The sequence below is a fragment of the Cavia porcellus genome, unplaced genomic scaffold (assembly GCF_034190915.1).
Source record: "Cavia porcellus strain 051 isolate PalLab524CR breed Dunkin Hartley unplaced genomic scaffold, mCavPor4.1 scaffold_26, whole genome shotgun sequence".
NCBI lineage: Eukaryota > Metazoa > Chordata > Mammalia > Rodentia > Caviidae > Cavia > Cavia porcellus.
In genome coordinates this window covers 34382862-34443071 of record NW_026947509.1, presented here as the reverse complement: position 1 = coordinate 34443071, position 60210 = coordinate 34382862, and the positions used below count along the sequence as shown (strand labels likewise).

General features: G+C 51.0%; 2 protein-coding genes, 1 long non-coding RNA gene and 2 other non-coding genes across 5 annotated transcripts; 1 reads left to right on the top strand and 4 right to left on the bottom strand.

Annotated features, from left to right (window-relative positions):
* Window positions 1–1813: 1813 nt before the first annotated feature.
* On the bottom strand, window positions 1814–11129 carry Ncl (nucleolin). Its single transcript, XM_003474598.5, has 14 exons — window positions 10931–11129; window positions 9670–9780; window positions 7907–8402; window positions 7516–7707; window positions 7318–7404; window positions 6986–7127; window positions 6338–6462; window positions 4892–5015; window positions 4117–4274; window positions 3890–4013; window positions 3663–3796; window positions 2922–3048; window positions 2360–2583; window positions 1814–2281 (listed from the first exon to the last, which is right to left on the bottom strand). The coding sequence occupies exons 1-14, from the start codon at window positions 10946–10948 to the stop codon at window positions 2205–2207; spliced, it is 2139 nt and encodes a 712-aa protein (XP_003474646.2). The 5' UTR covers window positions 10949–11129; the 3' UTR covers window positions 1814–2204.
* LOC111758206 (small nucleolar RNA SNORD20) lies at window positions 3462–3547 on the bottom strand. Its single transcript, XR_002792427.2, has one exon. It is a non-coding gene; the product is annotated as a small nucleolar RNA SNORD20 (small nucleolar RNA).
* LOC111758204 (small nucleolar RNA SNORD82) lies at window positions 7200–7267 on the bottom strand. Its single transcript, XR_002792425.2, has one exon. It is a non-coding gene; the product is annotated as a small nucleolar RNA SNORD82 (small nucleolar RNA).
* A 20988-nt stretch (window positions 11130–32117) lies between the features above and the next one.
* On the top strand, window positions 32118–36585 carry LOC134473273 (uncharacterized). The gene is made up of 3 exons (XR_010043457.1): window positions 32118–32428; window positions 35734–35838; window positions 36306–36585. It is a non-coding gene; the product is annotated as an uncharacterized LOC134473273 (long non-coding RNA).
* Window positions 36586–40081: 3496 nt separating this feature from the next.
* On the bottom strand, window positions 40082–44511 carry Nmur1 (neuromedin U receptor 1). The gene is given in 3 exon segments (XM_063236646.1): window positions 40082–40691; window positions 42390–43410; window positions 44348–44511. Coding segments are annotated over 3 exon segments (1710 nt in total). The 3' UTR covers window positions 40082–40166.
* Window positions 44512–60210: the final 15699 nt, after the last annotated feature.

The following is a 60210-nucleotide window of genomic DNA, read 5'->3' as shown; positions in this document are numbered from 1 at the left end:
AGGACATGCCAGCCAACACCCCAGTCACCCCTCCCCCACTCTTTGGCCTCTGTTCATCGGGTGGCCCCAGCCTGCTGCCAAGCTCTGACCTTTTACACTCCCGAGGAAAGGAGAGCAGAGTGCCCAGAGGCTTAGAGGCTGGCACCCTCTGGTCTCAGGCACTGGAGGGAACCAGAGGCTGGGTCAGGTGTCACAGTCCACTAATTCCAGTATTCTGGAGGCTAAGGCAAGATTGCTGCTTCTCCAGGACACACGGTGCCCATGACAAAGACACAAGGCCTCAGCCTGGACATGGCGCCACATGCTACATTTCCTGTGCTGGGGAGGGTGAGGCCAGCCTGAACTGAACACACTCTGCCCGAAATGGTGAAAAACCCGTTTGTCACAGGTCCCACCTGGACACCAGGCCAGGGCACAGTGGCCTGTTCCTCCCAAGCCACAGGCTGAACCGGGTTACCTCCAGCCTTCTCTTCCCCAGCGCTGGCCTCATGCTGCCACCTGCTGGAAAAATGACAGAAGTGTCGACGACCATTTGCTGCCTGGTCTTGCTTTTCTAAGATGGCTGCAGACACTGTCAGCGGGGCTGAGGCAGAGAACTATGGGACACTGGCCCCCACCCAACCGCTGTATACCCACTGCACCCCCCCCCAGCAAGCCTGCCTGCCATCCGCACAGCAGGAAGAACAGCACCTTGTTGAAGCCTTAGTAATGAGTTGAGGCCACAACGGACCCCGATGGCTTTAGGGTTCCTTTCTTCCCGCCCCTGTGGTCTTCCTCCCTTCCCAGTCGTCTCCAAAGCCCAACTTGGAGAGGTACTCAGCCTCACTGTAGCCCCAGTGCTTTTATATCTGGGACAGAGCAACTCTAAGAACCTGAAAGAGGGCACGGGGTTGGGGTTAGAAGTCCTGACTCAAGTCATGATTCAGGCCTTTCAAACCAACCCTGCTAGGTGTCTGTAACCCCAGTGCTGGAGAAGCTGAGGCAGAAAGATTGCCAGGAGTTTGAGGCCAGCCTGACTTTCATATTGAGTCCAAAGCCAGCCTGAACTATACATAGTGAGATCTTGTCTCACAAACTAAACACCAAACCACCCCTATGGGGCCCTGCTGAGTGGGGTCCTCACTAGTGGGGCTGGAGTGAGCTCTGCACAAGGGCCAAGCCCCTGACTCCAACACCTGCTCAAAGAGCTGAGACACAACCACAGAACTTTTAGGTCACAAGTGTCAGGTCTCTGGCTGCAGTGACCCTCACAGCCCCAGCGGAGCCCGGAAGGACTAAGCACTCATCCCTAGCACCCCCTTGCTTAGTCTTGCACAATACACCCGCCTGCTAGTTGCAAGCACCCTGCTCCCCTTGGCCTGGATGCAGGTCAAGGCACTGTGGACCTACTGGGTATCTGCTTGGCACAGCAGCTATGGAATCCGACCTGGGCTCAGGACACAGCTGCTCTGTCAACCACCAGCTCCCTGGTGTGATCCCCTAAAGGTTCCAGACCTGGCTACCTGAGTGAATTCCAAACAGCTTTGAACGCGCAAACACACACACACACCACCCCCACCCCCGCTTCTACAGCCTCAGTGGTTTCCAGCTTGGAAGCTGGAGCAGGACTCGCAGGGCAGTCAGGATGCACTTGGTAGAGGTTGCTCTTGGCGGAGGCTCTGTACCCACAGGCTTCATGCATCCAGTGTGTAGCGACTGGCGCCTCTACTCGGTCACACCTTGTCACCAGGTAAGGCAGGGCTGGGTGGCAGAGCTGGCTGTGCCATCTTCTTCAGTGGCACCCAGCATAGACACTTTTTTAATAAGCCTGACACCAGAGTTTAGGACTTTTAATTTGTCCTAAAACCACTGAAGCAAATAAAATAAAATAAAACATTCTGCTTTCCTTTATACCCCCCAACACACACAGAAAAAACTATTTGTAGGAAAAAATGGTTTTGTACATGGCATGGAACAATATAAACTCGCAACTTACAGATCAGGGTTAGCGCTATCACTCATCTCTTTAAAAAGTTTATGAATCTCCAGTCAAAACCAATAGGGTACATCGGGTACATCGCTCCTGAACGGCATGGCTACACTCCCGAGGGACCACAGGAAGCACACAGGCTTGGAATGTCCTCAGAAGGCTCTGGCAGTGCCAGGTAACAGGGAAACCCAGAGTCCTTGCTTTCCAATGAACACAGACAGATGGACAGAAGGGCCTACTCGAATTTTGTTTTCTTCCCTTGTGGCTTGTGATCTCCACCTCCTCCCCTGCCTCCTCGGAAGCCACCTCGTCCTGCAGGAGGAAAGGGACAGTGAGTAAGTGGCAAAGCAGCCAGCCTTCCCAGGGCAGCAGGTAGGTGGTGTCCCTTACCTCCAAAGCCTCCCCGGCCTCTGCCTCCAAATCCGCCTCGGCCACCTCTGCCACCACCCCGGCCTCCAAAGCCGCCTCGGCCACCTCCACGGCCTCCAAAGCCGCCTTCGCCTTTGGGCTTGGCCCAGTCCAAGGTGACTTTATTTCCATCAATTTCCCCATCCTCCATGGCCTCCTTGGCAGCCTTGGCATCCTCCTCAGTGTTGAAGTCTACAAAACCGAACCTGGAAAGAAAGGCAAGCGACAGGACTGTGACCATGCATGCACACACAAGCTTTGTGTCATGGGAACACCACCGAAGGGGCCATGCTCAAAGGGACAGGCAAGCGACAGCAGTACAGGAAGCCCCACCATGTCACCATATTTAAACACGTATTTGTCCACAGAGCAGCCAGGTATGCACACCTCCAATGAAACAGAGGCTACAGCAGCACCGGCTCCGTGCAGTGCTGTTCTTCTCGTGCGAATCCAAGACTGCCATCAGTGACAGACAGGAGCTCAGTGAGAAGGTGCCAGGGCCAAGGAACTCATGCCCCCTGCCTGCCTACCCAACTAGGCTTACCCCTTGGAGGAGCCAGTCTCCCGATCGGTGACTATCCTCGCCCCGATAGAGCCATCAAATGACTCCTTTAAGGTCTCTTCAGTGGTTTCCTCAGAAAGACCCTTGACAAACAGGGTTTTAGAAGGCTCTGGGGAAGAAAAGTAAAGATGGTGCTATGTGAAACAACAATCTACAGTCAAGACTACCACCAGACAGTACACCTGCTTCAGCAGGAGTGACTATAAGTGAGCCAACACCCAATGCTTAACTAAAGCAAAGACTTGCACAAATAACCATTCTTACTTGGGTAGCAGGAGTAGAACATGGGGCTCTACTGCCCAGCTACACCCAGGCCCTCAATTGCCTAGGCAGTTCTTGAAGTTATGACTTTCCTGCCTCAGCCTCCTTCAGTGCTGACATTATGAGCCCACACCATGCCTTGCTTTCTTCAACCTTACTAGTACTGCTACCTAAGCTCCTGCCTTGGGTCTTTTACAGAAAGCAGAGGCAGTGTCCAGCAGAGATGGTCAGCAGCAGACTCACGGCTCTGGGGTGACATGACTGGATCAGAACTTGACTATCTAGAGGAATTTTCTTGAAATTTATTTCATCAAGTCTTTTTCTCAGGTAATCAGTCATCATATCCAGTTGTCACTCAGCAGGAACAGCAAGAAGAATCACCCCAAGATTTGTGGGGAAAGCACTGACACAAGTTCCAGGAAACTGAACAAGCCCGCCCCCAACATCTGCTGTGGGACTCACGGCTTCTTGCATTAGGCGACCCCCTGGGTCCTTGCAGCTCCAGTCTGATCGTTCTGCCCTCAATTTCCCTTTTATTGCAGGAGTTCAAAGCTTCTTTTGCGTCTTCAAATGAAGCAAATTCTATGAAGGCGTACCTGAACGCGGGGTAACACAACAGTCAGCCGAGCGCCACCCTGCACTGGCTCCTCAGGCACACATCGCCTTCCCTAGGACACACAAGTACCTACCCTTTTGATTTGCCATTTTGGTTCTGAGGCACTTTGATGAAAGTTGCCTTCTCAAATACCTCCTGAAGAGTTTCTTCTGTTGCGCTGTAGGAGAGGTTGCTTAAATACAGAGTCTTGGATTCACCTGCAAATACACAGAGGACACAGTGAACATGAGAACAATGGCTGAGAGCCCAGGACTTTGCCTATGAGCCCTGAGTGCTCCTGCCCGGCTAGAGGCTGCTCACCACTCCAGGTGCTGTTCTTCCCGCCTCTGTAGTCCTGATTTTGACCCTTCTCCCCAGTATAGTACAGAGAAACAGATCGCCCATCAATCTCTGTTCCCTGCTTTTCTTCAAAGGTTTTCTCTGCATCAGCTTCTGTCTTAAACTCGATATAAGCAATCCTGCAACAGAAAAAAACATTAATATAAATGACCACATGCAGCTTTTACTGGAAGGCAGGAGTATCTTCCACACTGTAATTCATCATTTTGTTTTGAGATAAGGTCTTACTACATAATTCAAGATGGACTCAAACCCATTCACAAGGACCCTCGTGCCTCAGCCTCCCACGTTCTGGGAGCCCCGCACCTTTTTTTTTTTTTTTTTTTTTTTTTTGTCTTTTTGAGACAGGGTCTCACTCTGCAGTCCAGGCTGGCCTTGAACTCACCACAATCCCACTGACTCCGCCTCCCTGAGTGCTGGGATTACAGGCGTGCCCTGCCATGCCCAGCTCACGTTTTAGCTTTTTCTAAATTCACCTTTTTTTTTTTTTTTTTTTTTTTTGTCTTTTTCGTTTTTACCGGTACCAGGGATCGAACTCACGACTGCCTGCTTGCAAGGCAGGCGCTTATGCCGCTGAGCTAAATCCCCAGCCCCTAAATTCACCTTTTAACGTTACTCTTTAATGCTACGTGAAACGACCCAGACCCTACAACCAGGTAACAGACCCACATTTCTTCCAAAAGGACACAGCACCTTGACACTAATGTATTTCTTCCTTCTCCGACACAGAACTCACCCTTTACTCTTCCCGTCCTTGCTGACTAGTCTGATCTCTAGGGCGTCTTCAAACACTTCTTTTAATTCATCCTGAGTGACTTTGTAAGGGAGATTTTTGGCCAGAAGTGTCCTTGCATCTCGATCTAGATTTTAAAAAACAAGACAATGAACTACATGCACAGAATGCAGGAAAAAAAACCCACACTTGCATCCAACAGAGGATTCTCTTCTGCACAAGGCCTCCAAGTATAAAGCCACAGCAGTAACGATCTCCTGGGCCCCTCAAGCCTGCACAGCTTGTGGCCACATGTGCCCACCATTTAAAACAGGGCCTACCTCAGGCAGGTTCTAAGATCTTTCAATAGGGGAACCGTTGGCACGCACCTTTAACCTCAGTCACCTCAGGGCCAAAGCATGAGGATAAAGTGTATGACCAGCCTAGGTAATCCAGGAAGACCTTGTCTCCAAAAGAGGGATGGGGTACCCTGGGATGCAGGTCAGTGTACAGTGCTTGTCTAGACACACAAGACCTTGGGTTCAATCTTTAGCATCACTCATGAACATGTAACTTAAAACCTGCCCCTCTTAAGGGTACATCATACTGAAAAAAAAAAAATACCCGCCCCTCTATAGCACAAAGTAAACTATACAAACAGTAACCAGGAACATAATACATATTGTCAGAAACACTTATATTAATATAGATCACTTTAACTCAACATAAGCACTGCTAAGTAAAATATCTGTGTCTGTTGTTTTTTTTTTTTTTTCCTATAGGGTCTTGCTTTTCAGCCCAGGGTGGCTTTCAACTCACTGTATAGCCCTGGCTGGCCTTACACCTGAGGTGATTCTGACTTGGCCTCCTGAATGTACCATCACACCTAACTCCAAATTATCTGATACACATAATTAAAATATTCCAAAGCCCAAACACACCAGAGTCCTGCACATTACACTAATCTATTATTCCTTCCTGCTTGAGACTGACTTCTTGCTGTCTTTCTCGTTTTTTGTTTTTTTTATTGGTACCAGGGATCGAACTCACGACTGCCTGCTTGCAAGGCAGGCACTTATGCCGCTGAGCTAAACCCCCAGCCCCAAGACTGACTTCTTGCTCACCACTTTTTCTTTTTGGTACTGGAAATCAAGCTCATGACCTCAAACTTGCCAGGCAGGAAACTTTTGTCACCTGAGCTATGTCCCTGGCCTCTCCTGCTCACCACTTTAATGTGTTTTTGATACTAGAGATACATAACCAGCCCTTTTTAAATTTGGAGAATCATCCTAAGTGATCCCTCTGCTTCTGCTCCTGGGGTAGGGAGGGGGGGGGTGACATGTGTGTACCAGCACCCCCAGCCACCAGCCTAACAATACCAGTGACTCCAGTGAACCCTAAGCCAGTGCATATTCCCAAGAGGAGAAAGCAACGCCCAATGGTACCGTAATGCCCAGAAGCCTTACATACCTTTCTTGCTGTCTTTTCCTTTGGGCTTCTCTAATTTAATTTCACTGCCGAAGACTTTTAAACCAGTGAGTTCCAAGGCCTTTTCCAGGTCTTCAGCAGATTCAAAGTCTACATAGCCGAACTTCCTTCACAGTGGAGAGCACAAAATCACAAGTGGGAAACAAAGCACCCCCGCAAACAAACCCTGCACATACAGCCTGCGCTGACATGATGCTGCCCACCAGGAAACACCCTCACTGGCCCTGGCATTAAGTCAAGGCTCTGCAAATTTGGCCTGGCAAACAAGGCCTAAGTCCCCAAAGTGACTGGGCAAACTCACCTTTGAGGTCTGGCAGCGCCATAACTTAAGGTGTTAGCATTGACCAAAGCAAAGTGTTTAAGCACAGACTGGAGAGCCCTGTCTGCCTAGGAGCCGTTCCACCAACCTGATAACTTGGGGGTAACACTTCCAGGTATTTCCAGGAACACACAATCCATTCTTAAAACCGCTGTTAGAAATTACTTTGGGCTACACCAAGAGTAAAGGCTGATTATGGGAAATTCAGATTTGGGGGTTCCATAACTTGATGCTATGATTTAAGTCATTAACACCTAATTTTTAAGTTGTTTACATTCATGTTTACAGATAACAAGCTACAAAACACTTACCGATTTGTGCCAATTCTGACATCCACAGTAGTGAGGTCATTTTTAGCAAAAACTTCACTGATACCAGTTTTTAATTCAGAAGGAGATTTGCTAGAATTGAGATTTCCAACAAAGAGATTGAATGCTGTAGTTGGTTCTGTGCCTGTGAACCAAAAAGGAACCCATCAGTGTGATGCACAGTACAAATCAGTCCTCACCACAGCATGTGCCCACGGCGCATCAGTACCCTGCAGTCACATCAGCCTTCAGCATTAAGTCCCTGTGTCACTCATCCTCTGCGCCACCCCTCAGCTCTCACCCGCTCACCTGGCCACCCCAGGCCCTGCAGTTACCTTCCATTTTCTGTTTCTTGGCTTCAGGAGCTGCCTTCTGTTTGGTCATGTCCTTCTTTCGTTTTCCAGGTGCTTCTTTGACAGGTTCTGCACAAAATTTCAGTTAACTCGTCATTTCGCACACATCCACAGATGCCAACCAAGTACCTCCTTTACTCACAGCTCAGGTCAAGGCACTTCAGAATCAAGTCTGCTTACCTTCCTCCTCTTCCTCCTCCTCCTCCTCTTCCTCATCTTCATCCTCTTCATCATCCTCATCCTCATCCTCCTCATCGTCATCCTCGTCATCATCCTCCTCCTCAGCCATGCTCTTAGCTTTCACAGGGGCAGCTTTTGCAGGAGCTTTCTTCCCTTTGGCTGGTGTGGTTTCCATTGCTTCTTCTTCAGAGTCTAGAAGAGAAACAGTCAGTCTTGGGAGACCGCCCTGATCATGGCCTCCCAGGAAGCACTGCGGGAAACCTTTACCCAGAGGGGCAAGAAGAAAGGCCAGAGGATCTTGGGTACAAGTCTAACCTAAACCCAGGTTAGCACCACTGAACTTGGCATCAAGACGCCCTGCAAACCAGCCTATGAGTGATAGGGAACTCACCATCATCCTCATCATCATCGTCATCCTCTTCCTCATCATCATCATCATCGTCATCGTCCTCATCCTCGTCTTCTGAGGCAGGGGCTGCAGCTACTGCTTTCATCACTTTTGGCTCAAATTCCTCATCTTCCTCTTCCTCCTCCTCCTCATCATCATCTTCCTCATCGCTGTCACCGTCCTCTTCATCCTCATCGCTGTCTTCCTTTTTGGCATTTTTGCCATTCTTTGCCCCCTTGGCTGGGGTGACAGTGCCCTTCTTCCCTGGGGTTGCAACGACAGCTTTGCCGAGCGCAGCTCCCTTCTTGCCAGGTGCTACAACTGCCTTGGCAGGTGTCACAGTCTTTTTGGCTGGTGTGGCTGCTGCTGCCTTTTTGCCTGGGGTGACAGCTGCTTTCTTGGCAGGTGTGGCAACTGCAACCTTTTTCACTGGGGAAGCCACTGCTTTTTTTGCTGGAGTCACGGCAGCCTTCTTGCTTTTCTTCTGAGGGATGACAACCTTGAGAATAAATAAAAACAAAGTAAATATTTTCCTATATCCCAAAACACAGCCTGGGTCCCAAAGACTTGTTTGACTCCAGCATTTTCTGTAGTTGAAGACAATACACATGAAACACATGTTCAACTAAAGCTGGATTTGCCATCTTTCTATAGGCCTAAGCCCTCACCAGCATGCAGCCCCCACACAGGCCAAGCCCCAACACCTGAAATCCCTCTGAATCAAACCCTCCCCAATTCCTGCGTGTCATCCTTCAATTTCAACTCTTATGTAAAAAAAGATAAAACAGCAATTTAACACACTGTGTTCAGAATTGTGAGTAAATATAAAAAACTATTCAAAAACATTACAAGTTAAAACTTTTTCTGAGACAAGAATCCTGCTAGTAGTCCAGGCTGACCTCTTAACTCAAGGAGGTCCTCCTGCCTCAGCCTCCAAAGTGCTGGAAGTATAGGCATGCACTACCATACCCAGCTACTGTCTTTTCAGCTCAGTGGCATAAACACCTGCCTGGCAAGCATGGAGTTTTCAAGTTCCATCCCCAGTACCAAACAAAACATAACAAAACAAAAACAAAAACCTCCTTAATTTGAAGACTTTCATAAGCAGATCAGATACAAAATTTACAGTAGATGATGACCTAGTAACTTGATAAAAAAAAATGCTCAATCCTTTCATAAAACTGGTCTTTTCCTGAGCATGTATGGCAAGACAAAGCTATTAAAAATGGAGATAAAAAGGCTAGATGGGGTTTCAGTTACTCAGGAAGCTGAAGCAGGAGAATCAATTACCAAGTTCAAAGCCAGTCTGGGCTAACTTAGTGAGACACTTTTTTTTTTCAGAACCGGGATCAAACTCACGACCTCGAGCTTGCCAGGTAGGAGCTTATGCCACTGAACTAAATCCCTGGCCCCATCTTAGTGTGAGACACTTACTTCAAAATTAAAAAAAAAAAAAAGAAATCTGATTTATCCCATCAGTCTCTGCAAAGGGGGGAGGCACCTTCCCAGATCACTTATCTCAAAACTTGCATTCAAATCCTACCCGTTTTTTTTTTTTTTTTTTGTCTTTTTCCTTTTTTATTGGTACCAGGGATCGAACTCCTGACTGCCTGCTTACAAGGCAGGCGCTTATGCCGCTGAGCTAAATCCCCAGCCCCTCAAATCCTACCCACGTTTAATGATATGCTTGTCATTCACACCTTACAATTGGTCAAACATGAATAAATTCCACTTTTACCACTTTCCATTAAACTGGATGTAATTACCTCTTCTCCACTGCTGTCATCTTCATCGTCTGACATTTCCTCATCATCACTTTCTTCTACCTCCTTTGGGGGAGGTGCCATTTTCTTGGGGTCACTTTGATTTTTACCAGCCTAAAAATGGACAAATCATTATCTCCACCCACATTTCCGACCACTCACATTTTGCCACGATTCCCGAGAGTACAATACTGTACAAACCTCTCGTCTCCTAAAATCTGCTTTCCACAGCAGAGGTAAAGGCTATTCCTGTTGGCAGTGCAGGTGTTTTTCCAGGTAGGCTTTCCAAACCAAAAAAACCAACCGAACAGAAAAAGTAACCTTTTTCCTTCCTATACTGTTATCACACTTAAATATAAAAGCAGCTTAAAAAATTAAAAAAAAAAACCATAATATAGATACAGAGTAATTCATGACGTTATGCATAACTTTTAATAATTAGTGGCCTGTAAATGCAGAATAACTTTTTCTAATTAATAGTATCCTTTTTTTGGTCTGTTTTTTGAGATAGGTTCTCACTACATAGTCCGGGTTGGCCTCGAACTCGTGGAGATTCACGGGCTTCAGCCTCTCAGGGCTGAGACTACAGGCGTGCACCACCACGACTGACCTAACCGGCCTTCAAGTACACACTGGCCCTTCTAGCCTCAATTCAAATTATAAGATCCTTAGGGCACCTTTAAAAACTTGCGTGAACTACTTCTGGTTTTCTGCTAAGTTTGCCTCCCCGGGCGCAGCACCCCGCCTCAGCCAGGCCCAGTGGGACCACGTGGGGTGCCAGGTCGACACCATGTGCCAGCGCCTCCCCCTGGAGCTCACCACGTGCCGGGCCACCAGGCCCCACGGAGAGTCCCGAGCCCGCCGCGTCCCCCACAGGCCAGCCCCGCTGTCCCGAAGTCCGCCGAGGACCCCCGGCCCTCGAAGAGGACCCACGTGGCGCGCCGCGCGCCGAGGCACGTGCGCCAGGAGGCGGGACCTCAACCACCCGTCGCGGGCTTTCTACCTCATCCTCATGCAGAGGACAGCGCTCCCGCCCCCCCGCGCAGGACTCAAGTCCCCCTCCTCGTCAGCCACCCCGCGAGTCTTCCCTAACGCCCCATCTCGTCCAGCAGCCAGCGCCGCGAGACCTCCCGCTAGTCGCGCGAGACTTCCCACAGCATGGCGCCCCCGAACGCACCCGCACGGAGCGCAGGCCCGCGACGCCGCGCGCGCGTTCCCTGGAAAGCAGGCCTTGGCGTCTGTGTCTGCACATAGGATCCCTTACCTTTGCGAGCTTCACCATAATGGTGGTTTACAGTGGCGGAGTGTGTGACGGGCGAGTGGTGCAGATAAGCCTAGGGGAAATGTAAGTGCCGTAGATGGCGGCCGCGAGTACTGAAGACGCAGGAGCGCGTACGCCTGGCAGCCAGCTATAGCTGGAGACTGAGGCGAAAGACTGAGCCTGCCCAGTAATCGCCTCTGGAAAGGCGACGACAGCGACCTCGTGACCATGACTCAGCCAACCAGAGCTCGCGTCCTCCTTTGAGCCAATCGTGAATCTAATCCAGGACGGAATGGGGCGGGGCATAGGCGTGGGGGTCCAGCCAGGCAGGCGGAGGAAGGGGAGGGACCAGGTGCTGGCTCGCTGGAGCCGGAACTTGCTTTGTGCAGGCACGGTTTGATTGGCTGTGAACGCGCGGGTCCCGAGCGTAGCTGCGCGGCCAGTATTCCTGGCGCCTGCGCAGTGGTACTGGGGTTTTTGGCGCCGGATGTGTGAGGTTCGCGGGGGAGGTGGGATAGCGCAGGCTCGGGCTGGGCCTCTGTATGCGGCCTGGTCCTGTAGTTTCGCGTAGCCTGAGGGTTCCACGGAGGTCCCACGCGCGGCCGCGATGCACGCTTCACGCTGGCCCTCCGGGTCTGGGGAGCCGCTCTGCGTGTTGCTGATGTCCCCGGAGATTAGGGGCCGCACAGTCCACGCGGCTCTTTTTAGAGTCCCTGTTCAGCCCTGCCCCGGTGGAGCGGGACCAGTGAGGTCCCCCTGGCTATAGGTGACTCCCTCCGGGTCCTCGTAACTAACACTGGCTCCTAAGAACCACTAATGAAAACTGTCGTTGGCGGGCGTGGGCCGTGTGCGCACAGCCGGTGCAGGTTCCCGGTAACCGGTGGCCGCAGGGTTGATTGTGGGTTGGCAGAGGGACGTGGGCGGGCTGATCCTGGGGCTAGGGCTTTGACTTCTGCCGGGTTTCCGCTTAGTTATTCGGAGCCAGCGCCTCCTTTCACTCGCGATGGTCTTGAAGTTACTGGATCTGAAGCGTACTAGGAAGGGTCCCTCAGATGGCGGGAACACTCGCCATCGGCCTTGCGCCGCACTTCTGCTAGTATTCGGGTGACTGCCTTGTGCTTGGAACCTAACCGAGTTGGCAGAGCAGAGTCCTTGGTCTCACTGCAGGATCCTTCCAGGTCTATCTGATACCTGCTGGTTCTTCCAGAAGCAGGGTGTTCGCAGCTGTGACACTTGATTTCAAATCACTCTGGAGATTTTAAACGGAGAGAGCTGTATTGGGGCCCAGGACTCTGTATTTTAACAAAGAAGAGCACGTGGGGTTTCTTGGGCACAAGTTACTTTGCAGTCTTTATTCAGACTTGAGTGTTTAGGAAAACCCATCGCGGGGTCGGGGGGAGTCCCGGGGTTCAAATCGCCTGGAGGCTGAGACCGAGGAGGAGGGGTAGGGGCCAAAGCCGAGCTTCCTGGATTGGGAACAGGAAGACCAACTGGAGCCAAGGCATGTGGGACAAGACCGCAGCGTTTCTCTTTCCTGGAGAAAGAGGCTAAGATGAACATTGGGCATAGGGGGTGATGGAGCTGGATCTTGTGACACCAGCATGGCCAGCTCCTTGTCATTCAGAGCTCGGTTCACTTCTAAGGGCCATTTCCTAGGGGACACCTAACCTGAGTCGCTTACCTTAGACTCCACTTGGGTGTCCATCCATCTGCCGCCTCTCCGATCACAAAAACGGATTTGTCTGCTGCACGTGCAGTGCCTAAAGCGTGGCCTGGCAGGCAGTAAGGTTGGAAAGAACTTGCCAAGTAAATGAACAAAGTACTAGGAAGTAGAGAGCACTAGCGTGGAGGCGATCTAGGGTGAGAAAATACGGTGGTACCTAGTATAGTACTTAATGTGCCACTTCCCAAGCACCGAGGACCCTTCCCAAATCCTTAGAATAAAAAGTATTTTACTCGTGAACTTCGAAGCCAGATGTGGTTGTGCATGCCAATAACCCCAGCTTCATAGAAGCCTGAGACATGATCCCAAGTTCAAACTCAGCGTGAGTAATTTTGCGAGACCTTGTCTCAATAGGGGAAGAAAAAAGGCTGTCGCGGTCCTATGTTCAATCCCCTGTACCAACTATTTGCGTGTATGTGTGAAACAGTTTTCCCCATGTTATGGAAGCTGGGGCATACAGAGGTAAAGTAACTGATCAACTGTCCTATAGCTATAAGTGGAAGAGACAAGATTTACAGCAAGACCCTGATAAAGACCCGCCACCAGCTGGTGAAAACCTGTGTCACAGCAGGTCACATTGCAGAATAAAAGTGTTGCCAGCCACTGAAGTTTTTTTTTTTTTTTTTTTTTTTCTTTTTTGGTACTGAGAATAATCAAATACCTAATCCTATGCTTGCCAGGTGGATGCTGTGCTGCTGAGCGACACCCCTGCCCTGCCACTTAAGTTTATATACTGAGGTTCATTTGTTCACCAATGATCAAATTGAAGGAGGTCATGGTAAAAAGCAAAAGGGATTTGCTCAAAGGCTTATTCCAAGGAAGCCAGGCATGGTGGTGTATGTCTTAATCCTAGTGCTCTTAAGAGTCACTAAATCAACCTGAGGTACACTCTTCCCACCCGAGCACCTCCTGACTTCACTGTGCAGGGCTGTGAACCCCTTGGACCCCACTCTTTCAGGAATCTAGAGGATGTTGCTTAGACGCAAGCTAACCCCTGAGTCGTAGCTACCTGTTAAGTTCTCCTAGTCTTAATCAAAAAGCTCTCAAGCAGACCCATTAATGGATGTCTAATAAACCTTCCTATCACCCCCACTTCACTGTCATAATTAGCCATGAGGCGGCTGCCAGGGGCCTGCAAGAAGTATGATGGATAGCCAAGCCAGGGACCTCCCATCACCCCATCCATCTCTCGAAGTCCAACTGTGCCAAGAAATGGGCTCTGCATCCCCGCCTGAGGAAGGGTCACTGAGCATTTCAGGGTCTGGCCAGGACCAGAAGACATCCCTGGTGTCCCTGTCTGCCTGTCCTACCCTGCTTGCTATGTGGCTTACTGGCCTGGCCTCAGGACTCAGCTCTGGCCAGCATCCTTCCATAGTGTACCTCACTGCACATAAGGGCTTTGGCAGATGGCCCAGAGTCCTGGGACGCAGGAGTTTCCAGTGCTGAGTGTACAAGAGCCCAGCTGACCCAGGGGGTCACTGAGCCAAGCCTACCTGCCTTATCTCTGTCTCCTACACCAGAGCAGATTGTTGTCAGGTGCTCATGGTCACCTGACCCTGGCCCTTCTCTCTAGCAGTCAGGCTAACCAGGCATCAGCCAAGTCTCCTGCTTTCAAGAATAGGAGCCTCAGTTTCCCCATCTGTCTAATGACTGGCTGCTCAGGGAGCTCTGGGGCCACCCCAGTGGGCACACAACATGCCAAAGTGGCTTCACCCACGGAGTGACCAACCATGGGGCAGGGCTGGGGACACTGTTGCCTTTTGCCTCCTTGGGGAGCAGGTGTTTGGAGTCTTCCATTTGAGATGTTTAGCAATAAATTCCTTTTTATGAATTTAAAAAACCCTGACAGTGGCAAAAAAAAAAAAGTTCTAGGTCAGTTTTTTCAAACTAAACGTCTTGCCCTGATGACATTAATTTGCTGTCTTTACCCTTATCACAACATCTGGTACCATCCCTGACAGCAGATTTCCACACATATTAATCAATTATAGCTGGCCTCAGTGGCACATGCCTGTAATCCCAGCACTTAGAGGGCTGAGCCAGAGGGGTCAATGCAAATTTGAGGCCAGCTTAGACTACAAAGTAAGATCGAGTTCAGCCTGAACTGTATAATGAAACTTGTCTCAAAAAAAATCCTCCCCCAGGGGCTGGGGATTTAGCTCATCGGCATAAGCACCTGCCTTGCAAGCAGGCAGTCCTGAGTTCGATCCCCGGTACTGATAAAAAAGAAAAAGACAATAAATAAATAAGAATACCACCTATGGGGGCTGGGGATTTAGCTCAGCGGCATAAGCACCTGCCTTGCAAGCAGGCAGTCGTGAGTTCGATCCCTGGTACCGATAAAAATGAAACAGACAAAAAAAAAAAAAAAAAAAAGAATACCACCTATGACCCTGGTATGGTGACACATGCCTATACTCCCAGCACTCAGAAGTCTGAGGCAGGAAGGTCATAGCAAGAGCCAGTCTCAGACAAAAGGCACACAGTAGACAGCCTCGAAGAACAGTATCAAGCCTTCAGAGTCACTGCTCCTGGCAAGGCCCACATGGCCTGAGCCTTGTCTGAGCAGAACCTGTAAACCCAGAAGCTGCCGTGGCCTCTCATGACAGGGCAGACATGACTGTCACCTCGATCTGTGTCCCTGAGCCTTGGTCATCTTCATCTACGCTAAGGTCACTGTCACTGGGTCCCTTCTCTGAGGAGGGCATCAAGATTAAGGCAAAGACAAACAGGTGCCCTCCGGGCTCTCACCCTGGATCCCTGAAAAGGAAATTGCCCATAAGGAAGGGCAGTTGTGGATGAAATTCCAGTCACCAGGCTCTGAGCACTGTCCCAGTAACCAGGATCGCAGGATGCAATGTGGGCACTTAGTTTCCAAATAATGCTCTTAATCAAGTCTGTGATGACTTTTTTTCAAGACAGAGTCTATAGTCCCTACATTCAAGAGGCTGAAGCAGGAGGATCACCAAGAGTTTGAGACCAGCCTGAGCTACCTAGAGAGACCCAGTCTCAAAAAACCAGAGCAACAGATGTGGTAACCCACACCTGTAATCTCAGCATTCAGGTGGCTGAGGCAGGAGGATCACCAAAAACTCCAGGCCAACCTGGGTTACTTAAGCAAGTTCAAGGCCAGCCTGCATTGCACAGTGAGATCTCATCTCAAACAACAACAACAATGAACACTTAGCCAGGACTCCAGATGAGGCGTAGGAGTGAATGTTCCTGGCCTCCAGCCATCAAAGCCTTTTACTCAGTCCCTCCTGAGCTGCAGGTCTCCAGCTGGCCAAACACTGCAGCCTGCAGGTGGGCACACCCACTGCAGCCTGGGAGCTCTGTGCAGGGCACCCAGCTTTAGCTAGGTCTTCCCTGGCAGGGGCGGCCTCTGCTCTGGGCACTGGAGCCAGAGTAAAAGCTCCGGCCTTTGTCTCCCCAAGGCAGCCCAGGAAGCGCCACCTGCTACCTTGGGCACCAGCCATTATCCAGTAGCCATATGCATGGACTGGGGTCTTCCAGGCTCCTGGTTTGCTCCCATTCCATCTCCCCAGCATTTGTCCTTTTTGTTTGTGTTTTTGAGACAGGATCTTGGCTTTATAGTTCAGGCTGGACTTGAACCCACTATGTAGCCCAGGCTGGCCTGAAACATGGCAATCCTCCTGCCTCAGCCTCCCAAGTGCTGGGATCACAGGTGTCTAACACCACGCCCCACCTGACTGGGTAGTTTTGGTTTTTTTAATTTTTAAAAAATTTTAATGATGGGATAGTTTTTAATCAGCAGAATTCATTGCTCACAGTTCTGGAACCTGAGACACTGAGATCAGTGCACTGGCAGACGTGGCTGCCTTTCCCAGAGCCCTGTGTGACAGAAGAGGGAACTGCCTCCCTGCAGCCTCTTCCGTAGTCCACTAATCCCATCCCAGAGGAAGGGGTCAGTTGCCTCGCAGTGGTCCCCTCTGTGCACCCCACTGATGGGCACTGCATCTCAGCACATGAGTTGCGGACACTACTGTGGACACAGGGCACCCCACCCCACCTGGGTCGCACTGCAGGGCCCTTGGGCCAGGCTACCTCTCTCCCCAGCTGTGCCCGCTCTGCTGTCTTTTCTAATGGACAGGCACCAACGCTTTTGGAGTTTTGGGTTGCTTAGGGTATTTTTGTTGGGTTTTGTTGGTTTTGTGGTGCTGGGGATTGAACCGGTACCTTTACTTTGAGCTGCATCTTCATCCCGTTTCAAATTCCAGCCCAGCCTGAGCAATACAGCAACTTAGCAAGACCCTGTCAGAATAACAGAAAGGATGGAGATGGAGCCCCTTTTAAACCCTGGACCCCAACAGTGCAAGCAGGCAATCATGGTGCAATCTCCACTGAGGGAATAAATCAGGGAATAAGAAAGGCAGGTGTGGTGGCATACATCCTAGCACTTGGGAGCCTGAAGCAGGAGGATCACCATGAGTTTGAGGCTAGCCTGTGCTACATAGGGAGATGCCATTTAAAAAAAAAGGCAATACTCTCCAAATACATAGACAAATACAATGCAATTCCTATCAATTCTAGCTCCCTGTTTTTGGAGAAATTGATACGCTAATGCTAAAATTTATAACTCAAGACATCCTGAACAGTCAAAACTGAAAGAGTTGCTGGCCCAGACCGGACACTTTAACCAGGAAAAGCCTCAGCCAAGTTAGGGGGCTCCTGCCTGCCCCGCCCCTATAGATTTGCCTGTAACCCTATACCCCCATCCCTGGGAACCTGTCCCTGGCGCCAAGCGTGTGCCAATGAAATACCTGTGCATCCCTAATGCCCCTTGGGGTCCGCCCCAGACAGAGGCTACTTATGGGCCTGACTCCATGTGTTCAGAAGAAGAAGAAGAAGAAGGAGAAAGGGAGAGTGTGTTCCAGAGAGAGACCATCGGCCCCGGGGTGGAGATGCTGTGCCCCGGGGCCGGGGCGGGGTCTCTCCCCGCCTTCCCGAAATAAAGGTTACTTATATTTTATATTTCTTATCTTTGCAGCCACCTCCGCCCACTCCTTTCACGGCCGTCCACTACACTCCTTCCACGGACCTCTTTCCCTTCCTTCCCCTCTTCTTCCTCTACTCTTCTCAGACCTAACAAAAACAATCTTGAAAAAAAAGTTGGAGAACATACTTTCTGACTTCAAAACTACAGTAAAATCAAGACTTAACTACGGTAATAATAAACATTAAAGATACACATATAGATGAGTAGAGTAATATTGAAAGACCAGAAATACAGCCATATATTTACAATCAATTGACTTCTACAGGATGCCAAAAGTACTCAGTGATGAAAAACAGTCTCTTTAATATGCTATAACAAGTGGGTATGGGTAACTGATAGTGCTATAACAAATGGATATACTATCCACATACAGAAGAATGAAATTGGACCCTTGGCCTCACACCGTACAGAAAAATGAACTCAAAATGGCTCTACAAGGGGCTGGGGATTTAGCTCAGCAGCATAAGCGCCTGCCTTGAAGGCAGGCAGTCGTGAGTTCCATCCCTAGTACCGATAAAAAGGAAAAAGACAAAAAAAAAAAAAAAAAATGGCTCTACAGCCAGCCATGGCACATGCCTGTGATCCCTGCACTTGGGAAGCTGAAACAGGAGGACCACTCTGAGTTGGAGACCAGACTGGGGTACACAGTGAGTTCAAAGCCACCCTCAAGTATAGAGCATGATCTTGTATGAAACCCCCCCCCAAAAAAAAAACAAGAAAACACAATGAAAAAACCACACAACAGAATAGAAACTCTTGGTTGTAATGTGGATAGGTGGGAAATGTGCCACATAACACACTGTCTAGGAGTTTGCAGGAGCCTGCGGCAGGGCAGGTTGTGTTGAAGAGGGGAGACAAAAGGGATAGAGATGTAGCTCCCTGGGTTCAATCCCCAGCTCTGGAAAAGAAAAAAAGTTAATAAAAAGACACACGGGCTGGGGATTTAGCTCAGTGGCATAAGCACCTGCTTTGCAAGCACGTGGTCATGAGTTTGATCCCTGGTACCAATTAAAAAATAAAAAGACACATTTTACATTCATGTAGGGCTAGGGTTCATATTTGTGCTTTATGTAATTTAAACATTTTTAACTTATTTTGTGAGGATTACAGTGTTACTGTGTCAGATTTCTCATTTTTGGACAGGGTTGGGAGAGAGGTAAGGCACAGACAGTGATGCGGTCCATGTCCTGATTGAAACAACAGCCCTGTTAGTGCGCCCGGCCTGGCTCAGTCCCTCCTGCAGGCTGGTCAAGGGCTGGGCTGGGTTGGGCTGGGCTGGGCTGGGCTGGGGCCCACAGTGGAGCTGGGATGCCAGGGAAGCTGCCAGGTGGGTCCTGGGAAGGAGAATACTTGAGGCGCTGGGGCGCTAAGGGGGTGCGAGTTCTGAGCCCCTCCAGCTGGTGGCCAAACTGTCTGTACTTATGGGTACTAAGTGTCCACCTTGGTGGTGTTCATGCTGACCCCACAAACTTACAGTCACTAACACCTCTCGTACCTGGCTGAGAGTCCTGTGAGTCCCACATATGAGCTGCCCTAAAGTCAGGCGTGATGGTGAACACCAATAATCCCAGTATTCTGGGAGGCTGAAGCAGGAGGATCTCAAATTGGAGCCCACAGTGTGTTTCTTGTGAGAACTTATCTCAAATTTTTTAAAACTTGTTTTTGGGGCTGGGGACTTAGCTCAGTGGCACAAATGCTTGCCTGGCAAGCATGAGGTCATGAGTTCCATCCTCAGTACCAATACAAACAAACAAACTTGCTTTTAAATTTAAAAGGGGGCTGAGTGCAAAGGCTGTAGCTAAGTGTAAAGGCCCTGGGCTCAATATCAAAACTGAAGCAGCCAATGAAATTCGAGGCACATTTCCCTCTGTTAAGTTACTTTTTACTTGTTGCTGAGACAAAATACCTGAAGTCCAAAGTTGGGAAATGAAAGGTTCATTTCTTATAGTTTTTGGAGGTTTCAGTCCATACTCGGTTGGCTCCAAGGCAGGGTGGCATGACTGGGCTGCAATTCATGGCGGCTGCAAACAGCAAGGAGGAAACAGGCAAAAGAGAGCCACACCACCTTCCTGCCACTACATTATATCCTGGCTCCACCTGTAGGCCAGTGTAGCCCTCACACCCCCAATCCAAGCACTAGACTATGAACCAATAACCAATCACGAATCACGGTGCAAATGCATGAGGCCTGGGGGCTACTAACACAAACCCTGACACCCTCTCAGGGGAGGAGCAGCAGGAGGGGTCACAGCCCACAGATCTCTGGAGGTGCAGTGAGGCAAGAAGACAGATGTATCTATTGCGCAGTTGTACTTGGAGCTGCTCTGAACCCAAGGCAAGCCCCTGGTCTATTCTTTGCCTTAGTTTCTCTATTGATCTTCCCAATTTTTTTCTTAAAAACAGCAGGTAGAGGTGGGTATGGTGGTTCACAGCTATAATCCCAGGAGTCAGGAGGCTGAGGCAGGAGGGTCAGTGCACATTCGAGGCCAGCCCAGACTGCAAAATGAATTCAAAGTCAGCCTGAACTGCATACTGAAACCCTGTCTCAAAAAGAAAAAAGAGGGGCTGAGGATTTAGCTCAGCAGCATACACGCCTGTCTGGCAAGCATGAAGTCATGAGTTTGATCTCTGGTACCAAAAAAAAAAAAAAAAGATAAAAGGAAGGAAAAAAAACCAGCAGGTGAGCCAGGTGTGGTAGCACACATGTCTAATCCTAACACTCAGCAGGATGAAAGAGAATTGCCGTGAGTTTGAGGTTGGCCCGGGCATCATAGTGGGTTTAAGGCCAGTCTGAAGACCCTGTCTCAACTAAACTAAACTAACTCAGAGGACTCCAGCGGTGAAAGAGGGTCAGTCAGGGGCAAGCACACTGCACAAGCCCCCCCTTGAGGCCTGGTGGGACCCAGCAGCACACAGTGGCCCCTCTCCTGCAGTTTTTTCGTCCTTCCCCATTGGTGTCAGCTTCATCACGGTGACAAAATGCCACCAGCCACAGTTCACAGCTCAGGCAGTGGCCTCATTGTGTTGTACATCTTGGAGTCCAGGGGGAGCCGGAAACCATGTGTCCCAAAGGCCCCAGCCAGGTCCACTGTGCCTAGCCATGGCCAGCTCCAGGGAGGTCAGGGATGTTCCCAGGGAGGTCAGTGTGCTCCAGGGCCCCCTGCCCCACCCAGCCCAGGGCTCAGTGGGGCACCCCTGGGAAGAACGCCAAGCACAGAGGTCTGGAAGGGCAGCACAGTGTCCTGAGGCAGCTGGCAGGTGGCAACAACCCCCTTAGCCCTGGTCACCTCCAAGGATAGGGCAGGAGGAGCCCTAAGCCCAGAGGCCAGCAGAGGCCACTTGCCCACCACACACAGGCAACACCAGTGTGGGTGCAGACGGGTAGGGGTGACAGTGTGGCCTGGGACACCCAGGCAGCACTGGCGGGTGGAAACAGGACTAGGCCATCACCTCCTGATGCTGTCAGGCTAAGGACCCCCGCCTCATCCCAGCCAATCTCCGCTGTGCACACCCTCCCTGTCCTGCTATCATACCCTGCCACGTTGCCGACCTCTCTGTGGCTGTGGGCCTTTACCACCTGGCTTCCTCTGGAAGACTCGAAGCCTGAGGTCCACACACCCTAAGGGGCCTCCCCAAAAGCTCACTAACACATGCAGCAAGTCTTTCACAAGAAGTCAGGAATCTGCCTTGGGGGTTCCATGTGAAGTGACATTTCTCAGGCCACCATTGGCTGTCCTGATGCCCCTCCTCCCCGGGGCCCTGGACCTCTGCTCCAAGACTGTCCTGAGCAGGGAGGTGACCTGTAGCCCCTCCCCTCCAGCAGGGCAGAGAGGAAGGAGCACCTCACCAGGGGTCAGCCTAGCCGCAGCCAGCTGAGCCCCAGTGCCTGGGAGAGAAGGGGGTCAGTGGGACTTCAGTGTGGAGGATGACAGGATGACAGGAGGATAGGTGTTTGGGTCTCACTGCTAGAGGACAGGGGGTAACAAGGGGTCTTAGTTACCTTTTGGGACAAAATATCCAGCACCCAAGAGTTAGAGAAGGGGAGGTTTATCTTGGTCCAGTTGGCAGAGGTTTTGGTCCACAGTCAGCCAGCTTAGAAGCAGGGCAGTGGGCAAAAGGACACACAGAGAATAAACAGCCCATGGCAGGGTAGGCAGGCAACAGCGTACCCTCCTGCTCCTGTCTCTTTTTATCCCACCAAGGCCACAAGCCTGTTGATGGTGCCACCTACCCCCTCTTTAGTGAATCCACCATCCTGTCTAGAATGGTGCTAAACCAATCAGTGGACTTATCCAGTATCACAACCCATGTCCCAGGCACCCCCAAAGCCCAACCTGTGAGTGCATAAGGCTTTGGGGGGACATCTAGATACAAGCCATAATGGAGGCAGCTGAGCATGATGGCACATGCCTGTAATCCCAGCTTTTGGGAGGCTGAGACAGGAGGATTATCATGAGTTCAAGCTAGACTGAGCTACACAGTGAGACCCTGCCTCAAAATAATGGAAAAAAAAAGAGCAGGATATAAAATGGTCCATCCATACTGCAGGCCACTGTGTAAAATGGTGCAGAGCAAACAGACAGAAAGAAGGAGTACAGAAGTACAGAAAAATTCCCTCTGCTTCTTAAGATTGTAAGTGCGAGAGTTCAGGGTCAACCTGGCCTCTATAGTGAGTTCAGGCCAGCCGAGAATTACAGGGTGAGACCCTGTTTTAAAAGAAAAACAGAAACAAAACCAGAAGCCAGGAAAGTGATGGCCATGGCACCCAGGGTCACACAGGGAAGAGGGCCCTGTGCTTCATTCCCTAGGGACAGTGTGGAACTGTATAACTAAACATTCAAGTGTGTCACTGGCTCCCGAGTTCACATTCCAGACTCAAGTGCCTTTCAGAAAAATGTGGCTTCTTTTACAGAAGAGGCTCATAAACTTGAATAATTTCAAGGGCCAGAGACAATTGCATTTAAATCAATCTCTCTCTCTCTCTCTCTCTCTCTCTCTCTCTCTCTCTCTCTCTGAGACAAGGTTTTGCCATGAAGTTCAGGCTGGCCTTGAACTCACTTTGTAGCCCAAGCTGGTCTTAAATTCACAGCAGTCCTCCTGCCTCAACTTCCCAAGTACCAGGATTACAGATGTATCAAGGCTGGTCTTTTTGTTGTTTTTGTCATTATTAAATTTTTAAAGCTGGCTGTGGCCACACCTGGGGAAGAACCACCAGTGTCTCCTGAGATCCAGGCCATGTTGGAACTTAGGACCCTGGGATACCAAGCAAGCAGCTCCCCTCCCTGGTAAGCAGCTGTGGTGTGGCAGGGCTGTGGCCCCTCCAGGAGAACCACCAGTGACTCCTACTGGTGAGCCTACTGGTGCAGGGCCTAGAGTCAAACATCCCACTTCCCCTACCCCTTCCTCTATCCCCCTGTCAGCAAATGGGAACCAGAGATCTGAGCTTCTCTTGGGAGGCTGACCATAGCAAATAAGGGGGATTTCCTTCTACCATCTCTTTGAAGGCAAATATTTTTATTAGTGTTTTGCTTTATTCTGATTAATGGTACTGCTCTATTTAATAGTTTTGATAAGTTCTATAATGTTGTTTTATTTTATTTTGATATACGTAATTGAAAGAACAACTATTGTAAAGATAACGAGATATACTGTGATACCTATTACTGTCATCCCAGTAACCTGCTGTGAAGTTCTGTACCAATTTCACTACACGATCTCAGTTGGCTTTATTCTGTCTTGTTCTATTTTACTACCTTCAAAATAAAAATTTAAAAAAAATTTTTTAAAGCTAAAATTTTAAAAACTTAGTTCGATCCCTGGTACCAATAAAAATGAAAAAGACAAAAAAAATTTTAAAAACTTCCAGAAGTATAACCACATTTTCCTCCATATGGCATTAAGATGTATCAAAATGTATGAGCTGGATGTGGTGGCACAGACCTGTAGTCCCAGCACTCCAGAGGCTGAGGCAGGACGATCACTGCAAGTTCTAGGCCAGCCTGGGCTACAAAGTGAGCTCAAGGCCAGCCTGAACTGCATAGAGAGATCCTGTCTCAAAAAAGAGGGGAAAAGAAATCAAAATATATGATACCAGAGATTGTACTCCAAATATAACACTTAAAAGTATAATTTGAAGATAGAAATCACTCTTCCAGGTTTCAAAATTTATTACCCCTCAGATCTAAAATCTGAAATCTGCTAATATTATGCCCAAAGGTGTGAACGCCACCAGGCTGTGAATTCTGCGCGGCAGCGGGCAGCAGAGGACTCTTCTTTCAGCCGTTCACCCAGGAGCAGTGTTTACTTCTTTTTATTGTTCCGATAGGAAACAGTTGCTCCGTCCATCAGGAGTTCCGAACATGGCCAGGGCGTGCAGGCAGAGGTGGCTCAGCGCCGTCCTGCTCGTCTCCTCAGAGCGATGACTCACACCTTCTCAGGAGCGATTCTCCGCTCCTCCTCACTGTGTGAAGCCAGCGGGCCTTTTTTGGAGCTCAGTCTTCAACCCTCTCGCTTTGGAGCCATCATATTCCTCTCCAGAAACACGTTTCAGTGCGTCGTGAGTTCCCCATGGCATTGTTTTTTAGGACCAAGCGGACTGAGTCGCATGTGGGCGTGACTTCCTCCCCACTTCCCCACAGTCCAGCAGGGGAGGAGCCAGTGTGTCTAGAATGATCCTGACACCGACCCAGAGGACGCAGGCTTTGACCCGTCTGCCTGTGAAGGGTGTGTAGAACCGTGTCCCCTTTCGGGAACAACAGTCACCTTCCTGACTCAGCCCCTTTCTCTCCAGGGCCGAGCCCTGTGCAGGGGGTTCCGGCTCAAAGCGCTGCCTCCCCGGGGAGCGCCGCAGGCTCCCGTACAAACGCTATGGCCAGAGAGAGACCCACACCTGCTCACATTAACTCCTAGGGGATGAGGCTGTGCACAGATTTGCATTCTGTGTCTTTGCCAACTTCTGAGGCTTTGACTTAAACTTTGTGTGTGAGAACGTGGATCGCTGTACATTCCTGTCTGGTCTAACACTGACCAACGCTGCCCAGTCCACAGTAAACCTTTTGTTATTGTTTTGAGACAAGGGCCAGATTACATGGTCCAGGCTGGCCTTAAACTCACTCTGCAGTGCAGGATAGCCTCATACTTGTGGAGAGCCTCCTGTTTCAGCCCCCTGAGTGTGGGGATCTTAGGCATGCACCATTGCATGCCCAGCTCAGATGAAACCTTTCAAGACTTTTCTCAGTACATGGAAGCAAGTCATCTGCTGATGACCTGTCTGGCATTGGTTTGGTATCCAAAAGTCCTCCAGTCACATCTAAAGTTCTGTCAGCACCAGACCAAACACAGCAAACTGGGGCATCCTTTGCCACAAGTGACTCAGCCACCTGTGGCCTCCTGTTCCCCAGGCTCTCAGCCACGCTCCCCACACGCTGAGTGGGGGCAATGTTACTTTGTCTTAATCCACACACACTTGTTCAGGGCACAATGTCTGCTATACTCAAAGGCATTCGTTATAAACCCCCATCTGTGCAGGGTTTTGGTGCCCTGGTAATTTTCTCAAAACTTAACTACCTTTCCTGGCAGCATCACTTATTTTATTCACATTCAAAAGCAAATCATGTTGAAATTTCAGTGTTTTCTTCTTTGTTTCATTAAGCTTTTTTTTGTATTTTGGTACTGGGGATCAAACTCATGACCTCACACTTGCCAGGCAGGCCCTTATGCCGCTGAGCTAAATCCCCAGTCCTGATTAAGCTTTTTTATACACATCTTTTTAGTCCCTACCGTGGCGCTTGCCAGGGCCTGTTTCATAATGTTATAGTGCATTACGTTCTCCCCACAGAGTCAGATCTGCATGGATATTAAAACGTCCAGGAACGCACTTTAGTTTCATAAAGAAATCAGCTCTCTCGAATTTTTCCTGACAAGTGCAGCTTTCTTGTCCTACCTTGTTTTTCTACTTTTGGAGTGCTGGTTTGGTGCTCATGAATTTCTTCAGGTGTTCTTTGTTATGGAAATACTTTTACAAAGTGAGCTCAAGGCCAGCCTGAACTGCATAGTGAGACCTCATCTCAAAAAAAAAAAAGAAAAAAAGAAAGAAAGAAATATCTTATTTCATCATCAAATCTGAAAGATAATTTTTCAAGGTATATCAGTCTGGATTGGAGGCTGAAATACTTTCAAGCCCTTTTAGGACTTCAGATACTTCACTCCAAGCCCTCCTTGACTTGAGGGTTTGTGTTGAGAAGTCTGCTGTGATTCTGATAAGCTTTTCTTTTATTTCTCTCTCTCTCTCCCCTCTCTGCTATAGGATCTTGCTGTGTAGTCCAGGCTGGCTTTTTCTTTTTTTTAAATTTGAGACAAAGTCCCACTATGTATTTCATGTTACCTTTGTTTTTAGTTTTGGGAGGTTTCTTGTTGTTTAGAGAGAGGTTCTCACTGTGTAGTTCAGGTTGGCCTGGAGTTCACTTTGTAGCCCCAGCTGGCCTAGAACCAGCAGTGATCCTCCTGCCTTAGCCTCCAAAGTGCTAGGATTACAGGCGTGAACTCCATGCCTGGCCAGTTTTCTTTTATAGGTGATTTTGTTTTGTTTTTTGGTCTTTTTAGAGACAGTGTCTCACTATGCAGTTCAGGCTGGCCTTGGACTCCTTTTGTAGCCAAGGCTGGTTTCAAATTTGCAATGATCCTCCTGCCTCATCCTCCCAAGTACTAGGATTACAGATGTATGCCATGGGGACTAGGGATTTAGCTCAGCGGCATAAGCACCTGCCTTGCAAGCAGGCAGTCGTGAGTTTGATCCCTGGTACTGATTAAAAAAACAAAACAAAACAAAAAACAGATGTGTGCCACCACATCCAGCTTTTTAGAGGTGATTTGTTTCTGCCTTCTAACAGCTTTTAGTATTGTTTTTGTACTGAATTTCAGTAATCTTGTCTATTACATAACTCAGTGTAGATTTATTTTGGTCATGGGTAATTGAAATTCTGTATGTCTCACATATCTGCATGTCAAATTCTTTTTCCATTCTTGGGAAGTTTTCTGCCATTACTTCTGTGAACAGGTTTGTTACGTCATTTGTGCTATCTCCTGCTTTTCTCATTGACTCCAATCAATCTTATGTTGTTGTTCTTTGCATCATATAGCAGCTGTTAGATTTATTTTTCAAGGTCCTTTGCTATTTTTAAGAAATCTTTCTTTTCATGGTCACCAACCACTATCTTGCCTTCTAGATCTGATATTCTACCCTCACATTGGCTTATTCTGCTGTGTAGTAGGCAACGACCGCAGACAGAGCCAGCTGTGGACCCACACCAGGTAACGGATAACCCTGGGCCCGCACTTGTAGTTCCACTGAGGTTCAGGCTGCTTTCTAGTTCTTTCCAGCTGTGAGGCTGGAACCTGATTTGCTCAGCTGGCAACACCCTGTGTGCCTCCTGCCAGCTGGAACTTGGTTCTGGCTCACCCTGACACTGGGAGCAATCCTGAGTTCTGAGCTCCACTGGTCCCTCTCCAAGACCCTCTCCTGGGGGATGGCTGAACCCCAATATCTCACCAGGCACTGCAGTCCACTGTGCACTGGTGTGTTTCTCTCTGGCATCTCCAGGTTTGAGCTGCCCCCCCCACGCCGTGAGTCAGGACACAGAGAGAAAGACACCTCCTTCCTTTGGGCTGAGGTCTCACTCCTCACCCTCCCAGGGGGCTCAATTCTCACTTAAAATCCTCGATGAGTCCTGGTACCCATTTCCCTCCTTCTTTTCATCCTCACATTCAGCATCTGAACACCAAATCTCAGAGACCTCTTTCTCAGCATCTTCCTGGAAGTCTCTTGCTTTGGAAAGAAAAAATTAACTATTTTTTGTTTTGTTCTGATTTGGTTTGTGAAAGAGGCTCTAATTATATAGCCTACTCTAGTCTCAAACTTAGGGTAATCCTCCTGCCTCAGCCTCCCAACTGTTGAGATTCCAACTTTGTGCTACCACACTGAGCCCTCCTCATTTGATTAGAAAAGCATCCTCAAACACTTGTTTCCATCTGTGCCATCTTGCTCCATTTTTCAGGTAGCATCTAGATCATAAGTGTTTGGCATTTTCACTATGGTATATAACCCAAGCTAGCCTCAAACTCACAGTGATCCTCCTGCCTCAGCCTCTAGAAGGCTGAGGTCATAGGGCTTTGCCCCGACACCCAAGCTGATTTTGGCATTTTGATGTATATAAACACAAAAGACTATTTTTGGTCGGAGTTTAGATCTAATAAGCACCAAAATTCCTTTGCAACAAAAAACACTGCTCAGAGCTGGAAACAGTAATACTCATTTCACAGACTCTGGGGTAAGACCAAAGTCTGAGCTCACCAAGAAAAGACAGACTGGGCCTCTGCCCTGGGAGCATGGCCTTGCTGGGGAAACCACTGGGAAACAAGCAGACCCAGAACATCAACTGCCAAGAGCCAGGAAGGTAGCTGGGCACGGTAGTGCCTACCTATTGCCTCAGCTCTGGAGCCTGGCCTGGCCTACACACTGAGCTCAAGGCCAGCTGAACTTTATAGTGAGACACGGTCTCAAAAAAAAAAAAAAAAAAAAAAAAGCCAGGCATCGCAGCTCTTGCCTGTAATCTCAGCACTCTGGAGGCTGAAGCAGGAGGGCTGTCATGAATTCAAGGGCAGCCTGGCTACAAATTGAGTTCAAGGTCAGCCTGAACTGCATAGTGTGGTCCTGTCTCAAAAAGACCAAAAAAAAAAAAAAAAAAAAAGGAAAGAAGAAAAAAAGCTAGTGCCAGGAAGGAAGAGTGGAAATGAGGAAGCCCAACAGACCTAACCTGTGGGAGTGGTAGGAAGTGGGCCTTTAGTTTTATTTTTGCCACTGCTAGGGATCAAGCCCAAGGCCTGGCACATGCTAGGAAGAAGTCCTCTGCCATGTAGCTGCCCCAGCCCAGGAAGCAACATTGAAATTGAGACTTGAAGGATGGACTTCCACAGCCAGCAACCAAGGGGAAGAAGCAGAGCGGGGCCTGGGAGAGGCTGAGGGAGGGGCAGGGCAGGACAGGTTGGGCAGGTAGAGGCTGCCCTCTGAAGGCTGGGATGACTACCTGCTCCACATCAGGAGGCTAAGACAGTCCCGACTGCCCCAGCCACCTATGAACAATTCCCTGCCTGCCCACCTTTTTTTCTTTCCTTTGCTCTCCTGTCTCTCCACCCAAACCTTCCAATAGATGGAACCCAGGTCTTTCAGACTGAGCTACATCCCCAGCCCTGTTGATTTTTAAATTTTGAGACCTGGTCTCTTTAAGTCACAAATTTGTCCAGGCTGAGCTCAAATTTGCAATTCTTCTGCCTCAGCATGCTGCAATTTTGGATATGCACCACTATGCCAGGGTCCCTCTGCTTACATGTATGTCTCTATGTATTTATTTCTGTCTTTTTGAGACAGGGTCTCCTGTGCAGGTCAGGCTGGCCTCAAACCAGCAGTGATCCCTCCTGCCTCTGCCTCGCAAGTGCTGCACATACAGAGGTGTACCATCATGTCTGGACAGTCTATTTTATTCTCTACTGAAGAGCTTCACTAAGATCTACAGCTTTTTCCTACAGCAGATTTAAAATTCACATAACCAAACCTTCTACAGAGATGCAGAAGGAAAAACTCACACACAGCTGAGATAAAAAGCATTTGTCTTCAGCAGGCGGGATGCTCAGCCCTGCAATCCCAGCATTTGGAAAGCTGAGGCAGGAGAATCAACACAAATTCAAAGCCTGCTTGTACTACATAGTGAGTACAAAACCAGCCTGAACTACATAGCAAGACCCTTTCTCAAAAAACAACAAAACAAGCCAGGTGTGGTGGCTCCCACCTGTAATCCCAGCACTCCGGAGGCTGAGACAGGAGGATCTTTGCAAGTTTGAGACCACCTGGGCTACAAAGTGAACTGAATGATGAGATCCTGTCTCAAAAGGACAAAACAAAAAGCAAGCTTTTGCCTCCTGCTAATTTGATGCTAGCTGCTTTATTTACAGAAATGCAAGGCTCCAGGAATAGCAGGCAATACTACGATGCATTCGGGCCATAGTCAGGGACCACAAAGTGTCTTTTTATTAAAGTGACAACCAGGGACCTAAAAGCCATCTCTGCTCTGCATACTGAGCTTTTCTCTCAGGCCCACGGTAGCTTAAACTGAACCACGTCTGACCTTCCTCCATGTCATCTGTCACTGTCAATCCTGGGTCCAGTCTCTCCAGACTCTGCACAGGTCACTAGGGAGAGTCCAGTCTTCTAGCTCATCCCACATTGAGACTGAGCACACATTAAGACTAAGACATTCCCAGGGCCACCCAGCTATACCTAGCAGCCTCTGGCCTTGTCCCAACCCTGTGGTCACCTGGATTCTGGGAATGGCAGAGGCCATGTGTCTGAGATCTCTTGTCGGAGAGGGACAGTCCTTCCCAGGAAGGAGCCCATCCCTCAGCCATGATTCTAGAGCCAGAGCACTGGGACAGAGCTGAAGGTCACCTCACCCAGGCCACCAACTATTGCTCAGAAGCCACCCTGCTGCCTTGCAGGTGGCTGCCTGAACCTCCATCAGTGTCCTTTCCAGCTGCCTTCTGCTTACTTACTGATTAAAGCTTTTTTTAGTGACTTTGTGCTTAAATTTCCACTATTATTAAAGCAAGTGATCCTAGACTAAGGACACTGCACAGTAACCAGCTCGTTGTCCAGGGATGAATCTGCCAGTATCTGGAGACCAGATTTTTTTTATCAGTACGGGGGATCGAACTTAGGACCTTACATTTGCCAGGCAGCTCCTTGTGCTGCTGAGTAGAACTCTTAGCCCCTTATTTCGTTTTGTTTCTTGGTATCAGGGGATCAAACTCACGGCCTCATGCTTGTTAGGCAGGGGCTTACACCACTGAGCTAAATTCCCAGCCCTTATTTTGATGTTTTGGAGATGGGGTCTCACTCTGTCATTTAGGCTGGAATTGACTTCACTATGGAACCCAGGCTGGCCTTGAATCCACAGTGATCCTCCTGCCTCAGCTTCCTAATTGCTGGGATTATAAGGGTCTCCCAGCTTGCCCGGCTGGAATGCTTTACCTGAACAACTACCAAAACATACAGGGGGAAATGGTGATTTTTGGTGTTTGTGGTAAATTGGGTATCCCAGCAGCTCATGCTATCCAAGGAAATGGATGCCCCTGCAACCAAGAATCATCCAACTGAAGTGTCACAAGGGCAGATGTCAGAAAAACCTGGTCTAGGTCAAATACCGAAGTGACTTTTATTTCCAGTGCTGGGGAATGAGCCTGGTTCTCACTGTACTCCCCAGTATGACTGTTGAGCTATATCTCCAGCCCTGTTGACTTTTTTTTTTTGGTACCGGGGATCGAATTCATGACCTTGCACTTGCCAGGAAGGCACGTATGCCACTGAGCTAAATCCCCAACCCTGATTTTTTTAAAATTAAGTTTATCTGGGGGGCCGGGATTTAGCTCAGTGGCACAGTGCCTGCCTGGCAAGTACAAGGTCATGAGTTTAATTCCCGGTACCAAAAAAAAAGTTTATTAGTACATCTAGGTATACAGGACGATCACTCATCATGGGGAATTTTTACCTATACATGATATAATTTGATTCTTGTTCTTTCTTTCTCAATCCCCTCCCCTCCCTTCAACCTATTAGCTGTTGAAAAACTGAAAAATTTTAACCAAAAGCCTTTTGAATTTTTGTTTCAAAACAGTCATTTTGGGGCTGGGGATTTAGCTCAGCGGCATAAGCGCCTGCCTTGAAGCAGGCAGTCGCGAGTTCAATCCCCGGTACCGATAAAAAAAGAAAAAGACAAAATTTTTTTAAAACCCCAGTCATTTGCATTTGGAACAAAATATTTTTCCTAATGTAGTATATGTTAGGAAACAAGTTTGTTAGGGTTTTTTTCTTTTGAAACAGCTTCACACTATGCATTTCAGGCTGCCCTCGAACTCTCAGCAATTATCCTGCTTCAGTCTCCGGAGTGCTGGGATGACAAGCGTGCGTCACCATACCCGATTAGCGATGTCATTTTCTTTTTTCATCTGCAATGTTTTACACCAACGAATTCAGGAAAAAAGGGCAATGTCTGGTCTCTGTTCTAAGTATCCCAAGACTCCTCCCGCCACTGTCTAGAAACCTGAACTCACGGTTAAGAGCTAAACCTCTAAGATTCTTCCTTCCTCTCCTCACATTTTCAATTTAAATTTTAGAAAATTAACCACCGCTGCAACAACTGCGCAACAGGACGCGCGCACAGACACACAGCGCCGTGATTCAGGCGCCCGCCCGACTCCGTGACGGTGCGGCCGCTTCCCCCAGAACTTGGCGCACAGCAGAGTCGCGGACAATAGTGCGACGCCACGTCCGCGGTCAGCCCAAACCTTGCTGTCCCTGTTGCACCTCCTCTCGCCCTGCCGCGCCGCCCTCTCATCGCAAGAAAAGCCCCTCCGCCGCTGCGGACAGCGGAAGCGGCCAACCGCGAGACGCTGACGTAAAACAGCCGGGTGGTGGTGTCGCCCACGTGACTGAGCCTCGACCAATCACAGATCGCATCTCGTGCGCCCTCAGGCGGGCGGGCTGCACGGGAGTCTGGGGGCGGGGTTTCGAGGCCCGCACGCCTTGCGCCTGCGTGCGGGTTGAACAGTGTGGTCGGGTGGGTGCCGGCTGGCCCCGCCCCTTAGGCGAGGCTCCGCTGTGTTGGCGCCATTTTGAGGCAAAGAGGAGCCAGGGAGGCTGCGGTGGGGTGCGCAGGTTTGGAGCGATTATACTTCGTATACGTATTTTGTTTTTGTTTTTGTTTTTTTTTGGCAGGGGGGTCAAGGTCTCCTTACAGCTTAGGTCTGTCGCCCAGGCTGCCCTCCACCTCAGGGCGATGCTTCTGCCTCAGCCTCCTGAGTGCTGTAATTAAAGTGTGCTCCACCACGCCCCGCTCTGCCTTTTCATGCACTGTATTTTATGATGGAATTTTCAGAGCAGGCTTGAGATTTAAATATTGTTAAAATGTCACATTGCACACAAGGAAACTGAGACGCCCGTGCAGGGCCGTCAGTTTGCATCCTCAGTCACTTAAGACTCTTCGTTTCTTCGTGGATCATTGTTGATTTAAAATAGCAACTCTGTTTTAAAGTAAGCGGTTTATTCGCACTCAACATGAGTAACCATGGCCAAGGAACGTGGATTCAGTTGGCCTGGGTGCGGTGGCCGCAGTGGGCAGAAAGGGAACTGTGGAGGCCACAGGATGAAAGTCACTGATGCAGTGGCAGGAATACAAGGTGGCCGTGACGTTTAGATTTTGGCTCTAGCTGAGTGTGGGAGTGTATGCTTATGATCCCTGCACTCGGAAGGCTGAAGCAGGAGGATCTCCCACACACACACTTCCAGACCAGACTGAGCTACACAGTGAGACCCTGTCTCAACAAATAAAAGGTGGCAAGAACGATGGGATAAATGGCTTTGAAGCAAGGGGGAAGATTTTGAAGGGGATTGATGGCTGTGAACTTTTTTTACTGTAATTGTTTTTAAGTATTCAGTGTGTAAACTGGGTTCAGTGGTCACCACGCCTACCTGGGATTTATGAGTGTCATCCTTTTGTGGAATAAAATCCATAAATGAAATTACAACAAGCCAAGTGTGGTAGCATATAACTATAGCTCCAGGATTCTGGAAGGCTGAGACAGGAGAGTTGTAATTTGTGTCAAAAAATGAAAAGATCTGGGGATGTAACAGCCTGAGGCCCTCGGCTCAATCCCTGGTACCCAAAACAAAGCGAAACATTTGACTACAATGTAAAACATTCGTTGTTTTAGTTTTTATGAGACAGGGTCTTGCTATCTATATATATAGTCCAGGCTGGTCTTGAACTCACTGTGTAGCCAAGGCTGGTCTCAAACATGTGGTGATCCTTCTGCCTCAGCCTTCTAAATGCTGGGATTATAAACATGTCACCGCACCCAGCTCCCATGTAATACTTCTAGATGCAAGAGTCTACGAACAGATTAAAAATAGGCGGGAGGTCCGGGGGCAGGGATTTAGCTCAGGGCTCAAGCCTTGTCTGGTAAGTGTGAGGTCATGAGTTAGATCCCCAGTACCAAAAGAATAAAAACAAAACTGGTGGGACAAATTGCAAAAAAAAAAAAAAAAAAAAAAAAACCCGGGGCTGGGGATTTAGCTCAGCGGCATAAGCACCTGCCTTGCAAGCAGGCAGTCGTGAGTTCGATCCCCGGTACCGATAAAAACGAAAAAGACAAAAAAAAAAAAAAAAAAAACCCACAAAAAAACTTGTAACACTTCTAAGAATATTAATAAAATATAAGAATGCAAATCAACAAAGAACCAAACAAATGGGAGCAAAGGATGTGAAAATAATTTTCAGGAGAAATTTAAATAGCTAATAAATGCACGAAGATGTACCAATCATCAATGAAATGCAATTTAAAATCCTATTATAAACAAAACAAAACAAAAATCCTATCATACACCAGGATGATGGTACATACCTGTAATCCCAGCATTTGGGAGGTTGAGGCAGGAAATCACTGAAAATTCAAAATCAGCCCTCTTACTAAGTGAGCTCAAATCCAACCTGAACTGCATAGCAAGATCCTATCTCAAAAAGACCAAAACAAACAAACAAAACTCCTACCATAGTTGGCCATGTGGCACACACCTATAATCCCATTACTCAGAAAGGATGAGGCAGGAGGATTTCAAATTCAAGCCTAGCCTAGGCACCTTAACAATTTAGTGAAACCCTGTTGCAACAGCAAATGGAAACAGCAAAGTGTCACCCATGATTTGGAGGCAGATTTATTTAACGTCAGACAGACACTGACAAGGAATCAATCCTTATAAAAATGTCAGGCCCTGATCTTTGGTAATTCAGGGCTTATATAGGATAAGCAAGCAGGAAGTGTGGAAACAGAGTACTTGGCTGCCTTTGATTGGGTCTTACAATATGCAGCACAGTGCCCAACTGTAAGAAACAGAAGTAACAGAAACTGTAACAGGAACTGTTACCTGGGCAACTAACAGGAACTAAAGTGTACTGGCTGGGGCTGGGGGCAGCATTTTCTGTTGCACTGTCTCAAAATTAAAAAAAAAAAAAATATATAAGCCAAGTGGGGAACTTGAAGCTCAATGCTTAGGCCCTGGGTTCTGTCACCAGCACTGCATACACACACACAAAAAAAAACTATTAAAAATACATACGTGGGGGCCAGGGATTTAGCTCAACGGCATAAGCACCTGCCTGGCAAGTTGGAGGTCGTGAGTTCGATCCCCAGTACCAAAAAAAAAAAAAAAAAGAATTTTTAAAATTCCATATCCATATATGCATGTGTGTGTGATTCCCCCCATTATAGTGACAGAATCTAAACATAAAACAATGTGTTTTGAGATGATGGGAAATCTAGTGAAAGCATATATTGCTACCAACACCTGCAAAGGAAATTGGCAATTGCCATAAAATGTAGAAATTCTCATTCCTCCCTTGAGGAATTCCGCTTAACCAAGAGCAGTGACCAGGCTTGTGGAGAGACATTACATAAATCTTTGTTCGAACTGGAAGTATTTTATCATAGGCCATTTCTACCATATAGCAATGAAGAGAGTAATCTCCCCCACATTTTTATTTTTCATACTGGGAATTGATCACATGGCAGCTATACACTGAGCTACATCTGCAGCTCTTTATATTTTTTATTCTGAGAGAGAATCTCACTGAGTTTCCAAAGCTTGAACTTGGGATCCTCCTGCCTCAGCCTCCTGAGGAGCTGGAGTCACAGGCCTGGGTCACTGCACTGGACCTTTATTTTACCTATCCCTTGGCCCACTCTACCCCTCCTTTTGGCTTGACTGTTTTAAGGCAACTCCTAGGCATTCTGTTATTTCACCTGTAAATACTTCATTGTGCACCCCTGGAAAATATAGGCTTTCATATAATCTTATCAAACCTGTTCATTTTTTGTCTTAAAATGTCTTGTTCATTTGTTTAAATTAGGATTCCAAAAATTTTTGTGCATTGTGGTTGGTTGACTGTTTGTTTGTTTGCTTTTGAGATGGCCTGATCTGTAATGCAGGGTGGCTTGAACTCACTATGGAGCCCAGGCTGGCCTTGAACTCAGTGATCTCCTGCCTCAGTCTCCAGAGTGCTGAGATTACAGGTATGCACTACCACCTTGGTTGGTGATAGGCATCTCTTAAACCTTTTAAAATCTGTAAGGAAGAACCTCCTCTTTCAAAAGTGCTATCTATTTGTGGGAGAAATCAGGTGATTTGCCTGAACTCGCTGTCCTTATTCTGGACGTGGCTGGCACCTGTGGCATCTGCACCATTTTCAGTCATCTTTAGGATCCTTTAAGCTGTGGTCTGGAGGATTCATGAGGTTTAGGCTCAGTGTCCACAGGGAGACTGAGGCCGTGGTCCATTTCCCCCTGGCTGTCCCCAGCCCATGGCCGGAGCTCAAGGCCCGGCATCATTTGCAACCATTGGGCGATTTCCTGTATGTTTTGGGGTGCAGCAGACACCTGGAAACCCTCTCCCATTCATATGGGACCAGACTCCCATACATTAGAGGGTTTCATTTGAGAATTAGGAACTCACCCGTGTTTGTATTCTTGCTTCTGTTCAGATTTCCTAAAATGACAACCTGGGACCTCCAGAGAGGAAAGGGCTGTCCTGGCTTTGCATTTTTGTTTTGTTTGTTTGTTTTGAGGCAAAGTGTCACTGGGTAGCTCAGAATACCCTGGAACTTGCAGCAACCCTCCTGCTTCAGCCTCCTGAGTGCTGGGTTACTGTCTGCTGTGCTGTGGGCTCTTTCTCCTCTGCTGTGTCACCCTGTGTCACAGCCAGCCGACTATGGACTGATCTCTCTACACCCTGTGAGCCAAAATAAACCTGTTGTCATTTGCTTTGTGTTTGTCAGCTATTATCTCCAGAATACCTGAATTCTCTTTGAAGAAAAACTGGTAAAACATGCAGAATCCAGTTCACCATCTTGGCCCCCAAGTGGAAGCAAGCTGTTTGACGTATGTCCCCACGGCAGTGTGGCCAGTCTCCAGAGCTTCTCACTTTATAAAGCAAAAACATGAAAATGATTTTCCACTTCTCACTAAGAACTGCTTTCCCACAGATTATTTTCACTTTCCAACTGAGAAAGCACAATGTTCTTGGCAACCCTGTGCTGTCCCTCCCTGGATGAGGAGCCCGGACTGAGCTAACAGGTCACCTGCAGCAGAGCCCAGACAGATGACCTGGGTCACCCTGAAGCTCCTGCCTGTGACACAGGGTCCCTCTTAGGAGGACAGGACCCTGGAACTTGCCTTGGGACAAGTTTCACCCTTGCATGAGCCCTGACTGGATGCCTAGAGGACCACGGCTGGTAGCCCTGCGTGGCCCTGGATATCAGCCTGCCTTTCGCTGGGCAGAGCAGGGGCCAAAGCCTAGGAAGGTGGGATGACTGCTGGATGCCCCGAGGCCAGGTGGTGGCAGCCAGGCTGGCACCAGAACTGGGTCCCCAGGATGCCCAGGGCACTCTGCCATGAGCAGTTCCACCTGTGTCTTGAGTACTTTTCTCTCATTGCTGGGACAAATACCTGACACCCAAAATGAAGGAAGGAAAGGTTTATTTGGCTCACAGTTTGTGGAGGTTTCAATCTGTAATCAACTGGCTCCAAGGCAGGGTGGCATGGCACAGGGCAACAGTTCAACGTGGCAGAAGACAGCAAAGGCAGCAAGAGCTAAAAGTGGGGCAGAGGAAGCCTCTTCTCCTCCCTTATATGGCAAGCACCCTCGGATGGGTATAGCACTCACACCACCTCTGTGCACAGGCAGAGGATGATGACAAAGTGAGGACCCTGGCCCCTACTGAGTCATTTAGTTAAATTTCTTTTTTTTTTTTTAATCAGTACCAGGGATCCAACACACGACTGCCTGCTTGCAAGGCAGGTGCTTATGCCGCTGAGCTAAATCCCCAGCCCTACTTAAACTTCTAACCTCCTTAAATTTACACGGTGAACAATATCCTAGAGCAGTGATGGCTTGTCCTCTACATCCCAGGATGCAGCTCTGCTGAGTTACTTAGTTAAACCTCTAGACTCCTCAAATTGACACAACATCAGCCATAACAATTCACCCCTCTCGATTTGGCCACCAGACATATTTCTTTAAACTGGTTTCCAACGACAGAGACATGTTTGTTCTTATCATTTCATGACCTGAACATTGTAACAGATTTAACAATCCTTCAGAATCAATATTAAGTCTATCAACCTTATAGTACATTAGAACAATAACATTCCATCCCTGGACTCTGAGAGTTGCCAAAGCCCTAACAGTTTCAGCATTGCTGAAAAGTAGTTCCAAGGGCCAGGGATTTAGCTCAGTGGCATAAGTGCATGCTTGTGCAAGTTTGTGAGTTCAATCCCCAGTATCTCTCTCTCTCTCTCTCTCTCTCTCTCTCTCACACACACACACACACACACACACACACACACACACACACACACAAGTTTAAGTTCCAAGTCTCCTCCGAGATGTAAGACAAACTCTTAGCTGAGAGCCCCTGTACAAATGAAAACAAAGTCCAACACTTCCAACATTCAATGGCACAGGGTAAACATTACAAACGTTACAAACAGGGATAGCAAAGGATTGGGACCAAAGCAAGTCCAAAATCCAGCAGGGCAAACATTAAGTTCTGTAGTTCCACATCTAGCATTTGAAGAAATCTGTAGCAAACTGTGAGCTCCAAGGGGTTTGAGTGATTCCACCCCCACAGCAGTCTGGTGGTCACAGCTCTCACAGCCTCTCTCTTAGGCCCACTGTGCTATTTCTTGCAGTTTTCCTTCAGTGATCTACATTCCTGACTTTGGCAAACTTCTGAGTTCTCCATTGCACCCTCAGTTTCACACGCTGCCCTCTGATGGGCGCACTGCCTGGCCTCCTGGGCCTTATGACATTGGGGTAGAACCTGTCATAAGCTCAGAACTCTTGCACTCTGCATGCACCTAAAATCAGCACCACGTGGATCAGCACCAAGGTCTGCTGCCAGTTAGAGCAGCAGTCAGGCTTTCCACTCTCAGCTGAGGGGTCCAGTGCAGATCACAGGGAACTCTCAATGCATTTCTGAGGAACAAGTTTTCTGTGCTGCTGTCATTCTGGAACATGATGCTCTGAGGCTTCCTCAGCAAAGCAAAGTCTCACTCTTGCAGTTTTGAGCTGCAAATAGTGGAGATTGCTGCTTTTTGTGGTTCCCTAAGGCCATCTTTTATATTCTCTTGTTTCTTCTCATCTCAGCAGTGGAGGTCTCCTCAGCTCTATCTTTGTAGTTCACACCTTTATTGGTGCTTCACTTCTGGTCAAACTCACAATGTTTTACATCATCTTGCTGGGCTCTTTGCTCTTGATTTGCAATATATATCTGGCTAAAAGCTGCCAACAATAGCCATGCCACAGCCTTAACATATTTGACTGCCTTAAAATTTCTTCTACCAGATTAATTAGTTCACTGCCCTTAATCTTAGTCTCAGGCCAAGTCTATGGACATGAGCAAAACACACGTTTTGCCAAGCCATCACACGCATCATTTGGAGTCAAGCACCTAATGTGGTCCTTTCTAGCAGAAACCTGGGCCTGGGTCATTGGATTTCTGTCAGCCTTCTGGTCTTCTGAGCTCTGACCAGAATCATGCAGAATAGCCTAAGAAGTTCCAGCTCTACTGTTTCAAGTGATATTTCTAAATCCTTCCAAACTCTTCCCACAAGCCATTCCCAAGGGCTCTTGAACTATATGGTAAAGTATACTTACAGCAATGATCTCACTCCTGGTACCAGATTGTCTTGGTTACTTTCCTTTCATTGCTGAAATAAAATACCCAACACCCAAAATTAAAGAAGGAAAGTTTTGGGGGCTGGGGATTTAGCTCAGCGGCATAAGCACCTGCCTTGCAAGCAGGCAGTCGTGAGTTCGATCCGATAAAAAGGAAAAAGACCAAAAAAAAAAAAAAAAAAAAAAAAAAAAAGAAGGAAAGTTTTATTTAGCTCACAGTTTGTGGTGGTTTCAGTCCATAATCAGTAGGCTCCAAAAGCAGTGACACAGTGCAATACTTTAAGTTGGCAGAAGACAGCAAAGGCACCAAGAGCAAAAAGTAGAGAATAGTAAGCCTCTTTTCCTCCCTTACATTGAAAGCAAGCTACACCATCTCCATGCCTACCTCCTGCACAGGCTCAGGATTTTTGCAAAGGAAGGCCCTTGACACAATGTATCAACCATAATAATGAGGCAAGAGCTTCTGCAAGGCATGCATCTAGCTGGGGGGTGGGGAGGGACACAGGCACTCTTCCTTCTCTTACTGTGTCCTCTGCATTTCACAGACATAGGGACTGGGCCACCAAGGACAGATCCCAGGCTGAGCTGGGGCCAGGCGCAAGGCCACCCCTGCAGGGAGTACAGCTGTCAGGCCCCTGGTGACCCTCAGGAGAGGCTGCTCCTTTCAGGAGGGGTCTGTCCCTCCCTGCTCCTCAGGGCCACTGTTTTCAGCCAGGGGATGGGCTCTGCCACTCTGGGAGCCCTGGTCACACAGGCTAATGCCTGTGGTCACCCTGCTGAGGCTGTAGGAGTTGTCACGGGCTTGGCGGTGGCTCCGGGTTCCAAGGCCCAGGGCATCCCGGAAGCTCTCTCAGAAGCAACTGGACATGAGGCTGTAGAGCACAGGGTTGGCGGCCAAGCCAAGATAGAAGATGCCGGGCACAGCATGTACATACTGGAAGGGCAGCAGCAGGCCCTCTGTCCACTGCGATACGAAGCTCCACATGAGGCGGTCAATGTGGAATGGGGCCCAGCAGATGCCAAACACTATCACAGCACAACTGGGGGACAGAGAAAGGGCTGGGAGGGCCTCTCCCACTTCCCAGCTCCCCCAGCCCCGCTGAATAACGTTTGCTGTGGCTTTGTTTTTGAGATGGCTTCTCACTGTGCTGTTCAGGCTGGCCTTGAACTCACTGTGTAACCCAGGTTGGCCTGGAACTCATGGAGATCCTCCTGCCTCAGCCTCCTGAGGACTGGGATTACAGGTGTGTGCCACCATGCCTGGCTCAGCTGTGTTTCTCACCGTTTGTGTCTCCAGCTCACCATCTCTCCTCTGCAGTGTCTTCCCCATCTATCCCTCCCCCCAGCATGGTTTTCCCCAGAATCCCAGATGCCCTATAAGTAATGTCACCCCCACAGCCCGGCATACAGGACAGGAGAGAAAGGCAAGAGAGAAAGCCATCCAGTCCAGGCCAGCAAGTGAGGCTGAGGGCCAGCATGCCCAGGCCCTACAGGGTACCCTGGGTCGGGAGGGAATGGGTCCCCTCCCAGTCCCTCTCCCTGCCTCTTCTGTGGTGGCTGCCGAGTCTCACAAATGCACTTCCTGAGAAGCCTCTTTCTAATTTTTCCCCTTAGTACTGGGAGTCGAATCCAGGGTCATCATACCGAGCTACATCCCAGACTCTTTACATTTTTACTTAGAGCTTTGAGATTGGGTCTTGCTAAATTGTCTAGACTGCTTAGAACTGTTTATTTGTTTGTTTTTTGAGACAGTTCAGCCTGGCCTCGAATTCCCAGTGATCCTCCTGCCTCAGCCTTCCAGAGTGCTGGAATGACAGGTGTGCATCACCATGCCCAGCATCTAAGAAGCCCCTCTTAGGCAGACAGTATCCCATGAGTTCCAGGGAACACTGTAGTGAGGAAATTCATCCTCCTGCCCCTCTTTAGGGGAAACCGTTTCCCCAAATCCCACCGTGCGTTCTTACAGGGTCTAACACCTCTGTTCAGAAGCCTGGCCCACGCGAGGGCATGGCCTAAACCCCACCAATCAGAACCTGTCCCCGAGTCTCCTGGGCGGTCCGTGGAGGGGCAACTCTCCAGGAGGGGGCGGAGCCCGCGGACTGCTATGGGAAGGACAGTCTGGATGTCCAGGTCCGGTTCGTTCCTGTTGCCTTTCCTGGGGGCCAGTCAATTTTGGGGTGCACAAGCCGCACACATGTGCACAGGGTCCCCAGCTCGGAAGGGCTCCGGGCTGGGTTTCATGCTCCCCCGTTGCTGTCCTGGCTTCTTAGTAACCCTAAAGGAAGGGTCCTAAAGAGACACAACCCGCGCTGTCCTCAGCCAAGCCCCCCCCTCCCCCAGGGGCGGGGCTTGTGGAAGGTGACTAGGTCCCCGGGATGTGCCCTGAGGGACACCTCCTGCCCCACCCTGAGCAGCAGTCCCCTGCCCAGCCCTCCTGCCGAGCCTGCTGAACATGGACAGAAATTTCCAGAAACACGCGAGCCAAAATACACTCCTGCGCCTCCACTTGGTCGGTGCTGGGTCTTGGGCCTTGGCAACAAGGAAGTCACTGGGGCAGCCACTAACGTTTATCTCTGGTGTAAGTTGCTGGGCAGACAATCTAAGAGTCCAATGGCCAGGCGTGGTGAAACTCCCTGCAATCCCAGCGCTCAGGAGGCCGAAGCAGGAAGATTGCTGTCAGTTAGAGGCCAGCCTAGGTCACAAAATGAGCTCAAGGGCAGCCTGAACTGCATAGTGAACTATTGTCCCAAAAGACCGGAATTAAAAAACAAAAAACCAAATTCCTCGCCCCCAAGAAAAGACATGAAAATAAAAGGGTCTACCTACATGTTGGGACATGCAGGTGTATACTCACACGCACACACACGCACACGCGAGTTCTCTAAACCATACACAGCCTCTGAAGGCCCTGGGAGCCCAGGCCCCACACCCAGCGCCTGGCTTGGCCCCCATCTTGCAGCGTGACACTTACACAGCATCTTAGGTGCCTGCGTTCCGCGCCGGCCCAGCGGCCGGAGTCCGCAGATGGCACAGGCCTTGGCCAAGCGCAGCTGCTGCCGGTTGCGCCGCAGCATGGCAGCAACCCCATGCGCAGGTAGAGCAGGCTGAGAGCGCCCATGGGCAGGCAGAAGAACAGCAGCGCCGGGGCCTGTGCCACCAGGCTGTAGGCGTCCCGGGAGCGCACAAGGGTACACACGGCCAAGTCGGGCACCCAGCCCCGGCAGGGCACCCACAGCTGCTGCAAGCCGTGCAGGCTGGTGTTGGGCACCGAGCAGAGCATGGCCAGGCCCCAGGTGAGCGCGAGCACGCGGCACACGTGCACCCACGTCACCCCGGCCCGCGCCTGCAGGGGGCGCACTACCGCCACGTAGCGCTCCATGCTCAGGGCGGTGACGTGGAGCACCGAGGCCAGGCACACTGTCTCAAAGAGCAGCGTGCGGAAGTAGCAGCCGCTGCGGCCCAGCAGGAAGGGGTAGCTGCGTGCCATCTCGTAGAGCTCCAGCGGCAGCCCGAGCAGCAGCACCAGCAGGTCGGCAGCGGCCAGGCTGAGCAGGTAGAGGTTGGTGGGCATGCGCATGGCCTTGCAGCACAGGATGGCCGCGCAGGTCAGCACGTTGCCCGCAGTGCCCACAGTGAAGATGAGTAGGTACGTGGCGCACATAGGTACTAACAGCTCCATCTGCTGCGGCCCCAGGTACTTAAGTCTCAGGGCCTCATCTGTGAGGTTCAGGTCCTCAGGGTCGAAGTCCCCCACGGGCTCACTGCCACTGCAGAGGACGAGGTTCCTTGCGTCTCCGGGGGACAAGTCTCCGAGGGGGACGGTGGGGACAGGGCAATCGGGGCAGAGAGGAGTCTGCAGAACAGAGGAAGAGGCCCAGAAAAGCCACCTGAGAGACCCCGGCTCTGCCCTAGCTCAAACCAAAAGAGCATGGAGCTGACCTTTATCCCACGAGCCACCGAGAAAAAGAACTCGGCCGTCCACGGTAAAGTGCGTTACGACGTCAGAAACATAAACATGGACCTTCTCTTTTGTTTTCTTTTCGTGTGTGTGTGTGTGTGTGTGTGTGTGTGTGTGTGTGTGTGTCTGTGTGTCTGTCTGTGTGTCTGTGTGTGTACCGCGCACTGAGCCCAGGGCCTTCTCACTGAGCATCCTCCCTAGCCCTTTTTATTTGCAGACAAGTTCTAAGTCATTAAGTAGCCCAGGCTAGCTTTAAACTTGCGATCTTCCTGCCTCAGCCTCCCAGAGTGCTAGAATTCTACATGTTCCGAATGGTTCCATGGAAGTAGCTCCTGATTCTAGTGCAGGCTCTCGACTCCAGGCTGTGTGACTTCTGTTGGGAGGTCCAGGCCAAGACCATGGGGCACAGCACCTGCCTGACCTCCGAAGGCTCGTCATCATGATGCGCATGGGACTGAGTCATATGGGGACCCAGTGGAATCTCATAAATTACAATGTTTGCTCCAAAATTTAGAATGTTTGAGTCTCAATGGCTCTGTCATTTTGTTTTTCTTTTCTTTTCTTTTTCAGTCTATTTGTGAGACATGGTCTCGCTATGTAGCCCAGGCTGGCCTGGAACTCTCAGTGATCCTCCTGCCTCAGCCTCCCCAGTGCTGGGATTACAGGCATGCAGCACCCTGCCCAGCCCTCCTGCCTGCTACTTCAGGAGCTCCCTCTCCTCTCCCGAGGTCCCCTCACCCAGTCGGAGGGCAGCAGCCGCCAGGATCCAGCCGGGATCTGGAGAAGTGACCCATTCAGGAAAGGACAGCAGCGTCCCGAGAGGCCACGAAGCCCCAGAATGACCTACCCTCCCGGCCCCCGGCCCCATCCCGGCGGTGCGCACCTACCATGCTGTTGGTCGGTCCCTTGGGGTAGCCCACTCGCTGCTGGACAAGCCGCTGACCGAGCAGCCGAGCGCGGTGCGCGTTCCCATGTGTCCCCGGCAAGGGGCAGTGTGGCGCCCGGGCCGCTGCGCCAGGGTCCAGGCTGCCAGCGCCCGCGTCCCAGCCATGGCAAGAGTTGCGGGTCCCGGGCCCAGGGCCCAGCCCCCGCCCCCCATCCTCTTTCCCAACAAGACCCGGGGCCCAGCCTGGCAGAGAGAAATCCGCTCTTTTGCCTCCTGGTCCTGCGACCCCAGCCCCTCCCTGGCGCCCCTCTGCTGACCCCTCTGCTCCCCTCCTAACCCGAGGATGCCTGCCCCCATCCTGGCCCGGGGTGCCCCTCAGTCACAAGTGCTACCTCCATCCGGAGGTCCCTGCAGCAACCCCGCAGGGACCCTGGGAGGGGCAGAGGGCCCGGTTCAGACTCAGGTCGTCAGGTCCTCCCAGAGACCATGCCCCTAATGTTCACGTGGGACCCATGGCCCCAGAGGGTGGGAACCCCAGTCGCTCTAGGAGGGGCCAGGGACAAACCGCAGGAGCCAAGAGGCCGCTTCAGACAGTGCTTGTCTGGGAGGATGGCACAGTCCAGCAATCCCAGCAGTAGGGAGGCTGAGGCAGGAGGATCGCCAGTTCAAAGCCAACTTGTGTTACCCAGGCACACTCTAACTCAAAAAACAGACAAAATAGAACTAAAAGCCTTGTGCCTCAGTTGCCTTCCTGCGGGCAGGTGGGCAGGTGGTGTGGATGCTGTGCTAAGCAGCCCTGGGTCTCCATGGCCCGCTGCCACAAATGTCGGCTTGAACAGTCACGTTCGTGGCCGAGGCGTGTGAGTCACATTCTGGGCTCCAGGACCCAGAGAGACTCAAGGATCCACCCCCAAGCTGGCTTCCCAGGAACTCGGGGTGTAAACAGTCCTGGCCCAGCTGTGGGAAACACAGGCCATGTCCCCAGGGGCTCAGGGTCGCCTGTGTGGAGCTGCTAGCAGCCTGGCCCTGAGCATGGCCACTTGAGACAGGTGGGAACCAGGGCGGCTCCACCACATGTGAGGAGTGTCAGGCTCACCCACCACTGGAGTGTGCTGTTGCACACACATAGAGGCATGCATACACATACACAGACATGTGCACGCGTGCGTGCACACAGGTACATGCATGCAAGCACGTGCACAGACACAGACTCTCAGGCGGTGTTCTGAGTGCACAAAGTGTGGGGACCGAGTGTGGCCCCCACACCTCACTCCTGTGACGGTAATAGTGTCGGAGAACCACCAGGCTGATGGGGCCTGGGGCCCCCCTTGCAGTCCAAAGGCCCTGGGTGGCCTGCTGCAGACAGGGCAGGGTGCCCCTCAGGACCAGGGACATCCTGCCACTCCTGTCCATTGGGCAGGGTTGACAGGGCCCCACAGGACCCCAGGCCTCTCCCTCGGCCCTGGCCAGGAGGACCGGGGACAGTGGGAGCTGAGGCAGGGGGTTTGAGCCCCAAATCCAGGTCCTGTCTCTACTCACAAAGACCCCATGGAGGGGCAAAGTGATGCAGGGGACCCAGCAGCCACAGGCTTCCTCCTCCTCCTTCTGGTGGTGACAGGAGCCGGCTGTGCAACCTCACCCGAGTCCCTTGGCGCCACCAGCCCAGCTTCTGGTCAGAAAAATAGTAAACTAGCAGGTGTCCTCAGGGCTGGGGCAGCCACGGCGCTGTGGCATTCATGTCCCCAGGGTGTCAAGGTGAGGACCCAGCTGTCACCGTCCCTGTCCCTCCAGTCAGGACTCCCAGGCCATGGAGTGATGGTGTGGGTGGAACTCACAGCACAGCACACAGAGTGATATCGACACCACTGAGCAGGAGGAACTGGACTGCTCAGAACTCTGGAGAAGCTTCCAGAGAGACTAAACTTCCCTGAGAACCCGAGGGCCCCAGGCCATGATGACAGGGAAGAAGTGGTCGGGCCACACAATACGGGGCCAGAAACAGCCTGGGCCTGAGCCTGTGTGACCCATGTCACTCAAGACAGAGCTTGTATCTCTTTGGGCTGCTACAGGACAACAGAGGCCATCCCGGTGCCTGCCCAGCCTCTGGTCCCCGTCCTGGGATGATCCCCTGACAGTGAAGATCGGAGGCGGATTCAGAGCTGGAGTACAGCCCCGCACTAGTAACTGGGTCTGAGCCCAGGAACCTGCCTGTCTGCAGAGATCACTGGGCCAGGATGTTGGGGGGTGTTGTTCGTTTTTGGTCCCAGAAATTGAACTCAAGACCTTACATTTGCCAGGCAGGTGCTGGGCCGCTGAGCTGTATCCCCCCTCCTCCTTGGGCTAACAGTTTCTGTTTTCTTTCTTTTTTTTTTTTTTTTTTTTTTTTTTTCCAGTTTCTGTTTTCTAACTTTTCACCTTGATATAACGTAAACATCTCACTTCAATGGGGTTTTTTGCTTTGCTTTTTGTTTTGGTGGTACTGAGACTAGAACCCAAGACCTTTGCACTAACTACATCTCCAGCCTTTTTAAAATTCTGTATTTTGCTACAGGGTCTCCTCAGATTACTAAACTACCTGGTTTGGGATTGAACTTGCCATCCTCCTGCCTCAGCCTCCCACAGTGCCAGGATGACAGGTTTTTCGGTAGAGCCCTGACTCGCACATGTGCCCTCCGGAGGGCAGGTAGTGAGGTGTGCGGTGTGGCGTGTCAGGAACCCAAAACCTGCCATTAAAGGGGTGCAGATGTCTCCCCTAGACTGACCCTGAGCTCCCACGGTAACCACTGCTCCACAGTCAGAAAATGCATCCAATGGCCAGAGACTCAAATTCCGCCCCACACAGCTCTCCTGAGATGGTGCTGCAGTGGGAAATTACAGAAGCCACTCAAAGAACTCCCAAGGTCCAGTCCCATAAATAGCTCTCATGTGGCTGGACCTGACCCTGTCACCCCTGCATGGAAGTCCTTCAGAGTCCCAGAATAAGCCCAGTGTGCATCTCAGCCCAAGGCCTGACTATCCTCTGTTCAACTCCCTCTGCCCTGCTGCCCCAGGGACTTTGCACACTCTGCTTCCACTCCAGGACTGGGGCCTGGCCCCCCTCCTCCTTCCTTGGCCTCTCAGCTCACTTCTGATGTGGCCCCTAACCTCACAGAACCCTCTTTCTTACCTTTGTTAATGTGTTGCAGTGTAAGATCTTACTTTTGTTTTGTTTTGCTTTTGGTACCAGGGATCAAATTCACAACCTTGTGCTTGCCAGGCAGGCATTTGTGCTAAACCCCTGACCCAGATCTTACTTTTGGTTGACTTTGCATTTACAGCCCTGTTTTCTGTTCTCTTAGGTCCAGAGTTTGAGGAGAACAGGCCCGGCTTTCACTTTCATCCCCCTGTGCCAGGGCAGCAGGCAGAGCATGTGACACACAGAGAGGCAATGAATGAATGGATGGATGGGTGACAACCCTGGGGCCCCTAGGCCCACCCAAGTTTGGGTTGGAATCTGTGGGTCCTACCTCCTGCTACACCCTCGCCAGCACAGAGATGGCTCCTGTTACCAGGCCCAGTTGCCCAAGGGCCTTGGGGGCCCCCAGAGACTCGGACAATTTGAGCAGGGGTGAGGGGACAGCTACCTGGGGGGAGGTGTCTCATAGCGCCTAAGCACAGCAGGACCAAGGCCGAGAGCCAGGGATGCGGTTGCCCTGAGCCACACAGGACAGGCCTGAGTGTCACAGAAGGATGTGGCCTGGCCCCAGGCCGAAAGCTCAAGGGTGATGGCTGGATGAGGGTGGGGGCTGCTACTACTGTACTGTGCTATGAGTGACACTGCCAGATTCAATTTTTAAAATGTTCACATAGAGACTGGGGTATGGCAGTGCACACGTGTGTTGCCAGCACTCAGGAGGCTGAGGCAGGAAGATCATGGTGAGTTTGAGACCACATATTGAGCTCCAGGGCAGGTTGGGCTACATAGCAAGAGGCTATCTCAAAAAACACAGAAGGAGGGCTGGGGATTTAGCTCAGTGGCATAAGCACCTGCCTTGCAAGCAGGCAGTCCTGAGTTCGATCCCCAGTACCAATAAAAAAGAAAAAGACAAAAACAACAAAAAAAAAAAAAAAAAAAAAACGGAAGGAGGGAGAAAGGGGCACGGACCCTACAGATGACTTGGCCTCCTGTCCAGGCTGGACAACATCAAGCTTTAACTTCACTGCCACTGTCTCACCCTGATTCTGCCCCTTCTGGAACACAGCTCCGAGCCTAGGTCCTGGGGTCTCCCCCAGCCCCATCTCCCACTCCTGGCTCTACCAGGGAGGCCCATCAAAGTTTCCCGAGAGCAGACACCCAAGGCCAGGGGACACCGCTGCTTCAGGCTGGCCCAGAACTGCCGACAGGAAGGCGGGCACGATACCCCAAAATAAGCATTTCAGACTGGCGGGTCCCCCAGGTGACGGGGTGGGGGGAACCCCGCAGGTCATGGACCGTACTGGAAACCACAGATGCAGACCTCTGGCGTGGTTACTTTAGGCTCCAGTCCGAGTCTGCCCCACTGCTGGCAAGTGAGAGAAATTGCAATCAATTTCATCTCCCAAAGAGAAATAATCCATTGCTGTGGAATTCTTGTAAGGACTGAGATAATTTGGGGAATCATTTGCCATAGTTCCCAGCACATAGTAAAACTGTATAGAAGCTTTTTGGGAGGGAGTACCTGGGATTGACCTTGCCCTTGGCATGAAGCACTTATGCCACTGAGCTATAGCGCAAGCCTCCTGGATAGAAGCTTCTTATTAGTCGAGGCGTAGCCATTTGGGTGGGAGAAAATACTGAATTACAGGCTTTGTAGAGTTATTTGACTTTTAAAAACATCTGAAAAAAGTCATCTGCATTTGGTCGGGAGTGGTGGCACACGTCTGTAATCCCAGCACTCAGTAGGCTGAGGCAGGAGGATTGTCGGTGAGGTCGAGGCCAGCCTGGGCCACACAGTGACACCCTGTCTCAAAAAAAAAAAAATGCACTGCGACCCGTGTGTGCCCAGACCTTACGGAGTGACAGCGAGTCTCAGCTTTGGGGTGGCAGTGGGAAGAAGGCACAGGATCCAGACCTCTCCTCACCCCACGCTTGGGGTTTTGGGGCTTAAACTCCACCCAGAGAGAGATCAGCAGTCCACGGAATCAAACCCACGCGCTCCTGCAATACTAGGAGCTGGCACTGAGCGGCGGCAGAGAGCCGGGACTCGTCCCTCTCCAGGCTTCCAAAGCGGCCGCGGTTTCCCGGAGAGCGCTTGTTGCGCCCCCGAGCGGGATATGGCAGGAAGCTCAGCTTGGTGTGTAACAGCCCAGCATTCCCAGCCCGGCAGTTTCCGCGAACTCTCGCCTGTGACTAATTTCAGGAGCTCACTTAATAAAACTCTGTTTTTTGGTTTTTTTTTTTTTTTTGGTATCAGGGATCAAACTCACGACTGCGCACTTACAAGGCAGGCGCTTATGCCGCTGAGCTAAATTCCCAGTCCAAAACTCTATTTTAAATTATGTGGTTTTGGAACTTGAACCCATAGCCTTCACACTGAGAATCCTCCCCAGGGCTTTTGTCTTTCTTTTCTTCTCCCCCCTCCTTTTTTGTTTTTGTTTTTGTTTTTTTAAGAAAGGATTTCACTGTGTACCCCAAGTTGGCCATCAAACTCCAGGCGATCCTCCTGCCTCAGCCTCCCAGGTGCTGGGATTACAGGTGTGTGCCAGCAGGCCTGTCTTTGTTTCTTCCTCTTTTCCTTCTCAGCATCTTTCTAAATCTCTAAGTGCCCCAGGCAAGGCTTCCAGGATGTCTCAGGGTGGAGCTGACCTAGGATCCCAGGACTGGGACACAGACAGGGTGGAGGGCAAAAGCCACCACCTCCCGTGTATCCTGGGTCCCTCTCCAGGGGTCCTGCTGAGGTCCCAGAGCCTGTGTTCTGCGCTGTCATGGAACAGGGGAGCATGACAGAAGGTAACATGTCTGTCTCACTGAATGGTGTAGGGACAGCAATGCAGCTGAGACAAGAGGCTCTCCACAAGTTCAAGGCCAGACTGGGTTACAGTCCACTCAAGTCCAGCCTGAAGTACAAAGCCAGACCCTGTCTCAAATAATAAAAACTTACAAAACACAGCTAGCTAGGAGAAAGTGCAAATCACTTATAATCCTGCTGCCTAAAGACAGTCTTGTTTTTGTATCTTCCTTCTTTGACTAATGATACATTCAAACATTTTCCCATGTTAACAGCTATTTAGATAGAGTTTCTTCTGCTCTTTGGGTATTCTTTTTCAGTCTTTAATGGGGTCATCGGTCTGGCTGGGATCTTGTATAGCTCTGAACCCTTTGTGGTTTTGATAGCGAATATTTTTTCTCATTTGTGATTTATTCTTAAAATATCTGCAGTTGGTAGGGCATTGCAGTGCACCCCAGTAATCTCGGCACTTGGGAGGCTGAGGCAGGAGGATCAAGAATTTAAGGCCAGCAGCAGCTACACTGTGAGTTCAAGGCCTGGCCCAGCCCCTGGTCCAGGCCGGTGGTGTGAGTGCCAGGCCCAAGACAGGGCTAAGACAACCTGAGCCCTCCCTCAGCTGTCCCTGTCCTCCAGGGTGCCCGGTCCCTGGCATCCCTCACGGGCCAGCCTGGTCACTGAAGTTGCCACCTGCCCCTTCTCAGAGGGCAGAACTCCTGGGGACCTGGGGTGTGGGGCCAGCGGCAACATGGTGCAGATATACAGAGATGGCCCAGGCACCCAGGAACCACAGTACCAGGCTGGGTCTCCTTGTCCTCAGGCGGCCCCAGGGCATGCGGGAGGAGTGCGCTTGGAAGACAGAGTCCGGGTCACACACTGAGGCCATGGCCCGGGGACCCACCGAGGTGGCAGAGAGCGGGGACGTTGGCGACTGTCCCATGGCAGCAGGGGAGGAGGGGGTCAGCGAACTCTCCAGGGCTCCGAGAGGGTGAGGGGAACGGGGAGACGCAGGGGCCTCCAGCTGGGGAAGAGGACCCAAAGTCCCAAGGGAGGATCATCTTCTCTGCCCCAGGATGGGAATGCTAACCCAGAGCCAGCACAGAGGACGACACAGGAAGGTCGCCGGCGGGGGCTCTGTTGCCACCCACCAATACCCTCCCCAGAGCGGTCACTCGGTCCCTTTCGGACCCCTCTTGGAGTTAGGGTGCCAGAGACACTTAGCGCTCAAGCAGTTAGGGCTCAGATCCCAGTGCCCCTGTATTGTCGCGTCCTGAGCTCAGCTTCCGACAGCCAATGCAGGCCGGAGAGACCCGCGCTGAGGTGACGGGGTCGCCGGGCGCCTGCTCCTCGCGCCCCTCAGACCCTGTTCCGGTTTCCACCTTGGTGCCCTCAAGTCCTCCTACGCAAGAAAGGTAATGGGTCCATGGAGCGGGTTGGGGCCGGGGGGCCCCCGTTCCTCCCCTCTCTGCCCCTGGTCGCCCCTCCTTTCTAGGACGAGGAACACCCCGGAGTTTTCTAGAGTTTTGCGTTCTCGGAACGCCCCAAAGGTGCAGCTTTCTCTGCCCTCCCCGAGGCAGAGGGTCAACCTTGCCGGCAGGAGAACGTCAGGGCGTGCCCAGTGACTGCTTGTTCCCATTCGCTGCCGCTGGGAAAGATTGGTTCAATCCGGATTCTGCAGCACCGGCGTGGTCAGAGCTGCCAGGAGAGGCCCTAGACTGACACTAACTCCAATCCAACATGTGTCCTCTTCTCATTCACGACTATGGTGACTCCTGGAGGCCTGAGGCTGCTCATGTGCCAGTCTACACACCTCTATCCTCTGCGGAGGGATTTGTCTTTCCTTCCCTACGAACCTGCACGCTTGGCTCCAAATCGTCCCATAGGCTCAGCCCTAGGGCAGTAGTGCAGGACCCCCCCGCTCTCCATGCGCCTGTGACATCACCCTCTGCCTGCAGCCCCTGTGACCTCACTGGGGTGGCCACACAGTGCAGCAGCCACGGCCACCCCTCTCAGCCGCAGCAGTGGGTGGCAGAGGGCATAGATGACTACGGGGCCCTGGGGACAGGCCGCAGCCGCCAGCAATGCCCCCCATGGCCTTCCCGGAGCCAGTGACAGGCCTGGGGATCCCTCGACACAAAGGTCCCAGGGTCAGGGACGCCTCCTTGCCGATGCCGCGACAGCCCAAGACAGGGCCGCGTCTGCCGAGCGCCGGGATGTAAAGACAGAGCCCACATCACCCTACGGGGGCCAGGACAAGGACAAGGAGGCGCCGGAGAAGGCCGCGTCACTGCCGCCCGGGGACCCCCAGGACGCGAGGGCCACTCCGCAAGCCAAGACCGCAACCCCGGGGCCCGCGGACCCGTCCCCCGCCCAGGGCGCAGCCAGGACCCCGCCGAGCAGCGGCGAGGGCGCCCCGGAGCCGCTGCCCGCCGCCCTGGCCTGGTCCGAGGCCGCCGTGGGCGTGGGGCTGGCGCTCGGGCTCCTGGTCTCGGGCCTCGCCTGCCCCGCGGACCTGCGCTCAGTCTCCGGCCTGCTGGGCGGCGGCGCCGTCTACGCGGGGCTGCGGGCGGGCACCGGCTCGGCGCTGCGCTCCGTCGCCCTGGCGCTGGGGGCCGCGGAGCACAGCGCCCGGGAGCGCGTCCACGCCGCGGTACGCTTCCTCACCGGCCGCCGCGGCGCGCCCGGGCCGCACTAGGCCCCGTCCCCTGCCTGCCCGCCAATAAACCAGCAGCCCGCAGCCTGCCTCCTGAGCGCCGGCCTCGCCCGGGGGACCGGATGGGGCTGGGGCCCCAGCGGGGGTTCTGCCCCCGGCATCCGTGGAGAGGACATGAGGGTCCCCGAAAGGCTCCTCTAGGTTGCATGCGTGCAGGAGGGAAGCGTGGTCTGCAGGGAGATGGCCTTTGTGCAGGGGAAGGAGGAGTGCGAAGGGGGAGGGGACCGAAGGGAGAAGGGTGGGTGTGGAGTGGAACCAAAATGTGGCTAGGCTCCTTAGGTACCACAGATCTGTAAAATAAAGTTTTGTTAATGCACTGCCTGTTCATCCCAGCACTTGGGAGGCTGACGAAAGAGGATGGCAAGTTTGAAACCAGCCTGGGGGACTTAATGATTTAGTCTGTGTGTCAAAAAGAAAGAAAAATAATAATAAAGAAGAAAACAAGCAGCTAACCAAGACCCTGGCTTCAGTCCTCAGTACTACACCACCAACAACAAAACCTAGCAAGTCGGCATAGCTGCTTTCCTAGACCCCTGGCTCATTTGCAGCTTTGTTTGTTTTTTGGGGCAGGATCTTGCTATGTAGCCCAGGTTGGCCCTGAACTCAAGGTGAGCCTCCTGCCTCAGCCACCCAAATGCTGGGAATACAGACATGAGTCTTCTAGAAAAGGAAGCCCTTGATCCCCTGGCTCAAGTCCTGGGGGGGATGCTGACTGCTGGCACCAATCACCAAGGCACAGAATTGAAGCCCCTGTCCCCCAGCCGGGGCACAGTCAGCCCAGAACTGGGGTTCTCACAGCTGGGGTACTGATCCAGTAGCTGGCAGCCTTCAGCTTCCTTCCTGTCTCTGTGCCCCAGTTTCCTCATCTGTAAATGGGTGATACCATGCCTGCGTATTGTAATCCAAATATCACAACCCCTTTTCTAGTCCGCCTCACAATCCGGAAAAGTTACATTTGTAATCTAGAAATGTTATCAGAATCCCGGCAAGTTAATTCCAAGCTGCCACCTCGGGTACAGCCCCCAGCGAGAGTAAAGACACCAAGACATGTTCAAAGTTATAGGTGGCCAAGGAGTGCTAAGCCTAATCCCAGTGAGGATGTGTGGACAAAGGCTCTGATCATAGGCCTCTCCCAGAATTTATCATCTCATGAAGAAGGGTGTGACTCCGGGACGAGTGACAGTGAGGATGGCAGGAATGACGTGAGCAGGGTTTGCTGAGCTGGCCAGGCTGGGAGCAGGCATCTCTGCATCTGCAGGAGGAAGGGTATGCAGAGACACCTGTCTGCGGGACCTGATTGGGGCAGCACATGAGTCTAGGAAGAGCTGTTTCAGGCTCTGATGTGTAAGCTCTTGTATCTGAGAAGTCACAGCCACTTTTTTTTTTTTTAAATCAGTACCAGGGATCGAACTCAGGACTGCCTGCTTGCAAGGCAGGTGCTTATGCTGCTGAGCTAAATCCCCAGCCCTACACAGCCACTTATTTTGAGGCTCACACGGGCTGACAGTCCTGCAGCTCTCTGGCTCTGCTATCCTGCTGTGCTCAACCATTTGTAGAGAGACGCAAGGCAAGGAAACAGCTGTCAGCTGGCCTTAAGAGATCACACATCAGCACCTTCAGTTTGAGCCAGCTGGGAGAAGAAAACAGCACAGCCATGGAGACAGGGCCTAGTTTAAATAATGTGGAGGTAACAATTCTGCTCCCGAGGGGAGCTGGCTACTTGGTTTTCTGCATCTGGGAGGCACAGGAAAAGGACATGTGACTGTCATACGAGTGCAGGCGACAGGGAAGAAGGGGTTGGGAGAGCCACAGCCGCATGGCGCTGGTGCCCTGTGGGATGGTAACCCAGGGTGACAGACGGCCAGACCCAGGCACCTGAGGGCAGGCAGGGAAAGGTAACAGAGAAAGGAGGCGATGACTGCAACTGGTTCCACTGAGGGCAGGAAAGTGACAGGTATGACTCCCTGGTGCCAGAACCTGGCTGTCAGGAGCTCCTGCATAGCAGCAGGGGTGGCATGGTGGAGGGGATCAGAGCAACCCAGTGGGCATTTGGGCCTGGGAAGTCGCCATGGAGCCAAAGCTGAGTCCCCTGACTCACACATTGTCATGGAAGTAAGCCAGCTTGTGTTTATGTCCCTGGTGTCACAGGAGCTGGTGTGACACATGGATGGCACAGCTACCCAGCAAGACACAGCTCGGTTGCCCCAGTCCAGGGCTAAGTCCCAGGGACTCATGACTGTTCTGCTTTAGATCTAAAAAATGTGTAGCAAGCTAGACATGGTGGCACACACCTGTACGCATAGAAGTCAGGAGGCAGAGGCAGGGGGATCACCCGCAAGGTCCATACCAGAATGTACACAGTGAATTCAAGGCCAGCCTGAACTACATAATGAGACACTGTTTAAACCGCCCCCCCCCCCCGAAAAAAGAGCCGGGTGTAGTGGTGCACGCCTGTAATTCAACATTCTGGAGGCTGAGATAGGAGGATTGTTGTGAGTTCGAGACCAGCCTGGGCTACAAAGTGAACGAAAGCCAGCCTGAACCATATAACGAGACTCTGCCTCAAAAAGACCAAAAAAAAAAGATATTTTCCCCAAAGAATATGTGGTTTTTTTTTAAAATCAGTACCAGGGATCGAACTCACGACCGCCTACTTGCAAGGCAGGTGCTTATGCCGCTCAGCTAAATCCCTAGCCCCAGAATATCTGTTTTTTAAGAAAAGTTAGAAATTTGGGGTCGTCTTGAGACTGGTTTATTTATTTTTGAGACAGGGTCTCACTATGAACCCTAGGATGGCCTGGAATTTGCTTATGTAGCACAGACTAGCCTAGAACTCACGACGTTCGATCTTCCCGCCTCAGCCTTCCGAGTGCTGGGATTACAGGCGTGTGCCACCACGCCCGGCTAAAACTGGTTTAAAAAAAAAAACCAAAAAGAAACCTAAATGCTTGCCAGTGCTTTCACTGGCCTCGAAGGACAATAGTTTTGTTTAGGCTAAAATGGCTCATGGGGGGAAAAAAATGGCTCATGGGTTTGGCGGAGTAGGGGGGAGATTCTAGCAGGGAAAAGTGTCCCAGAAGGAATGGTGGTAAGGGCAGTCCCCAAGGGTGTCATGGGGAGCAGAGGGAAAGGGAAGTCTCAGGAGCGCATCTAAACACCGAAATGAAAGGCAGAACTACTCCTCCAGGCTGCCAGGTAGCCCTGTGTCTTAGGACCACTGTATTTTGAGCTCCCAGGAGCCCCAAAAATACGGAACATGTGGGCTCGGGCGTGGCTCGATGAGACGCACTTGCCTAGCAAGTAGAACGCCTTGAGTTTGATTCCCGGTGCCATAAATACATACACACACGCACGCACGCACGCACACACAGGTACGCACGCAGGCACACGCACATCCACACACTGCGGAGCGCGCCCCCTGCTGGACAGAAGGCGCTAGAGCCCAGACCCACGATTTGTAGGCGCACACTGGGAGATTTGAGGGGCCCTTGTGAGTAAAGTTGGGAACCGAGTGCAGCCTGAACTACCCACTGCTGGCCTCTTCCGGCTGTAAACTCTTTCGAGGACGCGCGCAGGAGCAAGGGCGGGAAGACGGGCACAGCCCCTTCTCCTCCTCCTCCTGCAGGATACAGGGCTTCGGGATTGGAGCCTAGGTGAGAGTTTAGCCAGGAGACGCGCACTGCGCCTGCGCCGCCGGGAAGCAGTTTCCCGCACCCCACCCCTACCCCAGGTCCGCTGGAGAGATCCCTGGGACTTGAGGACCCTAATGTCTGCAAGCCTATTTCCTCAGCACCAAGATGGAGCTTACATTTTGCCTCACAAAGGCATTATCGTCAAACAATGTGTATTTAAAAAACAACTTGGGGGGGGGGGGTGCTGGAGATTTAGCTCAGTGGCATAAATGCCTGCCTTGCAAGCAGGCAGTCGTGAGTTCGATCCCTGGTACCGATAAAAAGGAAAAAAAAGACCAATAAATAAATAAATAAAAATTAAAAAACAACTTGGATGTGTTCTCCTCAAAGTTGCTGTCTCAGAAATTTACTGCCCAAATCTGTATGCTAAGGATATTTGGAGATGGGAGCCTTGGAGAGATAATTAGGACTCAAGGGGGTCACGAGGGCAGGGCCCAGATGACATTACTGACTTTATAGGGACAACAGGTGGTGGCATACACCTGTAAATCCAGCACTCAGAAGGCTGAGACAGCTGACGGGACTTAGCTTAGCAGCATAAGTGCCTGCCTGGCAAGTACAAGGTCGTGAGCTTAATCCCCCGTACCAAAAAAAAAAAAAAAAAGGTTGAGACACGAAGATCTTCACTACACTGTGAGACTCTACCTCAAACAACAACAAACAAGGAAATGGCAGAACTCCTTGTGAAGTTTAGAAACAAACGAGTGCTGGGCTGCGTTGGGATGCAGGGCTATCAGGACTCTGTGTCCCCTAGGTTCCCCTTCTCGGTTTCCTGCTTCGGTCCCCTCGGGCTCTTGATGGGCCAGGGCCTATGCTCACGGTAGCTACAAGAAGGTACTTTTGGAGAATGAGGTTACAAATCTCTCCGACAGAGCCTGCCCCTCCTTGCAGGGCTGGGCCTCTGTCTCCCTGGCTGGAGGCTGAAGGATCCACACAGCCCTCTCCCTCTACTTCCAGCCCTGGCCCTGACCCCAAAGGGCGGTGAAGGTAAGGTCACACAGCACCCATGCCAGAGGCACAAGGCTGAATGAAGGAGGAAAGCGAGGCTCAGCGACTTTTTCCCCAGGGCCCAGCACCGAGCGTCCTGCCTGAGCGGAAGAGAGGGGACGGCCATGCTCGCTCTGATCTGCTCCTGGCTTGCAGGTCAGGAACCTGGGCGAGGCTAGAGAATGGCACAGTCAGTCAGACAGGCTGAGGGCGAACAAAGGCCTCTGTCTGCCACAATGCGCCCTCTTCGGCCACCAGCCGGGCCTGCCTGAGGCCTAGACCAGACCTTTGCGAGCTGCCGGCCGGGTGGTGAGGTGGGCGTGGCCTGCGCCCCGGTCACGCCCACGTCCCCTTGGCGACAGCGATCTGCGCCCAGGCAGCCAGTGCGTCTAGGCCGGTTGCTACGTGACAGCCTGATAACGTCATCCATTGAGTTTGGTTCCCCAGGCAACCGGCGGGGCAGCAGCGCCGGGAACTATTTGTGTCGGTCTCAGAGGGGCTGTGGAGCGCCGGGTCTGGCGCGGCCCAGGTGTGCGCTCTTGGCCAGCGACGAGCGGGAACCGCGACACAGTGGCACTTTCAGGCCCTGCACAGGCTCCCCGCGCCCGGCTCCCCTCGTGCTCTTGCCCGCAAGGCCCGCCCGCCCAGCTTTGTCCTGTTTATATCCTGTTTATATGCCGTCCTGCAGAAACCCTGAAGGGCTGTGTCCTGGCAACTTAAATTAGACTGTTGAAATAATCTGGAGATGTAGCTCAGTGGATAGAATGCCCAGAACCACAAACTGAGTGAATGAATCAAGCAATCTATCAATAGAAAAAAGAGAGTCAGGTGTGGTGACCCACACCTGTAATCCCAGCACTTGGGAGGCTGAGTCAGGACGATCCTCGAGTGTTTGCGTTGCATGTTTGAGGCTAGCTTGGTGAGCTCAAGGCCAGGCTGAGCTGCATAACAAGACCTTGTGTGGAAGAAAAGAGAAAAAAGAAGAGAGAAGAAAATAAAAAGAGAGTCCTAGGGTCGGGGATTTAGCTCAGCAGCATAAGCACACTGGTAACAGTGTGGTCCTGAGTTCAGTTCGATCTCTGGTACAAAAAAAAAAAAAAAAAAAAAAAAAAAAGATTCCTGAACCGGGCGTGGTGGTTCATGCTTGTAATCCCAGCATTTGGGAGGCTGAGGCAGGAGGATCGTTGCGAGTTCAAGACTAGCCTGGGCTACAAAGTGAGCTGAAGGCCAGCCTGAACTGCATACCGAGACCCTGTCTCAAAAAGACAAAAAAAAAAGAGAGAGAGAGAGAGATTCCTGGGCCCAGGATCCAGTTTGTAGGACCCAATGCAAGATGAAAATACAAAGCCCCTTGCTCAAAAATGATTTTCCACCAGGCATAGTGGCTCCTGTCATCCCAGCAGTCTAGGAGGCTAAGGCAGGAGAATCAAAAGTTTGAGCTCAGCCTGGGCAGTTATCAACTTGGTTAGACCTTGTCTCAAAATTTACAAATTTTTCCAAAGGCCATAGGGGCTGAGGAGCTAGTTTCCTGTGAAAGCCCTGGGTGCAGTCACCAGTACTGTCACCGGGCAGGGTCTGTGAGGTCCCTGAAGTTGAGGTTAAAAAAAAAAAACTTTTCAAACACGTTTTCAGGTTCACTGACTCCCCATCATGGAAAAAGTTTCCAGGAATCCTCAGTAAAAGAGATGTGGGAAGGTTTACTGGAGATAGAAATAAAGAGACACATAGAACTCCCTCGGGAGCAGTGGTGAGGTCCTCAGAGAGGTGAGGCGGGTAGCTGGAAACTGGGTCTCCTAGGCTCTGGGTGGGAACCCATGAAATCCCATAATCACAGTGCCAGTCTGTCCCCGGGATGGGGCATCCTGACTGGTGGCCACTTGTGGTGAAAGGGGACTGGCTGGGGGGGGGGGGAATTTTGCAGGTGACAGGGAGTTGCCCAAGTTTGCTGTTTTTGGAGGAAAAAAAAGAATAAACTGGGCTTAAGCAAAAAAAGATAAACTGGGCTTAGGTCCTGCAGCTGCAGCTTTCCTTAAAAGTACAATTTTAGGGGCTGGGGATTTACCTCAGCGGCATAAGCGCCTGCCTTGCAAGCAGGCAGTCGTGAGTTCGATCCCTGCTACCGAAAAAGACAAAAAAAAAAAAAAAAAGTACAGTTTTAAATCTTGATTTCCATGTCTTTCGTTGGTCCTACCTTGGTGCCACCAAAAAGAAGAGGAAGGAGGAAGGGCGGGGGAAAGGAAGAGAGGGAGAGGAGAATAAAGTGCTCATCCAGCTGGGACCAGGGATCAGGCCTATAGTCTCAGCGATCTCCAGTTTGAGGTCAGTCTGGTAAATTTAGCAAGCCCTGTCTCAATTTTTTTTTTTTTTTTTTTGGTCTTTTTGACACAGGGTCTCATTATACTAGTCCAGGTTCACCTCAAACTCACAGTGGTCTTCCTACCTCAGCCTCCTGAGTGCTGAGACCATATTAAAAGTGTGTACCACGCTCTACCCAAAATAGTGTTTACAA

Bases quoted from the DNA above. Each gene is read 5' to 3' on its own strand.
- Ncl (XM_003474598.5), bottom strand. The intron at 8,403-9,669 runs GTAATTACATCC...TTTATTCTCAAG, and splicing joins ATGACAGCAGTGGAGAAGAG to GTTGTCATCCCTCAGAAGAA. The intron at 6,463-6,985 runs GTAAGTGTTTTG...TCCACTGTGAAG, and splicing joins GTCAGAATTGGCACAAATCG to GAAGTTCGGCTATGTAGACT.